The sequence below is a fragment of the Rutilus rutilus genome (genome assembly GCF_951802725.1).
Source record: "Rutilus rutilus genome assembly, chromosome: 5".
NCBI classification, from domain to species: Eukaryota; Metazoa; Chordata; class Actinopteri; order Cypriniformes; family Leuciscidae; genus Rutilus; species Rutilus rutilus.
In genome coordinates this window covers 33,686,737-33,758,825 of record NC_140213.1, presented here as the reverse complement: position 1 = coordinate 33,758,825, position 72,089 = coordinate 33,686,737, and the positions used below count along the sequence as shown (strand labels likewise).

General features: G+C 37.9%; 1 protein-coding gene across 1 annotated transcript; it reads right to left on the bottom strand.

The window, feature by feature from the left end:
* Positions 1–21,512: 21,512 nt before the first annotated feature.
* On the bottom strand, positions 21,513–62,854 carry hgfb (hepatocyte growth factor b). Its single transcript, XM_084409682.1, has 18 exons — positions 62,608–62,854; positions 58,558–58,714; positions 57,887–57,999; positions 55,290–55,404; positions 53,014–53,156; positions 51,858–51,978; positions 45,564–45,682; positions 43,838–44,003; positions 42,831–42,964; positions 40,166–40,259; positions 38,399–38,535; positions 31,590–31,622; positions 31,309–31,414; positions 30,515–30,589; positions 29,262–29,411; positions 29,049–29,155; positions 27,918–28,060; positions 21,513–27,288 (listed from the first exon to the last, which is right to left on the bottom strand). The coding sequence occupies exons 1-18, from the start codon at positions 62,654–62,656 to the stop codon at positions 27,106–27,108; spliced, it is 2,145 nt and encodes a 714-aa protein (XP_084265808.1). The 5' UTR covers positions 62,657–62,854; the 3' UTR covers positions 21,513–27,105.
* Between the last annotated feature and the right edge of the window lie 9,235 nt (positions 62,855–72,089).

Sequence of the window (72,089 nt, the reverse complement as noted above, 5' to 3'; positions counted from 1 at the left end):
GTATAACTGGATAAGATATCAGACCCTCCGCGGTGTCTCATCCCACACTCTCCCCGTCTATCCTCTGCATGGGGCTTAGATTAAATAATAAATGATCAATATCCACCCGGCAATCGCCACAGTGACTTAGTGCAGCCATCGATCTGGAGCCTGGAGGGACGCGATGAAAAAAGAAGTACCGTGACAGGTCGCATCGTCAGGCATCAGCTCCCCAGACTCGGGAAGATCTGCAGCTCTGGTAATCTGGAGAGGCATCTAAAGTCTGGGCACACCGCCGAGTGCAGGAGCTGGTGCGTTTGTCCTCGCTGTGTGTTTTTGGGTGAGGGAATGTGATTTGAGAAAGAGATGTGATTGAAAGAGTGATGGTTTGTAGGGCTGACAAGGTATTGGTGCATTACCGAGTGCATTTGAGAGCTTGGCAAAGGTCACAGGCAAGGGAAGATCATCTACACTTATTTTCCCTGTCTACCTCAGCTGTCTGATGATGAATTTCCATTTATTTCCTATATCAGCATATAGCCAAAAATCCCAATAATCCCCAAAATGCAATAAGAAATTTAGGATTCCAATCTTAATATGTACCATAAATTTGAAAAGTCTCTCGTGGAGATTTTCATAATAGAATTAACAAAACCATGGACAATATTTCACCTCAAAATTTAAATAAATAAATAAATAAAATGATATATTGCTTTTAGAAATGAAGCATTTACATTTTCAATGAGAATCACCATTAAGAATTAAACTCAAAAAGTACAATGTCCAGTTGTTGTTATGAGAATTTCAAGAGATGAATGTAATTACCATTACATAACAATAATAATAATTTTAATAATAGAAAGCTAGACACATTTAATTACATTAAAAAAAAGGTGGATCCAATTAAAAATGATCTATCGATCCAGAAGCAGTGTTAAGTTCCACTTCGAAAGGGAACTACAATGATTCCCAGTATGAAAAAGTGGCCCTTTAAAATATTGTATGGAATTAAAATATATATATTTTAGTTTTACATACTCCCCTAGGTTTTCCTATAAGTCCAGAAGGAAGACAATATTCCAGTTCAAGTGTTTTGTCAAAGAATACAATATCCAATATAATTCTAAGAATCAAATAAAATCCTTATGGATAAACTGACATTTCTTTAGGATTATGTGATTAAAGGAACTGTACTTTTTTTTTTTTTTATTAACAAACGAGGAATGCTACAACTTAAGCAGACAGTAAAGAAATGCTGCAATACAACAGTGAAACAGATAGGGTCCAATGAATGCATGCTACAGCATAATAATGGCATAAAACCGCTCATTTTGATGCTTTGATACTCTGAAAAGGATGATTCAAGACAGCCACTCACTGGAGGATTAACTCATCTGGTTTTTGAGGCCTTGATTAGTGTCTGATTTTAGTGATGTTGTTTTCGTGTGATTCAAGCCGAGAAGGATGCTGAGATACTTGACAGACTTGATTACACACATACACGCTTTGCATTCATTGGCTGAAAATGTGTTGCTCACGCTTCGCTGAGCGGAGGAACGGAAAACATCTTTAAGAGGCACAAGATAAAAGAAAAATGCCTCATGTAAACATTCTTCTGTCAATCAAAGAGATTGGAACATAAACGTCATTCATTTCAACTGGCTTCCATTTCCTCTATTAAAATTTTAATGAAATTATTAGCAACAAAATCCACATCACATTTCCATCAACATTAATTATTTATGAGAAGATATGAATTGCATTGTGTATTATAAGGCATTACAGACATTGTTTAGGACTCCATTTTGATATCTTCCAGAACAACTACTTATTTAAAAGCTTTTGCAATACACATTGTCTCATAAACAACCACTAACTACTGTCTAAATACTTTTTTATTAAAGGAACTGGTTTTCAGTTCCCATACCTATTATATTATTAATATATGATCTATATGAACGCATGATGTTTATGTTTAGTAAAACATGTTTAAAAAAATTTAAATAAATAAGATAGACAACATACAGTATGTTTTCCATTACTGCAGATGTTTAATTTTAAGGTGAACTATTATTTTAAGTTAGCAGTCTTTGAGTAAGTAACGTCCCAACACGGATTATGCATAACTTTATAATGCATTACAGTCTTTCCATAAAGATCAGTTTTTGTGCATGTCCTCATACAGTATAGTGACTGAAATGAACATCAGAAAAAGCAATCAAGATTAAGAACTCTGATGCCTTATAATATGATTTCAGTCCATACTTACCGCAATTCTGCTCTGTTAAAAGCACTTTATCAGTCACTCAGATATCTCTAAGAGCATTTCCAAGAAGCAGAGGTGTATAGTTTTACCGCAGTAATACACTTGAGCACCCATTAGACTTACTCAATATCTTCTGAAGTAACTCACAGAAGTAATGATCACCACAAAAGTCAAAACTAGCTGCAATTTCTCTCACACACACACAGATGTACACATCCGGTGCTTGAGCGAAGCTATGGTGGCTTAGTCACAGAACGAAGTACTTGGGAATATATGACAAATGTGATTAGTGTGAAACGCAATATTATAAGTTGCTGCAGGTGTGTTTGAAACCTGACACAGGATTGGAAATGGCTCCGGTTGCTTTGGAGCCATTGTTTCTCAAATCTCTTTGGGGTGTATGACAGACGGGTAGAGCAATTAACAAAGGAGTAATTTAGGTGTGTTGGCTTCTCTTTTTCCGGGAACTCTATGGAGACTTCATAAAACTCTCATTCCTGGCAGTTAAACCAGCTCTAAGGTACAGGAAACCACCACACTTTTTGAAACTAAAGTATATATATATATATATATATGGCAATACATTTTTTCTATAGATATAATCAACAACTTTAAACGAATAGTTTTATATTTCTTCATTAAGTACACAGTCTTGAACATTGTCTTTTTGTCCGATTCGGAATACTTGTATTGCTTCAAATACATTTTTTTTTTTTATGCTATTGTGATTCGCCCCGTAGCTGGTTAGCTTGGTTAATGCCTTATAACACTTTGTTCCTGAATAAATCAGTATTTTTGCACTAACTGGTTAAATGAACCAATCAACTGACTCATTAACACAGTCACTTGTCGTCGCCTATAATGTAGCATTGGGTGCTTCTCAATCGGAAGGCTGAGTCCTAGTAATGCTGCTTATCTCGGCTGCCACGTCATCAAGCTCCATCAAAGGACGTCTCAATTGAAAGGATCCTTTGAAGGCAGGCTTCGTTTCGTGTCCTTCATCCAGCCTGTTCTGAAGGATGCATCAGGTTTATCTTTCACGTCCACCAATCACCCACAATCCTTTGCACACATTCCAAAACACACAAAAAAAAGAATTAACAGAAAATGATTTGGCACTAAGCTTGTCTGATTTCACAACGTGATGCAAAAAAAAAAGAAGTATTTTGTTTTATTTTATTTTGTTGTATATTAGTTACATAATGCTAAACTGTGTGTAATGTAAACCACTGGAGATTACAGATGGATGTCATTAATTGTTCTGTATTATTAGAAATAATGAATCACTTAGAAAGGTGATCTGTTAGTGTTTAATGTTCTATTATTTTGGAATTTAAAAGGTTTTCTGGTATGTCTAAATTTTTAGGGTTACCATTGTGCTGACAAGTAGAGCCTGTGGTTCGGTTGACAATTGGCAGAATATAATTAAGACAGTAATTACTATATTTAAAAGTAATGGCTGTTCACTCCTCAACACAGTGATAAATTTGGCTAAATAGTACATGCAGATATGCTTGTGCTTTTGTTATCTAGCTTGAAAATATGAAACATTTATAATGCAAATAAAAAAAGAAAATATATATATTATAAATAATATACTACATTATGTCTCTATATATGTGTTTGTTGCATGAGTAAATATATCTGCAATATATTACACATGCAGTACCATATCTGATCACATACACATCCATATATTATGAAGTGTATTACTGAATATAAAATGACATACATTATGAAATATTAGTAAATATTTTGTCACATATTTTTCAATACATGAAAAGCGGCAATTCCTTATTTATTATTCAATATATTGTCATATATTGATCATTCATATATGGAAAAATATATTTTATTTTCATAGGGGAATGCATAGGCCAGTCATCACACACAACACCTTTGCAATCAGCTATAAACCATTAAAAAACATCAGATTGTTTTGGCAACTTCTGCATTTGCAAGCACCACTTATTTTTCAGAAAATGTAATAATCTAGTATTTCATGTAAAAAATGTAAATGTAAAAATCTAGCCCCAAATTCACTTCCAATAATCATTTCTTCTCTTGAATACCTTGAGAATCAGTGCCATATTTACATCTGTGAAGTATTGTTGTGCCCTGGAATTTCTTGCTAATACATAATGCAACAACTGCCGCTTTAAACTGCATTTCACCTCATAAAAAGCATCCACATGCACACAATTTCAGTTTAGACGTGTGATTATACATGTTGAGCACACCATCACGCATGCTGGCATGCTGAAATCAAAGATGTTGTGGAAGAGGTGGGCTAATCTTGCCTTCCCTTCCTATAAGCGCATTATGCATCTCTGTGCCAACTTCATCAAGAAAGCGAACGCCTCGTCCAATGATTACAGGCACTGCTGATGTCAGCTCCAGCAGTGGTACAGCTATACAGCAGATGTATGCTGGGTGATGCAACTGTCATTCAGAGGAAATGGGCTTTGAGAGAGATAGTAACAATGGGTCAGTGGTATGGCTCATGACTCAGCTCTTCATCTGAAAACGTTAAATGCATGTTTGTAAACCTTGTTTGGAAAAAATAATCTGCTTCAACAAGAGTGGTTGTAATGAGATGATATTACATAAAGTGCTCTTGAACGTAATGACTTTTCTTGAATGGGACGCTCAGTGCATCTGGGTACAAAACATTTCTTTGCACAATTCACCTTAAGGTTATGAAATGCTGTGTGATTATGTCAGAAATAACCAAATACATCCATCCTTGAGAGCATGTTGTATTGTAGCCCTTCAGTTCCCGGGCTCAATTAAAGAGGCTCGAAGCTTGTTGAAAAGCAGATTTTTCGAAGTCGGTTCTTGACAGCAAATCCTTGTGGACAAAAACATTACAATTGAGATTGATCTTGGCTAGTTTCAGTGGTTTGAAAATGGTTTGAAAGAATTTTGACATATAGACTAGCACAAAAAAGTCTGGCAACACCTACTATACTGATATTTTGGATATTTTTCACATTTTAGAAAAATGTTTGTCATTAGCAATTTAGAGTGATTAGCAATATCACAAAAGCAAAGAGTGAAAAGCACTTTGTGTATGCAAAGAAAACTGAGTTCTTTTCACTTCGGTTCACTTTTGAGTTTATTTTATGATTCTTTTAAACTCAAGACACTTTTGAGAGGAAAAAAAGTGAACCAATTCAAAAAGTTCTCTTTACAGTTGGACTATTCCTTGCCCTAAAAGGGGTACTGTTTACCAGTCTCAGTCCATTTTCTATTAACACTGTGCTGTTTTTATGGAAAATCTTATTGTAATTGTATTACTGCATTAATACACTTGAGCATTTGTTAGCGTTCATTAAACTCACTACAATTCTAATGACTAAATTCAGTCGCTTGTTTCACTCCTAAATTAATCATCATTTTTGAATGAATCGGTTGAATGAATGATTAAAATGACTTCGCCTACGGGTGTAACAATGTAACCTGCGTATAGAGTCACTGACAGCTGGGGTATTCGTGGCCCAAGTGCAGGTTGTTGCTTTGGGCACCTTGACTCTCTGTGATCGTTAAAAATCCCATGGCACTTCTCGTAACTGCAGTGTTTTGGCCAAATTCCCTCCATTGGCCCTTTTCAATCATGGCCTCCTAATAATCCCCATCCTTAGAATTGGCTCTATGACTCTCTCTCTCCTCTCCACCTATAGTTGGTCTGTGGTGAGCGCATTGGCGCCATTGTTCTGTGGCTGCCGTTGCATCATCCAAGGGGATCCTGCACACTGGTGGTTGAGGGGTGCACTTTGGGTGTACAGTAGTGCATAGTAAAGTTCTATATATCATGTATGAAAAAATATATTGTGTCATTCTGTTGAAATCATGAGAATCCTCCTAGAATCATCACCACCTTTTGGTTTCACCTGTGTCTTGTCTAGTTTTCTTTGCTTGTCCTGTGTATTTAAAGGTCCCGTTCTTCGTGATCCCATGTTTCAAACTTTAGTTAGTGTGTAATGTTGTTGTTAGAGTATAAATAATATCTGTAAAATGATAAAGCTCAAAGTTCAATGCCAAGCGAGATATTTTATTTAACAGAAGTCGCCTACATCGAACGGCCGGTTTGGACTACGTCCCTCTACTTCCTTCTTTAATGACGTCACTAGAACAGTTTTTTGACTAACCTCCGCCCACAGGAATACACAAAAAAAGGGGGCGTGGTCTTGTTGCGCTCCCACGGAGAAGAGGAAGAGTTGCGTTTGTAGAGTGTGTTTGTCGCCATGTCGTCGAGACGCTGTTATTTTCATCCCGGAGTCCAATCACCTTTGTTTGGCCTTCCCAGGGACGCTGTACTTCTCCGGGTCTGATTCCGACTCAAATTGATAGGGTAATATTAAAGACATGTTTACAATAACACTGAGCGCATGCATCTTCACGTTATGGTAAGAGGCGTGACCTTTCCGGGCAACGTGCGCTAAGCTGCTGTCAAATCACAACACAGGAACCGCTGGCACAATCAGAACTCGTTACATATTTCTTCTGAAGGAGGGACTTCATAGAACAAGGAAGTCATCAGCCCGTTCTTAGGACAGTGAAAACAGCGGTATACAGATAAGTAAATTGTGTGAAAAATACTGTGTTTTTTTACACGCGAAACATGAACACGTTATATTGCACACTGTAAACACAATCAAAGCTTCAAAAACACACGAAAAACGGGACCTTTTACCCCTTACCAGTCAGGGATCACTGGTGATCCCAGATTATTTTAGTTCAAAATATGTTTGAGCTTATATATCTCAATATTAATAACAGTCTGGTTAATTTTGAGTCTTGAACTATAAACTCTCAAGTGTTGGCTTTCTAAATGTATGTGTGTTATGTTTCTATTCAGAATTACTTATGAGCAGTAACCTTTTTATTTTGGGCATTTCATGTATGCAGCACTTGCCAAAATTGGGGGTGACTGAGAAGGGGTTAAAGTCCCGTGTTTCAGTTACTCCTTTTCAGTTCTCGTCTGAGAAGTTCCTGTTATTTATTCTTGCGATATTCTGCGGGTTTTATTTAAAAAAAATACTTTTGTATTTTCAATCTCCGGATTCTTCTTTTTGAGCTTTGGCACTTAACACTAGCAATCACCCAAAAGCCCTACCATCACATTGTGTTTGCAAGGATCACCTTTCAAATTTAAAAATGTAGTTCAAAGTAAATTTGCCCTAAATTCAAATCTACAAATCATTTCTTCTGTCATAATTACATCCATGAAGTAACTTATTTGAAACTCTGGAATTTGTCTTTAGCATCAATAGAACATGAAATGTCATCATGTTAGATTAATCATGTTAACTGCGAAAAAATGCCAATCATGATCAATTTGATTAAACAGCCTCAGCCTACATCCATTTATAGAATATGAAAGTGTTATCTTTTTTGTTGTAATTTCACGTGTCATTGCAAGGGTACATTTTCGAACAGAAAGAAAACCTTAGTAGTTTATGATGCCCCTCCTGTCATATGCATCTAATTTCTGCATGTCATCATTACCTTCGTATGATTATGCACAAAACTGCTTAACATGATGCACACAAAAATGAATATTATGTGCTTAACATTCATAATGCTATTTGTGAGCATGTGTTGCGGGCTTAAAACAAACTTCCTATGAAGTTTCTAGGTCAGTTTCCTGGGGTTAGAGATAGTTTACATCAATATTCATGTGAATGGCTCTCAGACACCTGACACGAACAAAGGGTGAATTTACCCTCAATATCTAGTTGTGAAGACAGAGCCAATATCTTTCCTAACAACATGTCCTTAATGATCCCAAAGCCACGGGCCATCCATACTGCATTAACTCCTTGTCTGATGAATTGGTTGCAGTCTGCTTATAGAAGATGGCCACATTCGCACACATATACACACTTGTTCTACAGTTACCGATCGCATGTTTACGCATAAACTCTCCCAACCATGCATGTTGAAGACAGTGAGAGTAGAATTTCTGCAGTCGACTCCCGTTCCCAAAGTGTTCAGGTTGCATTAGGTGTGGCACCAGCTGATGGCCAGACCTCAGAGATGACCCCACCACTGTCAGAGCTAGTTAGCCTCTTGCAGGCGATCCAGGCGGGAATTCTGCAACTCCTCGCTGTTTCCGAACAATCTGACTTCGCTGTGCCCGGAGGCCCCTGCTGGAGAGGAAGAGCATGGAAGAGAGCAATGCTGTAGGACTCTTACCATAATTATAGCTGAGTAAGTGCTTCCTTCAGATCTGGCGTTTGGATGTTAGTGCTTTCGGGTTTAGAGACTGGGTGATTAGAGCTCACAGTGGGGCAGAAAGGGGACAAATCAGTGCAGAGAGAATTGGTGCGGGCTAATAACGTCACATAAAAATGCTTAATGAGACGGGGCCCTTTCCATAACACCAAAATATTCTCTTTGAGCTTAGAATCTAATGAGCCAAGACATATTTTTTCTGTCTGCTCATCACAATTAGCCAACAATTCCAACTAAAAAAAAATAATAAAAAAATGGTTTTGTTTTTTAACAGCATACCAGCATTGGGGAAGTTTGATACTGTAGACTGCAAAGCTATTTCAAAGTACTGGGAACTATGAAAAATTTGTTGCCTATACTACAAGTTTCAAACTTAAATATTTTGAAGCATCTTAAGAGGCCAATACATAATTTAGATATAATTTATACAATATTATTTTTGCCAAGACATGCAAACACAATTTAATATCATATGCACGTAAAAACTCTTTTGTGTGTGTAAATTGCAATTATAAATTGATCAATACAATTTGTGCTATAGATACGCATTTTCATGAGATCGTGTTGACATTTCTGATGAACACTGACAAGGACTGGACATCCTGTAATATGTCTGTTTTGAATTGCTTATTTCTCACATAACACCTTCTGTCAGAAACTACTTTCCATTGCTGACAACTGAAGCACAAGAACACTTAATTTTTATTTATAGTGTCATTTACTGTTTCTTGTCAAGAGGACCTTCATTTGTGTCCGTCTGATTGCCGTACAGGTGTTTAAAGACAACATAAAAAGATTAGATCTCAAGCTGTCGGCCATTGTCCTACACGTTTAACGTTATATTAATTTACCTGTCCTACCCGTCCTTGCTGTTAACATCATTATTGTCCTCCTCATTCCAAATCTCATTTAAGAGTTTATAAATAAGAGCACAATAAGGAATTATTATATTTCATGCTCCCCTTCAGAACACTGGAAAAATGTTACATAATTTGGGACTATTGAGTCTTTTTATTCGTCTAAAGTTAGATGTTTACAGTGAATAAGAAAGTTTCAAAGAACACAGTGCCAAAAAAACAAAACAACAACAACAAAAAGATTTAGAGTCAAATACATTTGCAAACCTTACATAAATAATAATAAAAAAAGTTATTTTATTTAAGTTACATATGAATATTTAGTGGTCTGACCCTTGGGGGTGTTTAGGTCACATGATGAACTAGAATAATTATGGGAGAATTATTTGACTTTCTTTGTTCTTCGTCTCTTTTTCTTCTACAAAACGGATCATAAATCAGCTGTTCTTAGAATTAACATAATTAATTATCATTCAGTAGAGCTACCATCATATTACATTGACTATATAGTTTTTGCATGGAGTATTTTATGCATAATGTTTATTCATACTGTATATGTATATTTATAGCATTTTTTTTTTTTTTGATTCTTAGCAACCATTTTAACAGAATGATCAGGGAAAATGATTTTGCATCTTGTTTAGGATATTCCATGAGCTATATGCCAGTTTAGGATTAGTGCATATATTATGTAAAATATGTTAGAAAAAAAAAATGCTAACAAATTCAAGACTGATACTGCTTTAAAAGTGGTTGAAAGTATGAACTTAACAGTTAAACATGTTATCATCAATTTTTTAGAAGTCGTCTTCTTGAGAGATAAAATATGCAATTTATTATGTGTATATGCTGAATTCAAATATGACAATTAAAACAACTGATTGGCTACGGTTTCCAAGATATTTAAGTTTTTATTTTTATTTTATGTCTATGTTATGTAGATAGTATGTCACCTTTTATTGTTTATGTAACACTTTAAAAATCAGCAAAAGGGTTATATAAATCAAATTTATTATGAAACAAAAGGCAAAAAAATATTATATACATAGTCCTATTCAATGTCTACTTGGTGCTTCTTGGCTCGTCTCTTGTATTCATTAAATGGAGCATCTCTTGCCATTGTCCAACAATAGTCTACAAGCATTAATGGGTTCAATTTGCTCAATTTGATGTTATCTGCACTGTTCACACAAGTACAAGGCATCTCTGCTCACTTTGGCTGAACAGAAATATGTCCCTTTGCAAAATCAAACACTGACAAATAAGAGAGCATGTGCATCACATTATTCCTAGAAATCATGGATTGCAATCATAATAAACAGAGTAATTCCAATAGGATCCTCACACCATTGGTGCCCGGGCCCTAATTAAGCTTATATCACTTTGCTAAACAAATTGGCCTATATCAGCTTTTGAAATCATACAGCAGGGGTGCAAAACTCAGTTCCCGGAGGGCTACAGCCCTGCAGAGTTTAGCTTCAACCCTAAACTCAAGTCCTTAAGGCTTTTTTTTTTGGTTGAAAACTACAGGTATGGCTGCATCTGAAATCGCATACTTTCCGCAGGCGAAAAACAGTATGTGACAAAAGAGGTATGTCTGAATTCACAGTACTCATAAAAGAGTAGGCAAAAGGGCCTTGATGACCTATTACTTCCAGCATGATTCTAAAGTGTGTATATGATGGACATTTTACTATCCCATGGAGCCACGGGAGATGATTTATGAATGATAGTGAAGCGACATAACTGGCGCTGGTAGATCACATGATAATGACAACATGGCAGATGTAGTACTTCCGGATTACATTCATATTACACACATTCATACTATATAGAACATACTTTGTGTGGAGCAGGGTTGGATCAAAACTCTGCAGGGCTGTGGCCCTCCAGGAATTGAGTTTCGCAGCCCTGTTGTATGATTTCTAAAGCTGATATAAGGCAAAGAATTGTTCAGCAAAGTAATGTAAGCTTCATTATGATTGCAATCCATGATTTCAAGGAATAACATGATACAATTCATATCATGTATGACACAATACCAGCTTCAGATTGCATCATTCGTTGTTTTGCCTAAAAATCAAGTACTGTACAAACCCAGCCATAGATTTATTTATAGATCCAGTCAAATGTGTATTTGAGTCATTTCTAGTTTAAATTGAGATCCTTTCCCTTTATTACTCACTTATCCTCCGCCATTCCCAAGTCAAGGGTCGGATATGAACCCAATCTTGAAAACTACTGCCAATCAACAATTTTAAGCGTAATTTTCATTCACAGTGACAGATAATTAGTAATGTTTGACTACATTTTTTTAAGAAGCATTTTGGCTGTAAACCAGTGTAATAAATTTAAGGTTGTGTTAATATGACATAATAATAAGCAATTGTGATAAATATAAAAGATAAATGTTCATTCATGTAATCTTGCACTTATTTTGAGTCCATTTGTATGTCTTCGTGGCAATAGATTCTACTCAACTGCACAGACTGGCAGGTCATAAATTATGATTCAGGCCACAGGACATTCATAACAGCTGGCATTTCAACATGTCTGACAGATGAATTCCCTGCTATATTGGTGCCATGGAGTATTCATAAAACCGGACTACAGATGTCTACATTTGGTTAAAACATTCATTTCCACAGTTCACTGCTACTTTCTATGTTGATGCAACGAATTCAGACCTTTCTCTTTGCTAATAGAGTGATGACTCGGTCAGTCTCATTCACACATCATTAAGTCCTGATTGGCTGCGTGATGACCTGCCACCTGGCCTTTGAGTCTCCATGACGACCGATTGCTGACTGACATTCATCCTCCGCCTGGCGCCCACAACACATTCAAAAGCATGCCTGGGGTCTCGGGTTGCGATACTCGTGCCCGACACATATTGATTTTACTCCGCTCAATATCAACGTGGATGTTTTCAACCTTAGACGGCACATATCTGATATTATTTTAGACCTCAGAGCATCGGACAGGTAGAAACAAACAGAGACGGAGGAGCGAATGCTCACCGAATTCAGCTGTAAGGCAGAGCCTACATGTCGTCTCCCAAAGCGGGATGATGGGAAATTGGAAGGGCACTAATGTCTTAAAGGAGGTCATTGGAAAACATCACATGATGAACCAAGCAGAACACTATGTTATATTTATGTCAAGCACAGCATAGACTTTAGACAGAGCAGACAACATTTTGTGAACAAATTTGATGTGAATGGATGTGAGACTGTGAAGTAGAGGTCTGCGCGGAACTATTTGTTTCGTCCCGTTCCCGCTAGGTTCTATTCCGCACCTATCTGCTCCCACTTAAAATTCACTGTGTTTACCCACTATCTACTTAGAATGAATGTTTAGACCCAACCGATCCCACATTTAAAATTTCCCCAAAGAAAGAGTAATTGGGAATAACAAATATAAAATGTTGGCTATACAAGAATTGTAATTGTTATTTTTGTCTTATCATGATACTGTCAACACAGTAAAAAAGTTACGGAGAAAAATAGGCTAAATTAAATACGACATCTGTCACTCAAAATTATAAGCCAAAAATACAAATAAATGAAAACTGTTGGATTTTTTTAAAACATCCATGCAAGAACAGAATGTTGCTGACAGATGACGGCTTCAGTAGCCTGCATCTCTCCTCCAAAATCTGACCTCAAAGGCTGAATGTTTTCTAATGCACTCGTGGCTGGGATGCAAAGAACATCAACCTGGTTGATCAGGGCAGGGAACTGGGAACTGTGTGAACACCACCACAAGTTTTGTTCACTTCCACTTCCGCTCCCGTCCAAAATACACCATACTTACCGACTGCTACCGTCATTGGGAACTGTGAAGGATGAAAGTCCAATCCGTTCATTATGCTGTAAGATTGTTAGACATTCTTGTGAGTTAAGAGGCAAATTAGGCCTACTATCAGCTTGGCTTATGAGTATTTCATTAGGTGACATAATGTTCGCCAAGTAGTCCTAACTAACTAAAAGGCAGGTAGGTGGGTTGTAGCCATAGTAGGATTACCACTTCAAACTTGAGGCAAAATGGGCACTTTGCAAGTGGACACAAGGGGAGCTGCAGAATAAAAACAAAAAAACAAAAACATGATTTATTAATGATTTAATTTAGATTTAGTAGAATTACAATACAAAAGCCAATTATTTAATTTTGGAACATGTCATCTATAATTAATATAATACAATAATTAATATAATAATATGATATATCATCACACATTCAAATTTTTGCAAAGCAGCCAGAGAAAAACGAATTGGTAAGGAGCCCTAATATAACAACACCGATCACCATAATGGTGACTACAAACTTTATTATTTTTTTATAAATCATCAACAGATAAACATGTTAATTCTCAATTAGAACTTTTTTTGCTTATATGAAAATAAAGTAAATCTGGTTTGTAATAAGTGAAGCTTTAGATTGTTTAATTATCCTCTGCTGAGATCTTGAGAGATTGGTTACTGTTGAATGTTCTGTTGGGATTTAAAGTTTTGTGAGGTTAATATTGTGCTGAAAAGTACAGCCTGTGTTTTATGGAATTGCCTTTGTGTCTTTTTTATGCAATCAAACAAAATGGTTGTGAGAGAAAAAAGGCTTCTTAAGACTGTTTTAATTACAAAAATGAAATAATTGTTCATAAAACTCTGTGCAGTGCTAGTAAATATTAGTTTTTCTTTGTGCAGTTTTCATCACACATGCACAAATTTGCCCTCTGTAAGGCTGTCATTGTTTGCGAGTCCTAAAGCTTTGCTTGCGTGTTGAAAAGATTTGAATTAAAGTGAAGCTGCATTACAGGGGGCGGTATCTAAGCACCAGAACGAAAGACCTTTTTCTATTTGTCACTCTCACTTGGTGGAATAATTCAGCCACACCTACTACCCAGTCCCGCGAGTATGACTCTGAGGCCCTGTTTACACCTGGTAATAAGATGCGTTTTGGTCGATCGGATCACAAGTGGACAACGCTAAATACAGGTGTAAATGGGGTCTAAAACGTTATGAGTTTGTCCACTTTCAACCACTTCCAGAGGTAGTCCAAAACACATTTGACCGAATTGCTTTCGTAGTGTAGACAGTCATGTGGTCGAATGTGTTCAAACAGATGCAAAAGACCGCCTACTCTCCGCCTACTGACCTAATGTGTTAACATTATTGGAAGCTGGATAGCCAGACAGGATTTAAACTTTATTGGCTGGAGACCCAAATTTGGTTTAAAGACGAAATATATACCAAGCACAATGTCCTCTCACCATTCTAATATGCACTCACAGCGTGGTTTTGCAGCTGTCGGAGCAGAAACGAAATCTGCTGTTCTCCGTATGTTTTTCTGTCGTCTCTGGGCGCGTTCATTTGTAAATTGCGCAAACTTATTTTGTCCATTAGATGGAAAGATCTGAAAAAAAAAAAAACACATACATTTACCTGCCAATAGACACTCCCCTTGAAGAAATCAGGACAGAAGTGGTTGAAAGTGGACAAAAGAGACGGATTAAAACACCAGGTGTAAACAAATCTTAATACCAAGTGTAAACAGGGCCTGAGATCGGGATTGTGGCAGCCATCTGGCATTTTATTTGCAATCTTTTGTTTTTTTAATTACAATGTATTTGATATTACTCTGTATGCAATCAAACACAGTATGTTTGATTGCATAAAAAAGACATAGTGCTTCAGTCCAGGAGAAGACCAAGAAACCTTTGAAGTACTAATATCCACTCTTTGGGTACAGATGTGTACCTTTTGAAAGAGTACCATCCCAGTGACAGCTTTTGTAACTTTTTTTCTTTCTGAGAGTGTAGTGTGCTCCTAAATGTTGACAAAATTCAGATTTACGGTCTACAGTCAATACACAGAAGTTCTGCACTGCACAGAAGTTTGTCCAATCAAATGCTCTCTAGACTAAGAAAGCCCCTCCCCTACCACCTGCAGCTATGCTGGCATACACTTCAAAACATCAATGTGTTATTTCCTAAAGAGATTTCCTTTGTACAAACAAGGAAGAAAAGAACATGAACTTTTTCCAGATTTTTCTTATATCTGGAGTATTCCATGCTGGACTGAAGACTTTTTTTGATTTGCCATACCATGGGCCACACGATGCGACACATGCAGTGGGCCGCAATTTACGATCTTCTTGAGGCAGCAATGACATATTGTCTTGGACTAATCAGCTAATATATAACACTCTCTACAGCAAGTGTCAGGAGATTATTAAAGTACAAAAGAAAATATGGACAACAAGATTGATTCATTATCTGAACTGCATCTCATTGTACTGTCAGCCAATCAAGAACAAGAATCGCTGTCCTACCCTTTCCATTAGAACTGCAAGAACATTATATCGTAGAAGAATAGTGTGTCAGTGACAATGGTTATGATGATAATAACTTTAATTACAATGACAGTCAATTATAATAGATAATTGCATTATGAGAACAATGCTGATGGCCATGATGATGACAAAAAAGAAGACAAAATGATTGGATTTGCCTAAAATTAGCATTTAGCATTTAAAGTCAACGTAAAATCTAAATTGACCATAGTTACTTTATTAAAGAATAGTTCACCCCAAAAATGTATACAATAATGGATGAATAATTAATAAATAATAAACAATGAATGAAGTAATACATTAATAAAGTAAAGCAATTTACTTACCCTCATGTCAATCCATAACTGTATGACTTGGCCCACAACAGATCACTGCGCTTCCAAGTCCAGAGCCTCTTCATGGCATGGCTGCCACGCCAGAACCTTCAGCCGTTATGGACACCACTCCAGAGTCTTCAGCCGTCATGGACGCTGCTCCTGAAGCTACTAAGGTGGTCCCTAGGCGTTTGAGACTGGCTTACAGTTTGGCGGACCCACCACTGATGTTGGTGCGAGTGGCTGGCATCTCAGTGGTCCTAACATCGTCCTCGAGTCCAGTGCATCCGAGTCTGGAGGTCTCAGAGGTTCTCCCATTGTTGATTGCACTCTCAGTTAGAGGTTGTCCCCGAGCTCTCTCTCTCTGCCACAGAGAGGTCATCTCCGAATTTCCTGTTTGCCTTGACACGACCACGGAGTTCGTCCATGAACTTCCTGTCTGCCCGGTTATGGCCACAGAGGCCAATATTGAACACCCTGCCTGTTTTGACACGGCCCTATAGGGCAACCCTAACCTCTCTGTGCTCTTTGTCTCAGTTCCGCCTGATCTGCCCTGGTGGTCTTCAGCTCCGCCGTGGTGGTCACCAGTCCCGCCTGCAACACCGTGGTGGTCCTCGGCTATGTCTTGGTGGTCTTCAGACCTACCAGCTCCGCCGTGGTGTTCTTCTTCACCTTGGTGGTCACCAGCCCCATTTGCCCTACCGTGGTGGTCTTCTTCTCCGCCATGGGGATCTTCATTCCCGTCTGCTCTGCTGTGGTGGTCTTCAGCTCTGCCGTGGGGATCTTCATTCCCATCTACTCTGCTGTGGTCGTCTTCAGCTCTGCTGTGGGGATCTTCAGTCCCGTCTGCTCTGCTGTCATCTGCTCTGCTGTCATTTGCCCCGCTATGGTGGTCTTCAGCTCCGCTGAGAAGGTCTTCAGTCCAGTCCTGTATGCCTGTGTCTTCTGGCCTGTTATTATTTTGATTGTTTGAATCTACTGGATCTGGATTACCCTAATAAAGCTGCATTTAGATATCCAACCCCTCTGCGTCAGAGCAGTTTGTGACAGTCTGGATCTGGAGTGACAGTAATGACGTAACGAATACATTAACAATTATAATGTTACAAAAAAAAAAAAAAAACAGTAGCACAGTTTCCCCACAAGTATTAAGCAGCCAAAACTCTTTTCAACATTGATAAGAACAATTATTAATAACTGAGCACCAAATCAGTATATTAGAATGATTTCTGAAGCATCATGTGACACTGAAGACTGGAGTACTGATGCTGAAAATGCAGTTTTACCATCACAGGGATAATTTACATTTTAACATACTAAAATAGAAAACATCTATTTTAAATATTGTATTTTTGATCAAACAAATCCAACCTTAGAGAGCAATGAGCATATAAGGTGACTTTTGAATGGTATATACTGAGAGCAAAAAGCACTGGTGCCAGATGCCAAGTATACATGGATCTGCTATTACCTGAGCACTTCGTCCTTGTGTGAAGAGCTGAGCTCTTATCGTATGTGATCCAGCTGAGCTGTGTAGCTTGTATTTAACTCATCTGTCCACCTTCAATTTTAGCAATGCCACCCCTGCAGGGTACTGGCTGCTGCTGACCCTGAGCTCAGATCGCTGATTAAAACCCAGCCAAGGCCAACACGACACACACTACAGAGCTTCAGCATAATAAACAGAGTCAACCTTCACACTGAACGGAGAAGAGAGAGATCAAAGTACATTACTCCTTTCCATTGCTGGCTGATACATAAATTGCATGGGTTTAACAAAGAAAGAGAGGAACCAAGCTGTTCAAAACGAATCATTCAGATAGCTACTTTTATAACATCAGCGGATCGGTTAGAACGGTCTCATTGATGTAGCACCAACGCCACCCAGTGGTTGCAGACTGGCACTACACCCTTTCACAGAAACGGCACTGGTTTGTCCAGCCATGCCACTGTTCTGCTAATTAGCTTTGCCACTTTCCCTGTAGTGTCCGGGCCCGAAGTCCTATAAAACCCCAGGTTAAACAGGCTGTAGGTGCTGAACAAAAGGTGACAGCATACCACTCAAATCTATTGCCGCTTCCCTGTGGAGAGTGTCTTCCCGAAAGCCACTTTCCAGCTAAACAGGCGCGTCTCTTTCCATAAAAACAGTGCTTAACACCTTCACTTTATGAGCAAACAGGCTGAGGAAACAGGTCAGCGCTTTTAAAAGTGTTTTTATTTGACCCCCGGGTGTTGTTGGTGTAACTCTTAGGAAAAGGTACATTCAGCACCAGGCCCACATTTAGAACACATAGGGCCCTGGGGCTATAGCAAACCCAAGGGCCCCCTTTTAGCCTATCTTGGTGCCACAACATTTTCTACTGCAGGAATAATTATTATTATAATTTTTTTTTTTAATCATATCTTTAACACACTGAGATACAATGTTTTGTATTTCTATATAAAATATAAAAAATATTCCAGGCTACAGCACATTAAAAGCATAAATGCATTACCAGATGGTAAGTCAAAGATTCACCATTCTGTGAATTCTTCATTCTGTCCTAGAAGAGGGGAATCATCAGGGCTGGACTGGGGCAAACATTCAGCCCACCTGGCCCACACGTGTCCCCATTAATGTTTTGCTGATTGGAATAAATAAATGAATTAATGAATAAATGAAGGACAGAAACAAATAATAATTGATATTTTTGAATATACTGCAAATGTGTTTAACAATATTAATATAGCATTATATTGCAATATAACATGCAATATAACGCTCTAAATTATTGAAACATATTTTGTAGTTAAAGTTTAATAGAACTGAGCCTATCAACACTATAAAAAAAAGTCACTATAGTTCTTGCATAGAATCCAGAGTTTAACTAAGATCACGATACAAGCAAAAACCAAGCTCCTCATTAGGTTATATGGTTGTATCTGTCCCACCAAAATATAGACCTCTATAAATGAATCAATTATAAATTGTAAATGTGATCAGCATTTTGCAACAAACATTTTTAGGATTTTCTAGACTATTTTAAGTCGTAAAGGAAGCAGGATATATTAACATTAACGTATGGCTTCGGCAGGCATGTATAATAGCTAAGCGGGTGCGTGAGCCCTGCCCAGCTCTACAGCGCCCTACAGTTTTCCAATGTAAATCTGTGGTGAAAAATGGAACTGCAGCGCGCTCTAATTGAGAGCCATAGACCTTATTCACAGCAGCGCCATCTTTGATTTTTAATGGGAATGAAAGCGAGGCTGTGAGGGACAGACATACATCTCTTCAATGGGCTGTACTGTTATTTAATGTGTTTTTGGATTGTTCTGCTCATGAAACACTGGAAAAATATCTTTCCAAGAAATTTCAGTTGACAAAAACTCCCGACAATATAAACTGTGGAAAGGGATGTAAAAAAAAAATTATAATAATGTTTGTGTATTGTATTGTGATTGTCAAAACATTTGGTAACTAAACAGATTTTTATTAAGTTCCATTTTAGTGACAACATGTTTCAACATGGTACAATGACTGGTAAGGCCACTGTTTTTATTATTGCTTGATTTCAAATTTACAAATTTCACGATTTCAATTCAATTCAATTCTTGTGCTTTGATTCCGATCTTGATTCAATATCGATTCATTTAGATAAATATTAGGTACAGTAGATACATGTTAATAGATAAAGGTTAAAAATGTCAACTCAAATATAAATATAATGCGTTTTTTTTATTATAATAACAACGTAATAATATTTTAATGATATAAGTAAAAATACAATATGTTAATATAGTGCACATGATATTTAATTCAATTCACGTTTATTTGTATATGGCTTTTCACAATACACATCATTTTAAAGCAGCTTTACAGAAAGTCCATATTTCAATTTAGAGTGATCTGTTATCAGAGGTAGCTTAACTGTCTAAGTTATTCAGAAAAGTCACAGTTAGCTAAAAAAAATTTTTTTTTAACAATGTCATAATTTAATGCAGAAACAATGAGCTCATTGAAGTAATGAATACTTGTTTGTTATCAAATGATTATGACATTTAGAAAATATAGCACTGGTGCAAAATTTAGCAAAACACTCCTCTCTATAGCAAATTTTTTCTAGCTAACTAATGTGCTATGGTCATATGGCATTCCTGAGGTAAATGTAACGTGTGACATCATGTTCTCCAGCTGTTATTGACCAGCACGGGTGAAAAACACTGATTGATCGATATTATGTATGAGGCATATACATTTCGGTAAGTTGTACTGTATCTTTCAACATACGTATTGTTAATTCGTGTTTATTTACTATTAACTAGTAGTAGAAAGAGTCAGATCAGTTCACGTGCCGCTTGAACTGAGGCACCAGCGATCTGTCACGTCACATTTACAAGCGCCAAAACGGTATTGTTTGAATGTCGTAATAAAATTGACAGAATTTGAGAGGTTCATATTTGTTTCATATGAAAAGTAACCTGCTCTGTCTTGTCTGTCGGTGTCAGTGTCCTCTTCTTCGCGATTTGTGAGAAACTGTATGTGTGAGAGCGAGTAAAAAGTGTCAATAGACCTTATTCAGAGCAGCGCCATGACAGGTATGAAAGTGAGGCTGTGAGGGATAGTTTTGCCTTGTTTCCAGTGGCATCCACTGTATAAAGCTCCTAGATTACTTACAAATTTCCACAGCTTATATTGTCGAGAATTTTTTGTCAACTGAAACTTCTTGGAAAGAAATTTTTCCAGTGTTTCATGAGCAGAAAAATCCAAAAACACATTAATTAACAGTACAGCCCATTGAAGAGAAGCATGTCTGTCCCTCACAGCCTCGACGCTTTCACTCCCATTAAAAATCAAAGATGGAGATGCTGTGAATAAGGTCTATTGCGTGAGAGTTGGCAGCTCTGCTGAAAGGTTTTCCGCACTAGCGCCAGTGAACGTCATCAGAAGATGAAATAACAGTAGCTAATTAAATAAATAAATAATGATGTGCATGAATAAATCATTTATAATAAATAAGAATTTTCAATTCCAAAGCAATAACGGTTTCCCATAAGGCAGAACCGGTAAAACAACACTGCTCTCTGCTGGTGAAGGAAATTACTGAGCAGCATTTTTTTTTTTTTTTTTTTTACAAAAGTACATTTTTGTGTGGGTGTCTATTTCAACAACACAGAGACCTTAAATGTCTAACTTAAACTGGATTTTTACATTTTCTTAAAGTGAACATTGCAAAGATGGCTGCCATTGCTACGGCATATCGTTGTTAAAGTCATTTAATAGGCCTAGTAACTGGGACATTGCTAGGTAGTTGCTAAGGTGGTTGTCTACTTGTCCAAGGCAAAATTAGTCTGTGATATTGTGGTCCTTATGGCTTGGATCACATCAATATAAGTCATTTATCATCAACAAGCCACATAATGAGGTATAGTTCTTGTTATATGATACAGGATGAATTATTCATTATCAAGCATGGCAGAAAATGCAACCAGCTGTTTTTAAATCATTTATTATAATGCTGGGTTAACTAAAATCATAGAGTCCTGATGAAGATAACCCACCAGAAGAGGGCAGCAGAATTTCATGTTGAAGTGATAGTGAACGGACAAAAAGAGTTTGAACTTTTGCATTTGAGTGATATAACGCCCCCTTCCTCTACATACATCATTTTGCTCCAATACTATTTAAATTTAGGACCGCTCACACCAAGCAATAGGAATTTTGTCTCAATAAAAGGGTATTCAAAAGCTCAAGGGTAAAACTAATTTTAATTTTAATTCGGTGTACTTCACCCCAGGCTGTTCTGGACCATCTGTGGATTCAGTATGTTGTGAAATGGTTTAGATGACAGGGCATCTGCTAAATGATGAGGAAAATCTCATATCTAAAGCACTTGGGAGACATACACAAACATTTCCACCTATCAAGTGAGCAAAAACTTTCCAGTTTCAGTGATGTGTGGGGAAAGTGTTTTTTTTTTAATTATTATTATTATTCTCTTCATCTTTATTATTGCTATTCGAGAGATACTTGCCAGATATGCAGGAGTAAAGGCACATAATATATTTTAATAAACACAAACAGGAAAAGATGATAAATACTGTTAGAGTAAGAGATGAATAATACATTGAGTATGAATATTACTGTACATGGATATGTGAGACATTAAACACACTGTACAAAGACAACATTTTACAACTTTACATTGTCCGTAGCAGCTTAATATACATTCAAAAATGGACACCTGCCGTCTTTCTCACATACAGACATCAGAGAGAGGAGAAACCGATCGAATACACATGAACTCTGATGGACCACAGGCCTTTTCAGACACACAGGGAGGAATTCAGAGTTTAAGCACACCTGCTGATAGCAGGTTCTTTTGCACACACTGCCTGTCTTTTTTGTTTTGTTTTGGTTGCATTTTTGGAAGCCCATTTCAGGGGAAAAATATCATGCTTTGGTAAATCATAATTATGACAACAATTATGGCAACACTTTATTTTGATGGTCCCTTTTGAACATTCTGTTGACAACTATAAGTAACTTTGCAACTACATGTCAACTAACCATGTCAACTAACTCTCATCAGAGTATTAGTAGAGTATTACTGTCTGCTTAATATCTGCTTATTCTTTATTGTGATGGTCCTCCAACAGACATTCTGACTAAAAGTAACTTTGCAAGTACATGTCAACTTATTCTAACTCTAACCCTACCAGTCTACAAATACTCTACACACTAATGAGAGTTAGTAGACATGTAGGTGCAACGTTACTTATCGTCAACAGAATGTGTTAAAGCAGAACTTGGTAACTTTTTTAACTTAATAAAACGGTCTAGAAATCATTTGGATAGTTAAACAACCTGTTCAGGTGATATTGGTGACTTTCCCCGCTCCCCCCAGCGTTCCCAGGCGGAAAACCAACCTTGCAACTTGGGGACTACCGTCCCGGCAAGATAGAAATTGGAAGTCTCGTGAGAAGCGAGAACGAGAACGAGAGCGAGAGCGAAACACGAATTGCTTTACGGCAATTGGACATAAACACACACGCATGTACGATGTATTACCAGATTACCCACCTCGGTAGACATAGCTCCACACGATACAGTTGGCTTTCTCCGATCAAAACAAACGCACATGAGCAGCGGTAGAGAGGGGGAGGAGGCCGCTGCAAGCATAGATATCATATATAAAGGCTAGATGTCTCGTGCGCACTGCTGGCCAATGGAGGTCGACGTCCGCACGTGGCGGCCATCTTGCGACAGTGTACTCGCTCACTACTTCAATGGTGCATGTACTTTTAAATAACCATAACTTGCTCATTTTTCTACCGATTTTCAAACGGTTTGGTTTGTTATAAACGTCAGAGATGTAGTTATGACACTGCATACATACACTGCATACATATGAAAAATTATAACATACATTTTCAAGCATTCGGAATTATAGCCACGTTAATAACGTTTGTAAGAAACCAAACCGTTTGTAAATCCGTCAAGATTTCAGCGAGATAAGAGGATTTGTGTGCGTGCTGATCATTCACCTTAATGCACAGAGCACTGTCACAAGATGGCCGAACGATGATGCCGGAAGTGACTGCGCCATAAGACATCTAGCGTTTATATATGATATCTATGGCTGCAAGTGAGTTTTTTACGACCGTGTTGTGAAATATACGCCCACCACAGCTGTAGGTGGAGCTCGTGGGGAAAACATGCGACAACAAAAGGGAAAATCAGCGAAGAAGTGACTAGAGTTCGCTAGAGTTGCCGAGTTCTGCTTTAAAGTGACCATCAAAATAAAGTGAAACCAAAATGATAAGATAATAAGTTAACCAAATTTGGGCCCCTGGCTAATGGACTAAGTGACCACAAAACCAGTCACATGGGTACATTTTCTGAAATTGAGGTTTATACATCATCTGAAAGCTGGATAAATAAGATTTCAATTGATGTATGGTTTGTTAGGATAGGACAATATTTGGCCGAGATACAACTATTTGAAAATCTGTAATCTGAGGGAGCAAAAAAATCGAAACACTGCGAAAATCGCCTTTAAAATTGTCCATTTATGTTCACGATTTTGATGCATTCACTCACAAAAATAAATGTTTTATATATTTACGGTAGGAAATTTACAAAATATCTTCATGGAACATGATCTTTACTTACTATCCAAATGATTTTGGCATAAAAGAAAAATCGATAATTTTGACCCATACAATGTATTGTTGGCTATAATTGCCACAAATATACCTGTGTGACTTATGACTGGTTTTGTGATCCAGGGTCACATATGTCATATTTATGACTTAAAAAGTGTATGTGATAAAAAGTCACAATTATGATATAAAAAGTCAATATTATGAAATAATAGGTGACAATTACCAAAAATCTAAATGGACACAAGTCATACAGTAATTATGAAAAAAAAAAGACAAATGATTTCTTGAGATAATTTTGACTGCCATAGTTTGCCATAATTTAAAGTCATAATACGCTTTTTTTTTGTTTTGTTTCGACTTCATCTCAAATGTAACTCATAATTAAACATTTTTGTCATAACTGACTATTTATCTCATCATTTTGACTTTTTATCTCAATTTTGATCTCATGAATTTATTTTCTATGTCATAATTTTGTCACCTATTATTTCATGACTTTTGATCTCATAATAATTATCTCAATATAATTTTTTTTACCAAAAGCATGATTTTTTTTTTTTTTTTAATCTGGTAGATTTCCATATGTTTTAGCTTCCGATTCACTAAAGGAATTATGTAATGAAGTGACAGTGCAAAAAAAAATCTGTACTGCCATGCTCAATAGCGAATGTACACAAACATCTCTTGAAATGAAAATTAAATTGAGTTTGCTGTCTACCGGGAGGTTAATTGCGATAGGCAAATATTGGTGGGATTAGTGAATGATGCACACTGCAAAATGAGCCTAATTTGCATATATGTTTCAGGAGAATGTTTGCACTGAAAATAATGGCAATCACCTAGTAAGGGAATGCGACACAGGTTTCGCACCAAAACACTGCAATTGAATTTGCCCCCATTCCTTAAAATGTTCAGACCAAGCCGCTTCATCTTCCAGCAGCTTCAAGGTTTCTTTAAACAAAGGTTTCGTATTGTCCCAACACAACTACACGAAAACAAAAAAAGAAAACATTTGTTCTGATAAACGTTAAAGCCAAATGAGGTAACACTAAAGGACTCTTTTGCCTTGTATTGTGCTTTAGTAACACTAATCTCAATGTGTTCAACAACGTCCTTACATAAGGACTTGTGCCTCAGGACTCTTACAAATTAAACTCATCCTTCATTTTAACCAACATAATTAGCATCGGGAGTGGTTGGAATACAAACACTTACGAGCCATCACTCAGAGAGCTATTTGTTTAAGCCGACATGATTTTTGGAGGTAATTTCCCAAGTTGATTGTTTTTGGAGGCAGGCCAGCGTGAGAGAACGAGGCGCTCGCGGAATGAGCGATCCAAGACCACACAAGAAAGAAAATCACTCGGATTTATCTCACAAACGGCTCTGATCTGAATAACAGCTAAGTTAATCTGTAAATTTCCTTAACTGCCCTTTATTCCCGATGTGGCTCGCTTTGCTCTCTGTCCTGCAGAGGTGCACGTTTCGGCTTCAATGCATCTTTGCAACATTGCATGCAATCACACACACGCTCCATTCAATGAACGTAGAAAATATCCCACTCATTATTGTATTAAACACTTAGCGTACACTGACACAATGTGCATTTGGAGTTAATACTGATATATTTACAAATATATAAAACCACCCAATGAGCACACATTACGGCACTGGGATGGAGGAGGCCACCGTCCCCTAACATCTTATAAAGGTCTATGAGACCTACAAAAAGAACTGGGAGTGATTACCCCACTCCCATGACCACAGTATTTACAACACACATTTCCAAATCCTCCTCTGAATTCCGCTCTAAACCAAACATAGTGTATGGGAAACTCAGATGCTGATATGTTATGACAAGTGTGAATTTTTTTTTTTTTTTTTTTTTTTTTTTGCTGCATGTCATTACAAGCAGGTCATGTCATCTCCGTTCAGGCTTGTGGACAAAATATCAACAGTGGAAATGGATGGAACACCTTTGACTATATAAACACCAACGTTGAAGAAACGACGATCTGTAACGGCGACATGAGGAGGTGTTATTGAAGGACACAGTGACCTCTTCTCATGTGTGTTTTCAAGTATTATCAGGAGCATAAACGCAAAAAAAAGCCTTCTGTGTATACTTTTACCCATAAGATATTCTACATTAAGTCTGCACACGCTATGCTAACAGCTAACAGCTAATACTTTATCGGGGGGCTTTTTGAATGACACCGTTAATGAGGGTTTTATATCAACAAGTACTTATAATCATAACAGCCCTCTTTCTCGATGAGGAGCGGCCCGAAATATGTAGCGGGTACGTCGGTCAGCTTTGAGCTCTTTTAAATGAGGGAACGGCAGATTCCTGTAGGGACCTCAAAAGTTTGTATCCATATTTCAAGTCCTGGTCTGAATCCAGACTCAAACTTGGGTTAGGTCTCTGAATCCAATATCCCAACTGAAGTCCAGATTGTTAGTTTGATGGGTAATGTGTGGGTTGAATGCATACATATGAATGCTTTGTAGCACACTGCAGCAAGATTTCTCTTCGAGGACTTGAGGTTTTTGGTTGGCTGCCAGGAATTGAGTTTGATTCTTGAAACAGATTCTGGCTATTCGTCCGCACTTTGGTCCAGTAGTCTTTATCTTTCCGTATGGCTAGTTGCGAATTTAGCCTTTAGAGACTGTCTTCCAGCGCCTTGCTCTGCGGTTCTGGCATTATTAGGTGTACAAATTGCTTGAATTCAGAGCAACAGTTTCAGCCTCAGTTTTAGCTCTTCGAGTAGTTTCTGAATATATGTTTCAGGGCCAAGCTGGGAAAGTTCTCAAGAACTTTTTCAACAAGAGCTGTTCAGATGATCCTTAAATCAAGAAATAAACTGTCGGATTTATGGAAATTCTGTATTTGTGTTCTTATATATCAGATCGTATGTCCGATCCTGCTCGTGTGATCTTAAAATGTTCTTCATCAGTTGTTTAGTTCTGAGTTTGGATAATGTTTGAACACTTTATGAATCCATCCAGTATAGAAGGCCACATTCACGAAAATGGCCGGTCGGTTGTGTCGGGCACATCCTCTGCCGTTTATGCTCACGCCAACAATGACTTTACTGTTACTCTCTTGGCATACTAGAGGGCCGCCATAGTCTTTCTGTGAGCATGAAAAAAAAAAGCAATAGGACAAAAATAAATATTTAGAAATACATCCAAAGTGTAACAAAGGTGGAAGCGATTAAGATAAACTGTCTAAGACAAACTCTACCGGTCAAAAATTTGGGGTCGGTAAGATTTTTAAATGTTTCCAAAAGAAGTCTCTTATGCTTATCAAGGCTGCATTTATTTGATTAAAAATACAGTAAAATAGTAATATTGTGAAATATTATTACAATTTAAAAGAACTGTTTCTATTTGAATATATTTTAAAATGTAGGCTAATTTATTCAGTTGAATTTCTTCAGGGCACATGAATCTTTTTCCTTCAGAAATTATTTTAATATGCTGATTTGGTGTTCAAGAAACATTTCTCATTATCATCAATGTTGTACTGTACAAAACAGTTGTACTGTATGCTATTTTTGTGGAAACCATGAGACTTTCAGGATTCTTTGAGGAATAGAAAGTTCAAAATAACATGTATTTGAAACAGATTTTATTTGTAACAATGTAGAAGTACTGTCACTTTTGATCTGTTTAATGCATCCTTGCTAAAACTTGGCAATACTTTATTTAAAAAAAAAAAAAAACGTACATACCCCAAACTTTTGTGGTGAATAAACTCACCTCACACACTCCTTCATCCCTTCTGCCACCAGCACACAGTTTAGAACTAGTTATCGGAAGAGTCCCTTTGTGAAGCTGCTGGCATCGTTCGTTGTTCACTACAGGCAGATTAACCCTTTTCAATGTCTCCTCATGTCCAGTGCCTAAAAAAGCCAGAAAAGCATCTATTAGATAAGCTACAGTATGCAAGTTTTCACATTTGGCATGTTTGCTTGAATATGAATATGTGCCTTCAATCGTCCTGCTTTCATACTGTTACTGTACATGTAGTTCCAAACTGCAAATTGCTTCCAAAATGCTTTCATCATCAACGTGTATACTTTTGGAAGCTGTTTATTATTGTTACTTGGCAACAAAACTAGAACTCTGAAGAGGATGTGGTTTTTTTTTTGCTCTCATTTTAAATATTTGGAGCATTTTTGGCACTTTTTATTAGACTTTTTGTTTTGTTTTTTTGCCATGAGCCCAGGTTAATTACCAACTCAGTCCCCATTTTTAAAATTAATTTGAGTGTCGTTACTTAGTGCGCACCTAAGTTTGGGTAATAGATTCACAACCAAACTTTTAACCAAACTTTATGGTCAACTGAAGCTGTGTCTGCAACAAAACCTCAAATGTGAAAACAACATCAGAGACGAGAATGGCGTTTGAATTGTGAGCAACAACATTTACTGAGGCTGGTGCTCTGTACCCAAGTGTCTGTCTATGAGATGGGCACTGAGGCCCTGTCCCAAATGGCACCCTAAGCACTCGCGGTCTTCCTACGAGTCTGCACTTTCGTAATGTAACGCCATTTTGACTGTCGGGAAGAAGTCTGCTGCAGAGCTCGCATCAGTGCAGACTCGGCAAAAGTGTGCATCGAGGGCGCATATCGACCTCAAAGGGGGCGCTCGCAAGCACCCTTCTGAAATCTAAAATGACAAATGGGACGTCCTGCAGTCTCATGGACTTAACGGACATGCGCACACGGCAGCCATTGTAAGTCCACAAGACCGAAAGTGCACATGAAGTGTGCCATTTGGGACAGGGCCTGAGACGCTGTTAGGTGGGAGCATGACAGCAATGTTGTTTGCCTGCAAAGTTGTCAGGTGGTGGGGAGTCTCTGAAGACTAGCTCTTAAGTTGAACCTACCTTTGGTGTCACCCCAGCCGTGCACAGAGCATATGGTGTCCTCCTGAATGCTGCAGTCAGCCACAGGCAGCTGAATAATTCTGACACGCTCTCTTATAAGCGCAGGTCTGTGTGAAAGAGGAACAGAGAGGTCATTTCATCGACAACAAAGGAATAAGATCAAACGTGGAATACATTAATGATACACATATTGATTAATCGACAGGTCTTTACCGAGTCAGTCGGAGAAGGGCGAGACTAGAGCCTTCAGGGCCACAGATGACGTGCGAGATTCTCCTCTCCTGTCTGTGAAAGTCATTCTCACCCGATTCGTTCAAATGGGATATACCAAGCCAAACTCTGTACTCTGATAGGTCAGGCACGCTGAGGGAAAAAGCATATGATAAAATTAGGGTTTCAAGTTTTGGGCAAAAATATTTGAATTCAGTTATTTTCTCTTTAAGGTCATATAATAATTTTTTTTTGTGACAATTGTTTAGTTTACATTTTTTATGTCCATTTTCTACTCTTTCTTCTGTGTTTTTAAAACTTCCATGCCAACACCTTGTATGGAAGCCCATTCCCCCCACATAAGAATTTTTTTTTATATAATTTAAGAATAAAAAGTCGAAATTAAGACTTACTAAATCAAAATGCCATAATGTCACAAAATGTCACAATAAAAAGTCAAAATTATGACTTGCTGCTCATTGATCTGACACAGGATGCATTGTGAACACATTAGGAGTATTTTAAACGTGGTTTTAGCTAGTAATGATGCAATTCTTGCCTTATAAGCGGAATGGCATGGAATAGCTGAGAGCAAACACACTCTTTAAAGGATTTTAAGCAAGAACAAGCTTTGGCGCCGGAAAAACAAAACGGATGCATGAGGTGGCAGCTTTCATTGAACAACTTCACTATGACTTTTAAAGTCAGAATTTCGATTTAGTAAGTCATAATTTTGACATTTTTAATGCTCAATTATTATAATTTTTTGATGTGCCTGGAATTGGCTTCCATACTCTTTAAATGTGCAATGAGTTATGGCATTTTGAATCAACTTTACTAGCAAACTGCATGTTTGCAAGTCCAATAAAGGTTTAATTGCACCAACAACCTCTTTCTTTAATTAAAAGGTTCAGAATAAGCCAGCATAAATGGTCTTTTTTTTGTGTGTACTTGGCAGGATGTTACAGTACGTTTTCATAGTAAAATGAACTGTTTTTATATCAAAAAGATCAAGCTAAGCTTGATTCTCCATTAAATGACCTTTATAAGGAAAATTCTTTTGTGGATATGTAGATAAATGTACGTCTCATGCCAAGAGATGCATGTTCTAAAAACATCCGCAGCTTTGATTTGTTGAGTTACATGCACGAGACAAATCCTGGAAGCCCGCTGATCATTGACCTTGTGACTCTGAGAATCCAGAGGTCACGGGCAGGGCATGATGGTGACTGTGCAGCAAGGCTGGAGATAATTACCATGACGAGAAGCACTGTCTATCTGTCAGCACCCACTCCTCCCTGACCAGAGAACCTCCGCACCAGTGAGTGCTCCTGAAGAGACCGAGAGACACAAGACAGTGACGCATCTCCAATATGTGCCTCTCACATTATAAAACATGACAGCATAGGGCTTTACTTCTGAGAAGCTGTGCGAACACTGACTTCAGAGACAACTGCACTTTATTTGAAGGGAATTGTATCTGCCTGCAATGTAGTATATTTATTGTATGATATAAAGAAAGTGAATACTGTTCACTTTCGTTGTAATTTTCCTGTAACTTACTCTAAATATATTGGAAAAACTTAAAAGTATCACACATTAATAAATCAGTAAACATATAATGCTAAAAGATTAATTCTGTGCTCACGTTTAATACTTAAATTTAGGAGTCTGTTACAACAGTAACATTCTTTCTTTTTTTGATGCCATATCAACAGCAAATGCCATTGTCATGACTCAACTCAGAGTAGTAGACATGAAAATAATCATAACAACAAAACTTTAATATATTTAAAATAATAAAAGTCTGTTTATGAGAATTTCTTTTCTTTATGAAAATGTATTTTTGTTGTTACATTATATCATTTTAAGCAGGACAATCAAAAAAAAAAAAAAAGTATAGTCAATGAAGTCTACAAAATCACATGCTTATTCTTTACCTTTCCATAAATACACATGGGTTAGTCTTGAGTTACCAATTCTTAGAACACCACGTGTTTGTAAATTATATTATTTAAAAAATTACCTACATGTTTTGCAAATTGCTTACCCTCTCTGTATGCTGACCATCCAACTGCCTTCTTTAATCGGGACAGGCCCGCCACCGACAATTCTCACCTGCTTGTGAACAAAGCATGATGTCTTTGTAACCTCATCTGTGAAGAGAAATGAAAAGACAAAATGAGGGGGGACACACAAGTTTGTCAGAATACAGAAAAACATACAAATGCATAAATGTGTTTATGAAATAATCTTTCTAATGTCATCTGAAACGAAAGAATATCAGCTGGAAAATTGCATAGCCTAACAACATTTGAAGGATGTGATTACCTTTTTGTGGCAGATTGTTATGTGAGGGCTCACCTAAAAAGGAAGGGAAAGGAACAGGAAGCTTATTTTTGTTCTAAGCAATGAATAGGCATGAGAAATGAAAAGAAGAAGTGGTCACCAGTGTGATGGCTGTTTAGAGTATAATTTGAGTGAAAGTGTGTGTGAGGTCTTTAGCACAGGGCTAGTCTTGGTCCAGCATGTGGGACCAGTTAGACCTGCACAGCACTGAAACTTAACTTATACATGTGAGTGTGAGTGTGACAGAGACAGAGGGAGTGCTGACAGTCCGAGCCACCTGGACTTTACACTCTTTAATTAAACTGAAGCCTCTGTGGAAAGTGTGTGCGCATGTGTGGGTGAGTGATTGATGTGCCGCATGTAGATTCATAACACATGGCCTACACGCTCAACACAAGTCTGCGGTGTCAGTGATGAGAGTGCAAGTCAACAGGAAGGCACATACGATACAGCAATGTGGGTACATAATGGTCAAAAATATGGTTTTTGACTGTATTGTATAAATAACTCAATAGTCATACTTTATTAAGAGTGAAAAACTCAAGAGAAGGTTAGCAACGTTAATTAAACTTAAGTATAAAACATCAAAATGTGTGAGAGCTGTTAAATGCTATGAACGAGTTCTTAACTCAATAACTACTCCAACTGATTCAGTGAATGAATTATTTACACTACTGTAGAAGTTTGGGGGCAGTAAGTTCAAGTTCAATAATATTTTTTCTTTTATTCAGCAAGGATGCATTAAATTGATCAAAAGTGGCAATAAAGAGTCAAGTCAAGTCAAGTATATTTGTATAGCGCTTTTCACAATACAGATTGTATCAAAGCAGCTTCACAGTATTAAATTAAAATAATACAACAAGGTTTGTTTCTAGTGGAATTTATTGATAAAATCAAATTAGATATCCAGAATATCCCCAACTGAGCAAGCCAAAGGCAACAGTGGCAAGGAACCGAAAAACTCCATCAAGTGACCTAATAGTGTCCTAAAACTCCATCAGGTGACCCAATGGAGAAAAAAAAAACCTTGGGAGAACCCAGGCTCAGTCGGGGGCCAGTTCTCCTCTGGCGTTTATTAACTAGAGGCCGGATTGTAATTTGGACTGTAAGATTAAAAATATTATATGAATGCCTGGCTGAAGAGATGCGACTTTAATCTAGTTTTAAACTGGGAGAGCGAGTCTGAGCAACGAACAGTATCAGGAAGGCTATTCCAGAGTTTTGGAGCTAAATGTGAAAATGCTCTCCCTCCTTTGGTGGTTCTGGATATCCTAGGTATGACCAAAAGCCTTGAATTTAGTGATCTTAAAGAGCGCGATGGATTATAGGGCGATAGAAGATCCGTTAAATAGACTGGAGCTAAGCCGTTTAGGGCTTTATAAGTCAGTAGCAATACCTTGTAATTAATACGGAACTTTATAGGTAACCAATGCAGTGATGATAAAATCGGTGTTATATGATCATATTTTCTTGATCTAGTAAGAACTCTAGCGGCGGCATTTTGGACTAACTGTAGCTTGTTAATTGAGGATGCAGGACAACCGGCTAATAAAGCATTACAGTAATCTAGTCTCGAGGTCATGAATGCATGAACTAACTTTTCTGCATCAGAAACTGATAGCATATTACGTAGCTTAGCAATGTTTCTAAGGTGGAAAAAGGCGGTTTTTGTAACATATGAAATATGATTTTTGAAAGACAGGTTGCAATCGAGTATAACACCCAGGTCTTTTACTGTAGAGGATAAAGTAACAGGACATCCTACTATATTAAAGTTGTATTGCGAGAGGTTTTGTGGGCGGTTTTTTGAACCGATAAGTAGTACCTCTGTTTTGTCTGGATTTAATAAAAGAAAATTACGCGTCATCCAATCTTTTATATCTTTAACACACTCTGTCAATTTGGATAATTTATCGTTTTCATCTGGCCGTGATGAAATATATATTTGAGTGTCATCAGCATAACAATGGAAACTAATTCCATGTTTCCTTATAATATTTCCAAGTGGCATCATATATACTGAGAATAATAGAGGGCCTAACACAGATCCCTGCGGCACTCCATAGTTTACTGGAGTTATGATCGATTTTTCTCCATTTAAATAGACAAAATGGTAGCGGTCAGATAAGTATGATCTAAACCAGCTTAATGCTTGTCCTTGAACACCAGTATAATTTTGTAGTCGATCTAAGAGTATTGTGTGATCTATAGTATCGAACGCAGCACTAAGATCAAGTAAAACTAGTATTGAGATACAGCCTTGGTCAGAAGCTAAAAGTAAATCATTTGTGATTTTAACGAGCGCAGTTTCAGTGCTATGGTGCGGCCTGAAACCAGACTGAAACTTCTCATAGATATCATTTTCTTGCAAGAAAGAACACAATTGAGCGGACACCACTTTTTCTAATATTTTAGACATAAATGGAAGATTTGAAATGGGTCTATAATTTGCTAGGTTATTATGATCTAATTGTGGTTTCTTAATGAGAGGTTTTATAACTGCCAGTTTAAATGTTCTTGGAACATGACCTAAAGATAAAGACGAGTTAATAATATTAAGGAGAGGCTCTTCCACTACAGGTAACACTTCTTTCAGTAGTTTAGTTGGTATCGGATCTAATAAACATGTTGTTGTTTTAGAGGAAGTGATAAGTTTATTTAACTCTATTTGTTCTATAGTTGTAAAGCACTGTAATTGTTCTTGCGGGGTGATAATTAAGGCTGAATTATAAGGCGCAACTGAAGATTGAACGTTTACAATTGTGGTTCTGATGTTTTCTATTTTCTCAGTGAAGAACTTCATAAAATCATTACTACTAAACTGTAATGGGATATTTTGTTCGGGTGATGTCTGTTTATTTGTTAGTCTAGCCACGGTGTTAAATAAAAACCTTGGATTATTTTGGTTATTTTCTATTAGTTTGCGGAGGTGCTCAGCCCTGGCTGCTTTTAGGGCCTTTTTATAACGTGACATACTGTCTTTCCACGCGATTCTAAAGACCTCTAAATTAGTTTGTTTCCATTTACGCTCTAAAATACGGGTTTCTCTCTTTAGAACATGCGTGGTATTGTTGTACCACGGTGCTTTAATTTTCTCTCTGACCTTTTTTAATCTAATAGGTGCAACAACATCCAATGTTCTAGAGAGAATAGTGCTCATAGTGCTAGTTAGTTCTTCTAGTTCATCTGTTTGTTTGGGTTCAGGCAGCAGCTGAGACAGATCGGATAAGCAATTTGAGAAATTATCTATGGTGGATGGAAGGATTGTTCTGCCTGGTTGATAACGCGGCGCTGCATGACATATTACAGCAGTACGTAATATGCAAGTTACCATGTAATGGTCAGTGACTTCATCACTTTGCGGTATAATATCTATATCGGTTGGATCGGTTCCATGTGATATAATTAAATCGAGTGTATGATTAAGACGATGAGTTGGTCCGGTGACGTTTTGCTTGACCCCAAATGAATTTAATAAATCTGTAAACGCAGCCCCTAACGCATCATTTGGATTATCTACGTGTATGTTAAAATCTCCAACAATTAATGCTTTATCGACATTGACTAATAGGTCTGAGAGAAAATCTGCAAACTCTTTTAGGAAATCAGCGTAAGGCCCAGGCGGTCTATATACGGTAGCCAAGGCTAGAGATAATAGGGATGTTTTTCTAACATCTAAGAGCGTAACATTTAGTACAAGTACTTCAAACGAAATAAACTTATAACCCGCTTTCTGAGTAACATTGAGAATATCTCTATAAATTGTCGCAACACCACCGCCACGACCAATTAGACGGGGCTCATGCTTATAGGAGTATCCAGGAGGAGCAGACTCATTTAGACCGAAATAATCATTTGGTTTAAGCCAGGTTTCAGTTAGGCAAAGTACATCGAAGCTATTATCTGTGACTATTTCATTTACAATAACTGCCTTAGGTGTGAGTGATCTAATGTTTAGAAGACCTAGCTTTAGAAATTGTTTTTGTTTACTAATAGCAACATTTTCTGTTTTAATAACAATTAGATTTTTCCTAGATCCTGCAGTAGATATATTATTTGATCTCACTAAACGAGGAATAGACACGGTTTCTATGCAATATTCTACACTAGTATTTATATCAGTTAAATTGGTGCAGCAGAGACTATGATTTGGACTTTTGGTTACTAGTCAAAAGGTATTTAACATTTTGGAGATGTTATCCGACAGAAGATCTGCTCCGAATCTGCTTGGGTGTAAGCCATCGGCACGGAAAAGCCTAGGACGCTCCCAAAACAGATTCCAATTATTTACAAAGAGCAGTTTCTGCTCATTGCACCATGACATTAACCATTCATTTAGCGCAAATAATCTGCTAAACTTTTCATGTCCTAGTCGGTACGTGGGAAGCGGTCCTGACACTATGATCGTTGTTTCAGGCGATGTGCTGCGTACCGTATCGATCAGATTCCTGAAGTCTTTCTTCAGAATCTCTGTCTGGCGCATCCTGATGTCGTTCACTCCCGCGTGGAGGACAACAGTTCCGACGCGCTCGTCACCGTTCAGAATCTCGGGAACGTGAGTAGCGATTTCAGAAACACGAGCACCAGGAAAGCAGTGACTGTGCACCTTACTTTTACCTAACGTTGCGCGTACGTGCCGAATGATGGAATCGCCGATGATCACAGCATCGCGTTCTGTTTCGCGAAGAGGGGAGAAGCGGTTTTGTGTGGATAACTCGAAAACCGGGAGGGTCGGAGAGAGTCTTGGTCTAGACCTGACTCGCGTCTTCCGCTGCGGAACCACCCAGGCTTCGTGGTGGCGTGTTGGAGCCGGAGTGAACGAGACCATGGCTGATCGCGACCTCGGCGCTCGGGACCTATGTTGAGAAACGCACGGAGTAGACGAAGTCGGAGTCAGCGGGTTAGTAACGTTAATCTCTGATTTGTGTGCATCGGCGCGTGATGTTTCAAGAGCTAACCGCCGGTCTATCAGCTCGGCTTGTCTCAATAAAAGGTCGTGGATCTGTTTCTCAACAGCTTCCAGCTCAGACTGCAGTGCGTGCAGCTCAAATGTGTCCTCACCTGCACCAAAAGGTAGACTACTTTCATCTGATATATTCGCCATTTTAACAGATGGACAGTAAGTTAGCAACGAAGCTACCAGTGATGCTATCAATATTAATACTAATTTATGACTGAAGTTTTAGATATAATCCGTCTTTTTAGTGGTACGGGTGTAGAGTAGACGCACGATAGGCGAAAAATGTTTGTAAGTGAGTGTTGAGAAGACGCGTTCAGCCGTGATCCACGGGAGTAACCTATAGGAGTATCCAGCGTTGGATCACTAATAGGCTTGAGACGCGTCTGCTCAACAGTCCGCGTTGTAACTATGAGGGTTGAGCAGTAGTGCTTCTCAGTGAGGTAAAGTAGAAAATGTTTGTTGTAAGTTTAAAGAATAAAATCAAGATTTATAAATCAAATCGATGGAGCTCCAAAGACAACAACGCGTTCAGACGCGACGCATGCGCATTCGAAAAATCATTTATAAAGACATTTATAATGCTACAAAAGATTTCCATTTCAAATAAATACTGTTCCTTCGAACTTTGAACTCATAAAATTAGGCATTGGAAAGTTTGTAAGTACATCAGGAGTTTATTTAAATAACACTTGGACGTCGAGGTCACTTCAGTGATTTGGGAAAAGCCCGTAAAAGTCCTGGCAGAAAGCGATGCATAAGGATGTAGTGTAACGACGCCCAGTTCCAGGAATGCACCAATATTTTGTTGGTAGTACCAGTTTGCAACAATTATTAGTTAACACTAAGTTGTCAATACTTATAACAAAAAAAATAGGATACATTTCTATGGAGTGTTAAATTAACTACTTTAATAATGTTCGACCAAGGGAAAAAAAAGCTTCTGGGGGGGGGGGGGGGGGGGGGGTGTTTGGCTCGAGGTCATGGTGCAAAGGACCCTAGGTTGAAATTAGGTTGAACCATCCCTTTAAGCAACACAACTGTTTGAAACATTGATAATAAGAAGAAATGTTATTTGAGCGCAGCATATTAGAATGATTTCTGAAGGATCATGTGTCAGTAATGATGCTGTAAATTCAGATTTGCCATCACTGTAATTAAATTACATTTTAAAATATAGTAAATTGGAAAACAGTTTAAATGCAGCCTTGGTGGGAATAAAGGTTTCTTCAAAGATCATTAGAACATCTTTTAAACCGTAGATAACAACTACAATCAAATCAGTGAGTGAGTTGTGTGACTGACTGAAATATTTGTGATTTTTGATTTGCAATGGGTCTCAACTAATTGTTCAGACCCATTTTGAACACAAACTAGTTCATTAAAAGGAACCGATTCAAACAAATGGCTTCCCTGTACATTATTATAATCAAGCCACTTATTTGCAACTTTGCAGTGGTTTGCAGTCATAAATAAAAATGGTATTGGGAGTATGTCTGATTAAAAAATATTTTGCTTTTCAAAATTTAGTGAAGTAAAAGTAACCATTTACATTTTGTATTGTTACTTTTGTACATTTTTAAGTTCTGCTCCTACCTCCGGTTATTGTATGACGAGGTAGGCTGTTCAAAATGAATAAAATACAGAAAGCCTAATGCAGCATCACAAAATACTATAGCTTTTGTAGCATTTCGCTTTTTGAGGTCAGTGGTTTACATTAGCCCCCTATTCCTCAGCCTGTGTTCATCTCTTCATGTTTCAAGTAGCACTTTTAGTGAACCCAAAGGTCTCAATCAGTTGGTAATGTCAGCACAGACGTGTGTTGCTCACTCACAGGGTTTGAGAGAGCAGTAGTCCCACGGGATAGATGAGCTGTTGGTATAACACCACGGGCCGTGTTTGTCTTTGTCCGGGTTTCTGCAGAAGTTCCCCGCCTGTTCAGCCATCAGCAAGTCCACTTCTCTTTCGTTACTGAGAATGAAAACAAACCTCATCATTACAACTTTTCAGAACATGTGCAGGTTTAAAAGAAACGTCTACATATAAACATCCAAAACAGGTGCATCATTCAGGCACATACAAAGTCATTTAACACTAATCAAACCGTCTATCTGGTGTTTGTAACAAGACAATACATCTAAAACCACTTAAGAAAATAGTCCAAAGAAACGTCTTCCTCTTAAGTTCATCTTAAGCCCCAGCTGTGTAGAGCTCCTCTCAGGAGGCAAGGTGAATTATTTAGCTTGTGCATTACTCATGACATGTTTCCCTAAGCTCTTCCACATTATCAGTCAGATTCAGGAGGTTTCACAGATGTAAAGATGCTACGATTCTCCAAAAGTTCACCAGAATCCAAAGGTGCTACAATGAAGAGCACAAATATGCATAACACCAATGATCTTCTTGCTGTGTTACTCTAGGGTTCATACAATGTAAACAATCTATGCAGTGACCTTTGCAACCGGGCCGTGGCGGCTCACAGGCTGCGGGCCAAATAAAGGAGTCGATTGGCTTTGATGTGTTCATGGTGAGGGGTTAAGGTGAGGAAAGGGGTCAGAGGGTGGCTCTAAAGAATCTCGTTCCAGCTGGGTTGGCCTGCCTGTAATTTTTGGGGAATTGAGTCACCCCAACTGGTCCACGTTTACTATCAATTAGAGATCTTCAGAATGGGGGTCCTCCACTAAAACGTGTTTTTCTTCCTCGGAAAACTGTGAGGGTCTTATTTTTTCAACGAAGACAAACAAAACCTGACAATCCCTGCGCTTTGCATCAATGAGCTGGTGGGGGTTCTGGAAAGGCCGACCTTTGACCTGGAACTTGTTCATAAAACAGGGAAGTTATTTAACGCCACACATCTCAGGGTGAGTGTGGATGGCAGAAACAACACAGGCCTGTTGTGGAAGCGATTGTTCAACTCCTCTGAGACTTACACACACACACACTCACTGAAAACTGTGCCAATTCACATTAAGCACAGGCAAAACCATAACTGCATTAGAGGAAACAGACCACACCTGGCAGGAACATAAACCATAGCTATTTAACACTCCAGTATGGCTGTAACTAAAACTGTGCATGCATATTTGATAGCTCCATATGCTTGTCTGTTTAAATATAAAAAAAAACATGAGATATTTCATTTATTCACTCTCACCAATTTAACGACAACTTGCTGCGGTTGACCCTTGAACCTAATGACAAAATGGAGTTGACCTTGCAAAGCAGCACAAAGGCATCATGGGATTGTCCTTGAGATCCTGCATCGCAAGTTGTGGATCTAGTTTGGTTTCCATGGAAACTGAGTGAATGTCCATGACTGAAACTATGCGCTGTACCACTTTAAATTATGGTTCTGCTTAATACTGGACTATATAAAATTCATAGAGAAAATTGTGTGTGCTCATATCAAAAGACTATAAACAATCAATTTCTTCTGTCTAAATCTGAGTCTGTTACTTATTCAGTTTAAAGTTGAAGGGATTTTTTTTTAAACAAAAAAATTCTAATACTTTCTCACAGATTATTATGCAGAGACAACTTTAAATATACATTTCAGCTTTAAATTTATTTTGCAGTCTAGACATGTATGGCCAGCTTTTACCTTTCACTGTGGTCTTTCCATGGAGCGCAGGGGATGCCTGAACGAGTTTTTGCCCGTTTGCCATTGTACGTGTCACCAATGTCCGTATAACACTCTGAAATAACAAAAATAAGAAAAATCAAGAGATGCAGAGATAAAAAAAAATAGAGAGTGCAGTTATTGTAGGCAACACAATCTTTTACATTTTCTAAAGAAAATGTGAGTGGTGCTTGCAATCAAAACGCTTATCATTTTCAAGCAAAAAAACGCTACATTAAATTGCTCAAAAAAGTAATATTTATGTTGTTAAAAGCAGGCGATGCTGATATGGCAATAAACTTAAATACTACTTCTACTCAGAAAAGTAATGGCCCATTTTTGCTCAACCGGCAAAGTGTTTACTATTATTTATCTACTTATAATATTTATTAAAAAATTAAACTAGCTTTTATTTCTATGTCTTCCTTTTTCATTTGAGTTTAAACATTAGTAATTTTATGTGCCTCTGTGATTTTGTTTTAATTTTTAATTTTGTTTCTATTTAGCTTAAATACATTTTTACTTCAGTTTTAGTTTAAGTAGGCTAATTTTAGTACATCAACCTAATTGGCATGGAAACACTCTACTTTTCGTTTAAAAGGCTTTTCAAGTTTAAGTTCTTAGTATAAAACTTCAATTACAGAAAACATTTAAAAAAATATATTTCTAGTTAACACCGCCAGCCACACACAACACACAACACACAACACTGCCAGCCGCACAGTTTTGAAGAATGGTTTATGTCTGTAGCACAAACATTGTGGGATGAGTAACAAGGTAGAATGTATTCATTTGTTTGTTTTATGCCACGGGAGCAGCTAAGGCTATTTTCATGGCAGGAACATTGAGAAATCAGTCAAAAAATAGATAACCAATTAATAAACATATTTAGAAAGAGATAAAGGATAGACAAACAGTATAAACAATTTACACAGAGAAAAGTACCTCTAGATATATGCACAATATGCAAAAAGTGATGTTGTAATTATCCCAATGAGAGTTCTGCCTTTAATCAAACACTGTTAACCTAAAATTATGATCAAACTCTGCAAGCCAAAGTGCTTAAAGAAACACAGCAGGTTTGTGGAAACACATTGCTTATGGAAACACAGCAGGGCTCCCAGCGCACCACAAAAGTCGAGCTCATCCCAACGGCCTCGACTGGAACGGCAGCTAAATCGATCTTAACATCAGCGCTTGTGCGAGTCCTTCTATGAAGCATCTCCTGGGCCCTGACAGTCACACGAAGCTGTCAGCAGTGATTAATGCTTGACTCATGCTGTCTCATTCCCACACTGCAGCTCCTGCTCCCTGCACATGTTTCAGACAACCCCCATTAGTGGCCGTGGAGATCGGACTACAGGGACCACTGCGTACCGATGCCGAGACAGCCAAGAAAGAGCAAATGAAAGAGAAAGAAGGGGAGGGAGAAAGAGCTACGGCATTCTTGATCATCATGAAACGAAATTATATAGATATTATGTCTTGCTGGGGAGGATTAATAAGAACAAAGGCAAGGACGTTTTTTGAGGGTCGGTTTGATATGCAAAGAAGGCATGACTTCAAAAGTTATTGCCTTCTTTTTTTTTACCCAGCCAGCGAAACAAAGTTGGAAGTATGCCAGCCATAACATCATGGAAAACAAGATCAAGCCGGTAGATTATAAACATGTTTCTTAAAAAAGCAAATAAGTGTAATAGGTTTTATGGTCACTGTCTGTAAACTCACCAGGCGTACTGGAATTTTCACTCTTGCATAACTCACAGTCACCAGTACAGAAATACACAAAACCAGGGTCAGACATGTCACGGTACTTCAGAAGCAATTCAAGGGTTAAATGTCTCTGGTCAAGGACATGGTGACAGTGACCGACTTGAGATACTCTCTACCAATAAGCTATACAACTGACACAGTGCTTTACAAGATGATCTACATTTTCACTGAATCCACTGCATCAAATGCATTTAAAAGTATCAATATGCCTTAAATTTCAATAAAAATGTATATTTCCCCATGGATTTTCTGGTAATAATGGATTTATGCTGATATTTTACATAGAATTATATGTATATCAGTGTCCCTGACCCTGTCCCTGTCAATGAGCTCAGATTAGTCTAAGAATTCATGTACAATAATGTGATCCACTGCATGACAAATATGGTTGAAAAGAACATGTTACTCTCTTGAACATTAGCTACCCAATAAGGTAATGCCCTTCCACGGTAGCTTCACTGAAGAAAAACAGTAGCCCTGTGTATTTCACAGACAGTGTATGTCCAATGCCATAAACCCGATTGTGTGTGTCAAGCAGACACTGATGACTTTTCTGTAAGAGTTTATAGAGTACATCTTTGTTTTGTACTTTGTGTTACCCAGTACAGACTGGGTAACATAACATGTTACTTTTTCAAAAGTATATATAATTTGACTGTTCTTTAAGAACATACACTGTAACGTATTTGAGTGGATATGAAGTTAATAAATCAAGGGAGGTGAAACGGTTTAAACATTTGGCACATCTCAAAGCACACACTTTATCAGTATGCAATGCATGAGAACCGAAAAACATTGCAATGATTCTACCATTCAACAGGAACGTCAAACTTTCTTATAAATATCAGACAAATATATAGTGAATGACTCTTACCTTCAGGTTCAGAGGTTGGAACTCCACAGCGAGGGATGTTTGTGCAGAATGCCACAGGTACACTGGGGTCAGTCGTGAAGCACCATGGGAGATGACGGCCGTCAGGATTCCTACAGTAGTTCTCCCGGAGATCCCTGCCGTGCCGACAAGTACTTTTAATCATACACGTATACACACACATCACACATGTTACTGTTACAGAGCATATGTTGAACAGACTGCGATTGAGCTTAAAAACTACAGATTTTGAAGAATTATCTGCATTTCTTGAAAATATAAACCAGTATGATGACAGATAAGAATGTGGAAGAGGAAACATTCAGGTTTTCCTAGTGATGACAGAACCTGGCAGAAAGCCCTGCTGATAAAAACCAGCATACCTGGTGAACATATTTATTTTTGGGGATGTACAATACATCAGAACTGGTTACATACAGTGCATATACATATAATTCAGGTTGATAATAGATATTTCTTAGTTGATATTGGCTATTTAACTTTGCATGTATCTTAAAATGAATATAAAATGAATACAAAGATATATAAAATGAATATAAAAATAAAATAAATTATATTCATATTTTTTCATAATATACATTGCAATGTTGTGATGCCCAAATGTACTTGTAGAAATTTTAAACTATTCATTTTATTGTATTATTATTATTATTTATTTAGACAAAATGGCATATATAGTATATATTTTGTTTAGAGCTTTTACTGGTATTCAGTCAGTAATTAAAAATTATATACTATATATCGTCTTTTTCGGTATCAAGCAGAAGTCCAATATCGTTGCATCCCTATGTTTCTTGGATGCCTTGCCCGAAAAGGGATTCTTGTATACTGAAGTAGATTTTCCAGCAAGACTTCAGCCTACCACCTTATAAAAAAGGCCATCAAAGTTTGGCTGTGCATGAATATAAACCAGCATGGAAGTCCAGCCAACACATATTTGAACAATATATAAATACAAAAGGAATAAAGTTTTAGGAGCATTTTCTTACTTGCAACGATAATTCTGTGGAGTATAAAAGTGTCGATGGGGAAACTGGGCGTCCCATCTCTGACAGGTCAATCCCTCAGGGGTGATGCCAACCGTTCCACGATAACCCTCTCCGCGTCCACGAAAACAACTTGTTGTGTTGTCAACGTCACCGCTGTTGTCTGAATCTGAGTAAACGGTGAAAAACAGAAACAGAAAGACAAAGGAAGTGAGAGAATGAGGCATAATATCACTCCTTAGGCATGATGAACACTGAATCATTGATTCACCATTAACTGTTAAGACAGCGCTACTTCAGGGAGGAATAACAACAGCTTTGTCCAGCTTAATGGAGAGAGATGCTTCCTGAATGAGTCAAAGCAGTCACTAAGTCTGTGACGAATGCTAAAACAGTAGCCTACAGAGCTTTTTTTAGGGTAAAACGTAAGCGTTTCATGAATGATATATTGTTTTTGTCCATGCATCTCATTGCAATATATTATGCTCATTAGAGACAGAGTTATTATGTTTACCTCCAATAACCTGATAGTGCTTCAGTCTGCTAATGAGGCTATAGCAGTAAGGGGAAATGGGCCACGTCCTGCTAATAAAAAGTCAAACTCTCAAATGCGTTCAATACACTGTCAGAGTTTTGAAGAGTTATACAGTGGATCCCAGCGTATGTGATGTTAATCTATTCATTCAATGATAGGTTCGCATTTTTTATTGCGCTAAAGAATGCTTACTCAGGCAGTGGTGTGTAATGTCATGAAGACAAATGCAAAGGTCAAGCAATTGGAAACAATGAGGTGCTCTGTGCCTTAAAGTCTTGCTGTGTTTACTGAAAAGGAGCATGGTATTTTTAAAAGCATGTTTAGCTTTATAGAGGATCAAATATTCTTGTTAACGGTGACGCTCTTTCTGCAAGAGGATGAAATCCACTTCTTGTAAAAGCAGATGCGTCTATCATGATTTCCACAGGTAGGAAGTGAGATACATGGTTTAACTCTGTTTAGTTGCTTATTGAGATGCTGAGGTGTTTGAAAAGAAGCTGTGTTTTGCCAAATAGAAAAAAGCATGGTGAAAAGTATCTCCCAGGATGATGATCTTTGAGAATCTGTCACAGGATTATGATGGAGGGGTTGCCAAACTGCTCTGAAAAACAAAAGCGACCCCCGTGGTTCGGTCTATAAGGGTAAAATGCCGTCGGACGCCTGAGTTTTTGTCTCGCTTCCCACTTGAACCAACTTGAGTTGCATTGCTAATGAAAATAAACGGAGGCAGTGCGATGAGGAGGAGGGGGGGTGTCATTATAATAATAGGTTTTTGGATGCTTGTGAGCTCGTGTGTTTGAGCGCGCTGGGGGTTTGAAACCCACACGCGTGTTTTGTCTTTAGTGTGGAAGGTTTACATAGCACTTGAAACTCAAGCACATTACTCTCATGCAGATAAGGGAACACTCTACTGCGCTGATGAGGAAAAATAAACACGGAGGCACGGTCCTGAAAAGACAGGGCAAGAGCTGAGGAAAGAGAAAGAGAGAAGAGAGTTTTATTGGTGGACCCTCCTCTCTCTCTTCTCCCGGTTACAAACAACATTCCTGTGAGGGTCCCAAACGAGAGGGGAGCCTGGGCTACAGGAAGAGGAAGTTGTAAATTTGGCAAACTCTGCCTCTTTTCATTCTTTTTTTTTTTCTCTGGCTTCTTTTTTGTTCTCCTCTGTCTCTTCATCTTACACATAGGACTCACCGCACTGTTTGATGTTACAGTACTCCCATGGAGTGCTCGGATCGGTGGTGAAACACCAGGGTCTCTGGCGCCCGTTTGGGTTCCTGCAGTAGTTGTCCTTTAGACCTTTATCGGGGTACCTGTCATAAGAAGGGCAAAACGAGCACACTTAACACGCCACATATCAACCATCCCAGTTCTACAGCAACTTTGATTTACAGCCAGGATAAAATTCTAATAACCTCCAGAAAATACATAACATGCTCTTTGCTTCTGGTACAGCAGTTCTTAAGCCAAGCACAGAAGACAGAAGCCTGTTGCCCTGCACACACTTAAAGACGCAGAAGTCACAATTTTAAATTTTCCAGTGTCGGACGATATTTTTTTATAAAAATAAATTAATATTTTTATTCAGCAAATACACATTAAACTGTAAAAAAAAAAAAAAAAAGTGACAGTAAAGGAATTTATAATGATACAGAAGATTTATATTTTAATTAAATGCTGTTCTTTTGAACTTTCTATTTATCAAAGAAACATGAAAAAAATTATCACTTTTTTTTTATTACTATATTAAATATTAAGCAGCTCATCTGGTTTCAAGTGTGATAAGAAATGTTTCTTGAGCACCAAATCAGCATATTTGAATGATTTCTGAAAGATCACGTGAAACTGAAAATTCAGCTTTGCCTTCACAGGAATAAATTACATTTTGAAATACATTAAAGTCCCTGTAAAGGCAATTCTAAAAAAAAATTCTAAACACATTATAAATGTTAGAAATGTATTGATAAAACATATTACAAAGACTGTGAACTGTGAAGTACTGAATTGTGGAGTTAGACCGTTAAACAGTTTTTCACCATTGCTGTGTTCCGGATTTTTTGGGCGGGGCTAAAATGGGGGCTCGATGACGCACTGGAGCCCCTGAGCTCCTGGACACGCCCCTACTTGATGACGCATCGGAGCCCCTGACGCTGCCCCTCCCCTAACAATATAGCACATTCATTCACATCAGTTTGCCGATCGCGAGTTACTGTCAGTACTATTAGTTACTACAGCCTACAGTTTGCTAGCTAGCTATGCCTTCGTCACGGAAATGTGTACTACCTGGATGCGATCACGTACAAAACAGATCGGTGTCCTTATTTAAATTTCCGAAAAACGATCACATCAAGAAGAGGTGGATTCATTTTGTGAAGAGCCACCTTGATGGAGAGCTTAGGATCACCGCCAAAATCCGCCTCTGTAGTGATCATTTTACACAGGATAGTTTTATAAACTTTCGTCGGAGACAACTGGGATTCACTGATAATCCACTGTTACTGGTGAATGGGGCCGAACCGATTATCTCCCGCCTCGGCCTTCATCCTCCCGTCGCGCCAACAACTGGTGCCATCGTCGGCTGGCTTTCGTCAGCTTACCCGCGAGTGGGCGTGGTTTCAGCGCAGCCAGCGGACACGCCCCCAGCGTTTGAGAGCAGAGACTACTGCTCATTTTTGCAAGATTTTGATAGCTTATTTTATATACTTGCCGGCTTTTTTTATCATTCAAATTTGGCTGGGTGGCTAATAACACCTTTTTCTGTGGTGTGACAAACTCAGAAAACATACTTAATTTTGACTTTACAGGGACTTTAAATAGAAAAATGCCTTGGTGAGTATAAGAGACTTTCAAAAAACGTAAAAAAAATCTTACTGACCACAAACTTTAAATGGTAGTGTAAATCGTCCGACACCCAAAATGTAATTGTTATAGGGGTGTGACGAGATCTCGTGCCACGAGATCTCGCAAGACTAAAATGTGACGAGATTTCTCTTTGAGTGAAAAGCCTGAGGGTGAAATTAGCATAGAATATGCCACCGCTACATTCACATTATGCCTCCACTGTTGTTTTGCTGTTTTTATAAAAATAAAAACCATTATAAACTATTGTTTATACGTCTGCTCTACTCATCCAGCATGAGCTGCAGAGTGCACAGTCGCACACACACAGTGCAGCACGAATCACAGTTCACTGATTGCGTCACAATGGAGGATGATTCGTAGCGCATCAGAGCCTAAACGTATGATAAATGCCTTATCTTGTAGATTGCGCGCTCCCCATTCACAGAGTAAGTGCGATCGCAAATTTGAAAGTGAAAGTAAAACACGAGCTCCCTAATGCACGCAAATTCATTTTTGTTATTTATACTGTTTTTATTTCTATGTTCAATTTGTGAAAAGGAGCTCAATTAGGAGGTCACACACAGCCTCAATCAGAAGTTCTGGAAGCTCATAATTAATGTAAACTTCTGAAGAGACTCATGTGAAATCATATAGGAGAAAATCAAATAATTTGAGTTTGTGGCAAAACCTTTTACAGTGCTTGTATATTGTAGTCTTTCAATGCATTTGATAATTCAAACTCATAAAGTAGAACTGAATTGCATTCATTACAAGATTATTAGTTAAAACATTTGAAAATGCACCTGCAGACTATTTTTCCAGTCATGAGGATTTCTGTAAAATATTGTGCAATAATCTCCTCATCTCGTTCTCGTGAACACAATCTTGTGTCTTGTCTCGTCTTGTGAGATAAGTGTCTTGTCACACCCCTAGTAATTGTGAATGCCATTTCCAATCTTTTTTTCTAATATATATATTTTTTTAATAACTTAAAGGCCATGTTGCAGGTTAACCACCACTGTTGATCAATGGGTACATTAATCACTCAAGATATGTATACCATTTTTAAAATGTCTCAAAAATGGTCTTAAAGACCAGTTTTTTACGTTTTTTGGTATGAACGTTTTTTTTTTACGCAATTCGGTGATGACGTCACGTTGGGGAGAAGTGGAGGAAAGGTAGCCTCAGCCAATACAGTTTGTATTAGAACTGTGGCGACTGACTGGGAAAAATGAGTGAAAAATCAACGTTTTCTTTATATCTAGTGGCAGTGATCATGACATTAGTTCAGATAAGTACCGGTAAACTTTTTTTACCTCTTCCTCCGGTGAAAATGTTGCAAACACAGCCGCCGCGTGTCTGTCGCTGTTTGGCAGGTGCTTGTGTGGGTGCCGGCGGTGCCGTCCCATGGAGACTGCGTTGGAAAGCTTGTTGTCGGTACACGATCCGTTCCACCTGCACGATCCGTTTCACGCATGCGCGTAATTACGTACGTTAAATAACAAACGGGTTCTTATGGACGTATTTTGTTATTCTGTGCAGTGATGAAGACAGAAATATTATGTCGGTGCCTGTAACAGTTTTATACACTGCTGTCACGTTATTTGAGCTGTTTCTGGATGAAGGCAGACTGCTGACAGTGAGTCATGTTTACAGAGTTCAGGGAAAACTTCCTAATGTCAAGTTTAAAATGAATACGCGCTTAAGGTGCGTTACAAAAACACACGCGCACTTCAGTTAGTGCGATTCAAGTGTTTACATGGTTAAAAACGGCGTACGCCACCTGTTTTAATACGATTATAGTTATGAATCTAACTTATATCTTATCTAGAACATCTATCTTATAGTTACTTATGAACCAGCTTAAACAGTTATATAGGTGACTAGAGATGTGTTGTATAATCTGCGCTATCTGAATACTCTCGTCTACTACTCGTCTCTCTAGTCGCTCTCAAGGCGGGCTTTGGAATATTCTCTCCCCAACGTGACGTAATGGAATGCATTGTGGCGAAAAGGAGAATCGTTGCAAACCGATGTAAGATAGCCTACTTTTTCGTATTATATTGCGTTTTGTGATACCCAACAACATAAAATACAATGGATAACAGTTTAAATGTTTATTACCAACAAGTAAACTGCACAAATTCGCTGAAAAAAAAAAAACCTGCAACATGGCCTTTAAGTGAATAAGTCAATAAGTGAATATATGGCTGATTTATAGTGTTATATTTACACTAAAGTTGGCTATAATGTGAAACTTTATGTTGCAGACTGGTCATGTAGTCTGCCTTGTGGAGTTCAATGAGTTTTTATAACTGTTTGTACTTCTAGAACAAACAAAAAAAGGCTCAATACATCATAGACAATTTGCCTCTTTGGTAGGTTCACACAAAGCAGTCATTTGATGTAGTGATTTATATCAAACGGGGGCATGGCCCAGTTCCCATGAGGTCAAGTGGGAAAACAATTTATTGATTTATCAAATATTTTTAAAAGTTCCTCACAAATGCCATTCCGGATTAGGATAACGTCAAGAGCATTTTCCATGCATGCAATCTGAGATATAAAAAAAGAAAAAAAAATTTTGTGTGTTTAGAGACTCTGAAGGGAGGGTATTCAAACAAACCAAAGGGACATTTATTTCAAGATTAATATTGTTGTTTCCCAGAACTAGTAAAGATGTAACTAGGGCACTGGGAAGGTCATACAAAACAAAAATGCCATTTATTGGCTGAAAAGTGCATACTATACAGCAGGTAGCAATGTGGTCAACTGTTCCCTGTTAGTTCCTATGCTAAACAAAATAGATGTGTAATTGAGAAAAGATGTGCAGGGAACTTATTTTTATCCAAATATGAGCATGGTCCAAATAAATTATGAAACCATAAAGAATAATGTTTTCCAAAACAAAGTGTAATTTTTCATGACTGCTGTTAGCCATCACTTTAATATGCCTGCTCACATTGTGATTTCAGACAGATTAAAGCATAGCTGAGTTGTTTTCCACAGTACCTTTCAATAGCATGAGGCAAATTGATCCACTTATGACACCAAATTTCTTTAGCATAACATTATCAACTGATGTCTGATTCATTTGAAAAATTATCTGAAAAATTATCTGACCATCAAATAAAGTTTTACAAAATCCTGAACAACTCACCACCACAATGCTAAAGTGTTCTGGGGTGTGTTTCCCGAACAGCGACGTAATTCGCTGCTTCACTACCATAGTACGATGCATCGTTGAAGAAATTAATCAACTAGCTGGTGGAGTTATAACTTCTTTTAATGAATCTTTTTGAGATCGAATTAACGCTAGATGTTTTGCTATAAATTACAGACGTGACATCTAAGGACTATTTCTCATTTTTCTCAGTTATTTTGCTTTATTTCCAGACTCAATCATAGGCTCGTTCTTACATAGTAGAGCACGTTCGTACATGCGCACTCTTCAAAAACGGTGCTTTAAATCTCTTGACAAACTAAAAGTCGTAAATGACATTTGTATGTATTCTAAATAAAAGACACAGGTTGTACTGAATGTCAGCTTGCTTATTTTGCTCAAGATACGGATTTATTAAGTCCACATGTCATGCAAACTAGAAACTATGTGTAACGGTCATCAGCTGGAGTGCCCTTGAGAGCCACCTGAGGGCACTCTACATCAGACTATCATTATTCACTCACTACTACAATTCCCATAATTCACTGACCGGACTCATCATTCCTGATTATCACATTCACCTGTGTCTCATTATATTGTTTAGTTCACCCCATATAAGCCTGGTTCACCTCATCATTCCCTGCGAAGTCTTGTACGTTATTCCACTGCATTTCATGAGTTCACACTTACAAATGATCAGAGAATAAATAGTTATGCGTATTTGGCGTGCTGTCCGGGGGGAGGGCTCCGAGCTCGGAAATTGGGCCCGAACCCAGAGTACTCCCCCCGTATCTCTTGGTTAGGAAGATAACCAGGTAAGTTTGAGGAGATGGGGTGGTGGAGGGATGCTGAAAACTGTCGAGGATAATGGGTGAGTCGACTGTGAGTATTTATAGGCCTTTAATCATGCTGATTGAGTGGACCTGTTGATTACTGATTGCTGACAGCTGGTTGGAATGACTTGATTGTTTGATCATTAGAACGTGTTCCTCCCGAACTTTGTTAATAAAACATCATTTCTGAGCATTTCCTTTGTTGTCGTTGTTATTCCTGGTTCTTGATCTCTGCCCGTGTCCTGGTTTTCCTGTTTCTGCCTCACCCTCTGGATTTGTCTGTTTGTTTGATTGCCTGCCTGTGTATGACCTTTGCCTGGATTTTGATTACGATTCTGTTTAACCCTTTAAATAAAACTGCATTTGGATCTTCTACCCTCGTGTCTCGGAGCAGTACATAACAGAATGCTTCTAACCACACTTTGCGATGCTGTTTGCGAATGTTCGTTAGAATGATGGTTTCGGTAAACACGTAATTGCCCACGTTTTTGCAACAAACTGCATGATTTGAGGTATCACCATAATACACAAAGGGCGAACAAAGGGGATATTTGCCAAATTGGCAAAGCTTCTCATATTGACTGAAAATCATGACCTGAAGACAGTCTGATGGATGTCGTCCCTTACCGTTTGCACTAGTGGGTCTCATACCTTTTAGGGTGGAAAAGGTGTTTATGTGGTTCCTCAAGGTCCCAGCGCTGGCACTCCCGGCCACTCTCCGTGTGGTCCATGGGTCCACGGTAAATTTCTCCATTACATGTCATGCATTCCACTATGGATAAGGAGCATTCCTCATTAGAATGTTAACCAAGACGAAGCCCAAAAGACCCCAGCTGAGCGACATTAGCATGCTTGTAGAGGATAACTCAACAGGGTTCAACCCTTGTTGTCATGTTGAACGGTAAGAAGAACAAAGAACCGTGGAAGATCTATGGTAGTAAATTTGTGCACATGTTAACTATGCATAGGCTAATCACTAACAATTAACGACGGCATGGATTCTTATATTTATCAAGAAGACAAGCAATTACGGAGACACATGTGACCCTTAGAATGTCTAAAAAATAAATCATATGATGCTTCAATTTACTAGGCAGACATACCACCCATTAGGCCTTGCATTTATCCCCAGGGGTACGTTGCAGCTTCTAACAGATTTCATACGATCAAAGGTTAAAGCAACATGTAATTATTACAGTACTTAGTAAAAAGCTTAGTCACTGTAGGACCAAAACCAAATATCACAGCAGATGTAGGTCACCTCAACTAGAGTCATCTCTCTAAGTCCTGTTATTACTTGTACAGTACACACAGTATAAGGAGCAGATTGCTGTAGTAGAAACAGATGTTAATGTCAGCCACTCTCATGAAAGCATGATTTTCCTTCTTTGCGTGTGTCTGTGTGTTTTTGGTTACGGGAAACTAATTTATTAACAAACCCTCCCGGACATATTTCACCATGCAACTATTAGAATAGACAAGAGGCTCTCTTTGTTAGCCTGGTCACTATCTCTGCAGAAAACCCCTCTTTATGCATGCAACTCGATGTGATCTCCTATTAACGAAAATCCCCAGTCACTCTAACAATCGAGCTCTTTCATTCTTCTACAAATGATCAAGCTTTAAATCCAATAAATTAGCAATTCACGTGAAAAAGGTGTTTTTAAAAGGCTGAAAATCAATTAAACATCCTCTAAGACTTTTGAAGTCTTCTGATTCACATACTTTTATCATGAAAACAATACTTCAGTAATCACACATGTCTAGATCTTAACAACATGCTAAAAAATGCTGGTCTTGAACTCACCTTCCGAGCATTGTGGGATACTGCAGTCCTGATGGCGTATTCTGGGGTCCGTGGTAAAGCACCAAGGCCCTGTTGTGGTGTTGTCTGGGTTACGACATAAATTATCCCGTAGATCTCTGTGCTTATGCCTCTGGGGTAAGAAACTGATGGAGTGAGGACAGAAAAAGAGGTGATGTTTATAAAATCATACGCACAAGTAAAATTGTTCCAAATTCTTTAAACAATTACAGTTACTCCTTGACACGTGACTTGACATTTTTAGCTGTATAGAGTGAAGATTGATGATCGTATTAAACCAGTCATATAGTGACGTCAACAATCCTTTGCAATTATTAGCTGCTTTGTCTTACTGAATAAAGAAACATCACTACAACTGAGCTAAGAATTTTATTGGGTGTCACATGACACATATTTGACTTCCAGCCAAATACAACAGAATATCACAATAATATTTATTTACATTACTTAAAATGGCACGACTATCGGTAGCTTTAACATCAGAATGCAGCTGCTATTCTACATTTCATTGTGATGCAATAACTTATATTTGGCCCAGGGGAAATTGTTACCTCTTCATTTTTTTCACATATGGAAAAAGTACAGAGGTTTGACCTTAAGACAACAAATGCATGTAGACAAATAATGATTTTGGCAAGAAAATGGGGTAGTATAAAGCTTTTGGGCAGAGAAGGTTAAAAACTACACAGTATTATGACGTTGTTGTTTTAAGAGGGTTTATTCTTGGTTATTTGAAAGCTCTGAAAGCTCCATCACTACATTTACAGATTTTTTTGTCATCCAATAATCCATTTATTCTAAAACCAAAAGTATCTAACTCCAATGGATTAGTAGTATATGGCTAGTCATGTGACATGGTGACCACCATTATGTGGTGACACCCCATTTAGAACAGCTTTTGTTGGGCCACCAATATGAAAAGAATCTTCACCTACTGTAAGTGCTCATCATTTTAAACCTATTTCTCAAAGTTACTATTTATTTATTTAGGGGTACAACTTTATATACAGCTGAAACTCTGAGATGCTGCTATATGCAAATAGTTGCAAAAAGTATTTTACCCTTGCCATGCAAATATTTGTAAACCATTAATAAATCATTGCCTTAAGCCAAACAGTAATTATCTTTTGTGTAATTGGCAACACAAATTAGCCATGTTCAAAATGATTGATGAATACAGATAAAAATGCAATCTGTGACAAATTAGCTGACCTACGGGTCTGTTCGGTATTTCAAAACGTTCAGGTCCATTGGCTTCTTGAGCCGATAAAACATGCCTGTGATGTTTCAGAGGCAAGCATATCAGAAGCTGGCTTTAAAACTGAGCTGATGTCCATTAGAGAGATAAAAAAAAATCTGAAGGAAAAAGAGGAGAGAGAGGGAGATATCCAGAGTTGGGAAGTTGGTGGTGGGGTCAAGGTCTCTGAAAGGTAATCACATTTTCAGGATAAAAAAAAAAACAAGAACTTTTAGACAGGCCTACTACCAAAAATAGGGCAGATCTATCGTATCGACTTGCTGTACAGGAAGTAAACCGAAAGCACCATGTGGTGTCCCTAATGAATTTCTGCAGCAGTAATGAACTTGTATCAAAGACGTGTTCTGCATTAGGTATCTTATCTTAGCCTTGTGCTGCTTTCTGTCAAACTCCTACTTATGCACAAACCCTCAAATCCTCTAAACATGACATCAGTTCCAGGCTGCATTTGGCTTCTAAATGTTTATTTTTAGATGTTAATGTATACAAAAATGTATATTTGGGGTAAACTTGCAGTGAATATTTACACATAGGAATAACTGTACACAAACATCTATTTTTGGACATGCAAGAACGGAAGCAATTGTTTGAACCAACTGGCTGTTTGTTGGCATTCCTGCCATTGACCTAATTGTCTCTATCGGCACTCCACTTCTGAGAATCATCGAGTTGCACTTACTGTCACACTTAGACTCAGCGAGAACCTTCTCGCGAATCAAAGCCAGTAAGACAGCACACATAAACTTGCACATTCATCATCATTAGAGGCTAATGGGGATTTTTATAACCCATCGAGTCTGTTTTGCCATTAGCTATCTAGTAGTGTAATATGTGCATAAATAAGTAAACTGAAACATCCCTAGGAGATGTTAACTGCTATCTGCTCTCCACAAGACTTTGGATAGCCACAGAAATGCACATAGTGGGTAATTGAGTTTAACCGCCCGTAGAGAGAGACCGAACCAAGAATGGGAAGTAAAGAGAGTGAGTAAGCACTTACTTGTGTTCATGTGGTGTTTTGGAATTCCAGAGTTGGCACTGGACTCCACTCCTGGTCACTGATCTCTTTCCTTTGTAGTTGAGTCCATTGCCGATGATGCATTCTCTCACGAAGTCTATAAGACACCGGGCATACAGACACACCTGAGGTTATGCAACAATCTTTATGTGTGACACTCGGGTTCTGGAAGCAAATATCTCATTCGTCTTCACCAACGTGACATTTTAAACGTGAAATTTAAATGAATTTAACTGATGAAATTCTTGCCTGATAAGCGGAACGGCATGGAATATCTTTGAGCAAACGCACTCTTGGAAGGATTTTAAGCAAGAACAAGCTGTGGCGCAGGAAGAACAAAACGGATGTGGCTGCATGAGGTGCCAGCTTTCATTGAACAACTTCACTATGACTTTTAAAGTCATAATTTAAATTTAGTTAGTCATAATTGTGACTTTTTATGTGAATTTTTTTTTCTTATGTGGCGGGAATGGGATTCCATAGGAATGGGCTTAATAGTTACTTAATAGTATACTTAATAGTTTTGTTGAATAGTTGTTTTTTCAGGATTCTTTGATGAATAAAGTTATTTGAAATAAAAATCTTTTGTAATGTCTTTACTGATACTTTTTATCAATTTAATGTACACTTGCTGAATAAAAGTGTTCATTTCTTTCAAAAAAAGGAGAAAAAGAAAGTTTTGAACCAAGGTTGCTAAAAGTCTCTAAATGTCACTTTTGCACTTTATTGTCAGCAGTAATACATATAGACACGCAAAGTCAACAGAAATCCCAGCCTGATCTTTGTGTTTTGGGGGAAAGTTCTACTTAAACACGAGTTGATTTGATAAATGTCAAGTCTTAAAGGCAAGTGTTTTATACTTCAGATAATCTGCAGTATTATAAGAAGAAGAAGTGAACAGAGGGGTATTTATTTCCAGGGACATAGAGTGAGATTTATTTTGCTGTGTCATCCTCATCATGATGGTGGATAGATAGAATATGTGTGTGTTTGCATGAGTGTGTCATCATCACATGGACACTGATCTCACATTTATTCACACTGAAACTTAATTAATCCTTAAGAGTCCAATACTTGGCTAAGGTTTAAGAACAGCTCGTCATATTATGAAACCCCTCAGTGGCAGATCATGCCAGCATAAGCTTTAACTCTAGATGTCTTGGTATTGAGATTTAAAAGGGTTTACATTTTGGTGAGATCATGGAGTTGATATTTTATGCTTGACTGGTTTGGCTTAGTTTGAAAATCATTCAAATTAAAGCCCCAATCTAAAATGTTACATTATGCGTGACATCAGACATTTAAAAAATAAAAATACACAGTGAATATGATTGAAAAAAAAACAGTTCAATACTTTTGAAACCTGGTATAGAAAAAGAATATAGTTTTGGAATTGGGGAACAAAAACTGAAATTACATTGCTCAGTAATACTTTATTTCGATGGTCCACTTTAGACATTGTACTATAAGTAACTTTGCAACTACATGCCAACTAACTCTCATCAGAGTATTAGTAGACTGTCTGCTTAAAGGGTTAGTTCACCCAAAAATGAAAATTCTGTCAGTAATTACTCACCCTCATGTTGTTCCAACTGCGTAAGACCTTCGGTCATCTTCGGAACACAAATTAAGATATTTTTGATGAAATCTAATAGCTGATCACTCCTCCGTAGGCTGCTAGGTGGCCCAAACTTGCTGGCCCAGAAAAGTTATTAAAGAGATCGTTAATATAGTCCAAGTGACTACAGTGGTTCAATCTTAAGTATATCAAGCGACGAGAATACTTTTTGTGTGCAAAAACAAACTAAAATAACGACTTTATTCCACTATTCATTTCCTTCTCTCTGGACCTCTAGTTGGTTCGCGTAGTGTTTTAGCGCAGCGCGTCTGTGTTACACGTCACCACGTAGGCTCACTATTGGCCGACGCTGGTCATGTGTGTGATGCGTGATGACGTATAACACAGACGCGCAGCGCAAAAACACTACGAGGCCCAAAGAGAAGGAAATGAATAGTGGAATAAAGTCGTTATTTTAGTTTGTTTTTGCACACAAAAAGTATTCTCGTCGCTTGATATACTTAAGATTGAACCACTGTAGTCACTTGGACTATATTAACGATCTCTTTAATAACTTTTCTGGGCCAGCAAGTTTGGGCCACCTAGCAGCCTATGGAGGAGTGATCCAGCTCTCAGATTTCATCAAAAATATCTTAATTTGGGTTCCGAAGATAAACGAAGGTCTTACGCGGTTGGAACAACATGAGGGTGAGTAATTACTGACAGAATTTTAATTTTTGGGTGAACTATCCCTTTAATATCTGCAAACACTTTATTTTAATGGTCCTGCAACAGACATTTTACTGACTAGAAGTAACTATGCGGTACATGTCAACTTATTCTACTAACCTTAACACCTAATCCTAACTTAACACTCTACTAACAGTTTACAACAGTATACTAATACTCTAATGAGAGTTAGTCGACCTGTACAGTAGTTGCATATAGTTGATATATTGTGCATTCCTATTAGAACTACTCTCTGGATCTACTCAAACCTAGTGGCAATAAAGCAGTTTACCTTTCTTTTCGTATAGGTCGAAGTTGAAGTCATTCTCCAATTGGACACCAATGGTGAGGCTGTCGTACGACAGTAAATGACACTTTGCACTTTTCTGATCAAAGCTGAATGCTCTGCAACGAGACATGGCAGATGTTAATCATATTACATTATGTTAAGCATATGATAAGACGAGGGTGACAAGAATGATGATTGTGAACCTTGAATTGAGACACGTAATGTCATCAGTAGATATTATTATCATGTAAAGCAATGCATAAAATAGCTACTGTTGTACAATTTTTGTATTTTGTCAGGTGATGCCTCCCCAAAAAAAGAAAATGAAAGCATTGCAAGAGCTAAAGATCAAAAGTCATGCAACTTCATGCAATTTCTATCTACTAAGAGCTGCATTTTCTTTCTATGCAGAAGTAACCAGAGGTCATCGACCTGAAACATCAAAATAGGAAATACTGGGACTGCTGATGTTCGATTTCCACTGATGAAACAGATTCCAGCTGCTTCCTCTCAAACTGTGTTGTACACAATTAGCCAATCCAATGCTATTTCAAATCAGCGTGTTTGGAAACAGCAACTTGGGAGTGTGCTTCTTTTATTTAGACACTCCGGCTGTTTATGATTGCGTGTAAGGTGGGGTGTCTCTGTGCTTTAACCTTTATAGACCTCTGTACCTGCAGGTGAACTGAAGCTTCCTGTTGCGGCTACAGCGGCGTGCACACTTTCCCACGCTCATCTTGCGGCCTTTGGACATGTAGGACACATCAGGTGGCGTGGCCAAGCGCACGGCATCAGTCTTCTGGTAGTCTTGCAGGGCATGCCTCTTAGTTTCTGCCACACAGAACATACATGTTAGGATGGGGAGAAGCAGTAGTCGAATCCTAACATGAATTTCATGACAGATGGTACGTTATTTTCTTCCTCTTTATCAGTTAAGGCTGATCATAAGCCTCATAGGAGAGAGCAGAGTGGCCATAAAATAGAATTTGAAATATGGAACTAAGATGACGAAATTGTATTTCAGCAACCTGCTTAGAATACAGGAAGAATGGGAAGATCTAAATGTTTTCATAATCGACTAGACAGTTGGATGTCTGAATAGTCAACAAGTCAGCGTTAAAGGATTAATTCACCAAAAAATGAACATTTTACCATAATTTACTCACCTTCAAAATATTGTAAACCCGAATGCATTTCTTTCTTAATGCAGAACACAGAAGACATTCTGACGAACGACTTTCATTGCATGGACAAAATACACAAACAAACAAACAAACACAGTTCTCCAAAAATCCCTTTTGTGTTCCACAGAACAAAAGTGTCAGATATTTAGAATGGTGAGTAAATGATGACACATTTTTCACTTTTTGGTGAACTTTCCTTTTAAGGAAACCTTCTGTAATTTATATGGTCTTACGCCCACACGACCCCGATCAGACTAAACTAAGTCAGCTTTACCAGTGTGACTGTTAGCATGCTAAAGCTCTCTGAGAAGTTGCATCTCAATTATTTGAGAACTGCAACAACCTACTAGTGAGGTTACTAATCAACTAGTCAACTGTGGCATTTATTTGCAGTTGCAGTGAAGCAATAAATTAGCTTTTTGATAGGGCTTTCATTTTATTTCAAGATTTTTTCTGAGTGTATAACAAGATGCAAAGGCATCAATCCCAGTCTGCTTTGGTGAAGTATTGGAAAGGATTGTGAAGGCCAAATTAAACTGGCTCTGATCCAAGTGTGCAGCACCAAACCTTCTAAAACCACCACAAGAGGCCATACATGCCAGCTGCAGTCATAAGAAGTGAGTTATCTGTCAAGCACATGGTTAGAAAGCACCAATTCCACATCCACAAACCACATTGTGAGATCAAACATGTTTTTGGATGTGAAACAAGCCCTCAATACTGATAGTAGACCAACCAAGGAACATTACTCTCCATCTAAGCTCTAAAAATGACCCAAAGCCAACAGTCATGCTCTTAGAAAAGACTCCAGCTCTTGACTGGCTCTGAATATCAAAAGAAAATGAGTCTGTATGGAACAACAAGCAACAAGATTGCCAGTTTCTCAGTGCACAACACTCAGGGTCATCTCATAATATTATAGACAGTAACATGACTATGTTTATACAATATCAAAGAAGCTATAGTAGTTTGATGGAAGTAAAGCATTACAAATGCATAATGTAGGCCTACGTATTCTAATGCTTGCAAAACGACAGGATAACTGAATGACTCAGTACATCTAAACAAAGGTTTTATTCCCCATTATACAGAATGTATTGCTATAAAATCAATAAACTCTATGATCAAAACGCAAAACAACTAACAGGCCACATTGATTCTTCAATGTCACAGATCATATTGCAGATTAGAAACAAAATGACTAAACCTCGGAATAATTAATATGCTTTGCGCAATTAAGCGGTTTTGATTTCAGAAGAAGAGTTTCATAGTGCCACAGTCTAACACTTAATCTCTCACTTCGGCTCGACGCACACTGTCGGTGACTCATTTATCCAGATGTTTTGGGAAGAAACAGCCCACTCACCATGAATGTCAACATCTGTGAAGTTTTCCGTAGTGAAACTTAATGCAATGTTTGGGAACTGTGACGATTTTGATACATGTGTAATTTGAGTCATGAACTCAATGCATTTAGATGCTTTTAAAATAGATAATAAAAATTGAAATTTAGGAGATTAGTTAAGATGAAAAAATGAATGGTGTTTAATCTGAGGATACAATTGTATGTAGCACACTCATTTACAGTATATTTAGCATTCAGTCATCAAATTTGATTGGCTGAGCGGTGTTCCAATAGGGCTGATATACAGTTCAACAGCAATGGAATGTTTTCCTGTTTGCATCACTCTGCTTGTCTGTTTTTGTGGGGTTTCAAATCAGAGTTCGTGATTTGGCTTCTTTTGGAACAACTTTCTTTGTCAGAGAAAAATATACAAAATAACAAGCCATTTTTATCTGAAACATAAAGAGCTGTTGCAACATCACATTCACAACCATGTCCTGGTCTGCATACTATTAGCATGGCCAAATCACAGCCATGTTAATATTCAGTAAAAGAACACGTTGTTTCATATTGTTTAAAGACCATGTGAAACAGAAGATGTGACCAACTTTATTTTAATATTGAGGCATATTTCCGAGGGAAAAGTAATATTGAGTCAGAAAATAAAATAAAGGGAGGGGCTTGATTTTAGTGAACCTTCTCCTTGGCTTGAAGGGGAGTGTTTAAAGAGTTAATTTACCCAAACATGAAAATGATGTCAGTAATTACTCACCCTCATGTTGTTCCAACCCCGTAAGACTTTTGTTCATCTTCGGAATACAAATTAAGATATTTTTGATGAAATCTGAGAGCTGGATCACTCCTTCATAGGCTGCTAGGTAATCGATAGCTGCCATCCCAGAAAAGTTAGTAAAGACATTGTTACAGAAATAGTCCAAGTGACTACAGTGGCTCAACCTTAAGTTTATGAAGAGACGAGAATACTTTTTGTGCGAAAAAAACCCAAACTAAAATAACGACTTTATTCAACTATTGATTTTCTTCTGTGTGGTCTTCTGAGTGAGTTCACGTAGTGTAACAGTGCAGCGCTTCTGGGTTGTACTTCAGAATGTAGGCTCACTATTGGCCGACGCTGGTCATGTGTGTGATGCTGGCCAATAGGGAGCCTACGTTCTGACGTACAACCCAGAAGCACTGCACACAACCCACAGTGAGCCAGCTCTCAGATTTCATTAAAAATATCTTAATTTGTGTTCCGAAGAATGAACGAAAGTCTTACGGGGTTGGAACAACATGAGGGTGAGTAATTACTGACAGAATTTAAATTTTGGGTGAACTAACCCTTTAATAATGTTCTGCCTAAGACGCCAAACTTACATCAACAGAGGAGTGGAAGAAAATTACACAATTTTGTCTTTTTTTTTCTTCTGTAAATTAACTTGCATGGGCTATTGTTCACCACAAATCTAGTAATGTGCGCAACCAAAGTAAATAGAGTAAATTTAGATTTCATTCAGACTTTCAACATCTTGACAATGCAGTAGAAATTAACATGCTTGCATAAATATTTACATTCTCATAGTAATATTATCAACAATTATGAAGTATGTTGTAACCATGTGAAACAATACAGTATAAACATGTGAAATAACACGTTTCATTATTTGTATTATCATTATTATTATTAGTATTTAATAATATATAATATGTTTTATTTGATAAATATTGTGTGACAAACCTCTAGATTCACCCAAAAATTGTACACAAGGTTTATGAGTCTATTGGGCAGTTGTTTATTTGAAAATAACAGGGTGAACATTTGTGTCAGACAACTGATTTGTTTAAAAGGTTTCTATATGTAAATGTAACAATAAATCAGTGAGCTTAATCTGTATGACGACTTTAAAAAAATTCAATATGTTCCTTTCATGAAACAAAGATACTTAGGCTATGCGTTAATTTGGCGAAGCCCAAAAGGCACCAATTAGGAATGACCCTTAAATAGCATCCTGTAAGCTCGCGAAGATAGTGGGCTTCTCCAAAATGCTGGTACAAAAAAATAACCATGCCATATTCAGCCCTGAAACCTTTTAGTACAGTTGCTGATATTACTGTTAAACATGATGCAGGTATTACCGCAAAACATGATACATGATACCTATAAAGAAGCTTCTCTGACTGAAAAAAAAACTTACCTGAGTAAACCAAAACAGCCACACATAGCAAAATTTTGTAAATCCACATGTTGCTTTAAATAGTTTTAAGCGACTCCAAAAATACAAAAGAGATGTCAGAAGTCTCGGCGTTTTCCTCCTTTTAATACGACTAATAGTAAGATTCTAGTCTACCAGCAGTTGCTGTTGCGGTGCTCTTGTGGACAGTGAACAAGCGCGCGATGGACTGACTGAAGATGAGCGCGAGCTGAGAGAGTCTACCTCACGCGCTCCCTCCCCTTTCCCTCAGCCCATTTAAAGTCGCCCCGCCACTGTCCACTCCTCCACATAATATTATCACATATTGTCGCATTTCCTGATAGACACCGAGGTTGTTGAACCAATCCGGGAAGTAAAATAAATGCAAATTGTTTATATTTGTTTCCGCTCTAATTTATTGGAGCGGATGGAAAGTGTTAAGGAGATGTCAACACAGCTGTGTAATGCACTAACCTCCTTGAGGGTGTTTGGGAGTAAAGTTGTGAATTGATAAACTCTGGGCCACTCACGTTGTTTTAGTTTGCAAGATGTGATAGCTTATTTTATATTTCATTATCGGACGGCAACTCTCTTAGTCATGATAGAAAGAAATTATTAATCATGTTGTTCACTTTATCATTCACAATTATGCTATCATTTCACTGCCTTACAAAAATTTGCAGTGACAACCATAGTTTCAGTCACACAGATAGATAGTTATGGTCTGCTTAAAAAAATTGAACAATGATATATATAGTTCAGCCATGAAACTGCTGTAATCAAACATTATCATATAACCTCGACGCATCAAACGAATACATTATTGCTGCGCGCTATGCAAGTTCTCTTTCTAGCCCTCCACCTCCCCAGCACCACCTGCCTAGATCTGCTTGGGGGTTTCCCTCTATATACATAATGAATGAATGAATGAATGAATGAATGAATGAATGAATGAATGAATGAAAGAAATGACAGATAGCCTACTGCAATGGTACTGCAGCAGAAACTGGTTATCATGGTAAAATCTTTTTATTTATTTTTTTATTATAATTATTAACTTTTTATATTATCTTTTCACTTTATCATTCACAAACATTCAGCTGTTGTTCCTGTAATTTATGGATTCATACCAACAGGCAACACATTAAAGTTTTAGATCTGTGAATATTCAAAGAACAACGACACAACATATTAAGCCTTTTTGTAATCGGAAGTTTACGATATTGATGTCACAATGAACATAACTCATCTTCCTGTGTCACGAATTTCAGATCGAAGAGAGGGGGAGAGAGAGGGATTAGAGCAGGTTGGGAGCACGAGTTGTTTATTAAACAGTACTACACTCAAGATGCTCATCTCTTCTCTTGGAACAGAAAGAGCTCTTCTATTGTGCTCCGTGATGGCAATACACTCCATCTGTTTATTTGTGATGTGCTCATACTCAAACAGGTATTCCAGGCTGTTTTGCTTTTGGATGCACTGGAGCTTTTTTGTTCAATTATTAATCATTCACTCAGTTTGGCATGCTTTTGTATGGCTGGTTGTTTATCCGTACTGTGTTTGTATTAGTTTAGTTAGCAGTAGTGTTTATGTGAGTGTCCATGACTCTGTGATCGTATTTGCTTCTCCTTCCTCTGGTGATGGAGGTACAAACTACAAATGCCAACTGACATGCCTGACGGCCCCATGGGAGTAATCAGTCAGTGTGTGCGTGTATCTACTGTTTCCAGCATTGTCATTCCACATCCTGTCCTCTCATCTCTCGACACCTCTGGGTGAATCTCACAACATGTCCAGATCACATTTCACCCCTAAAATTAAAAGATATACATACAACATTATATTCTGTATAGTGACAATGAGGCCTATTTCAGGGTATTAAGATTTCTGACAATATTTTCAAGACAAGTAAGCACATATTATCCCAAAATTCTCATTAACTGAATGTGCCAGGATATTTTCTCCCCATTTTTCCTAAATGTGATTCTTATATTCTCATTAATGCTGCAATACAATTATATACACTTCAATTCAAATGTTTGAGGTTAATGGATTAAAATATTCAGCAAGGTTGCATGAATTGATCAAAAGACACAATGAAGACATTTCTAAATTTTTAACATTATATTCTTCCTCAGCTGTCACATCATGTCCAAATGAATGACTTCTGGTTGCTTTGATGCAGCAAATCCCTTTCAGTGTGAATGCTCTTTCACTCCTCTTCTCTTCCTGAAGTGCTGTCTATCTCCTTCTCTGACAACATCTGAGTGACTCTCTACAACACAAAAACAATGCAACAACATGGATCAAAATGTTAGGAGCCCTATGGTCTGTGTAAAGAGGTTTCAAATCACCATAACTAAGAGCAGATGCATGCAGATTGCAAAAGCTGACATCTAAAGAATCCCACCGTTGAAGTCAGAATTACGGGATCTGTGGTCAACCAGGCTGCTTATTTCATTTAAGTTTGCAAAAATTGCACCCAACACATGTGTGGCGATAAATTAAGAACCATGCATAAGTAGACATTAATAGGGTATGAGCAAAGACATTGATCATATTGGGAATTTAACATGGAATTTGATTCACAGCCACATCAGTCAATAAGTGCAGCAAATTCCATGATTAATTCAGGGTGAGATCCGCACATCTAAAGGTCACTTTCATTCTTCAAGGAAGAAGTTTTGAAAACGTTCCTTAATTACAGGGAACCTTCATAAATTGTCCATGTGGTATCTGTTACTCCATCGTGACAGCACAAAGGTACAGCTGTGATTCCCACATAACATGGTACTTTGTAAAAGTGAATTGAGTGAATCATATTCATAATCTGTTGAACTTTCAACAGTCTTGATATCTGGATCAGAACACAAACATCAATGTCACCACATGTGGTTTTGTCTATGTGTTTAGCCCTTGTTCCCACAAATAAACAAAACAACAGACTAATTCGCTCTGGTGTGTGTCTGGTGTCTAACGAAGACCATGTGCAGTGAACACAAACATATAATGAGTCATTCACTGTGGTGCTGATGTGGTAAAGATGTAAGCAGCTACAGACAACAGGCTAATTTACCTTTCAGTCAACACAGGGATGTGTTATTGCTGCTGTGCACACAAACAGATAAACATACACCTAATACTTACAAGTACACTTAAGCACACTATTCACAAGTTTGGTCTACATTGCAGCTTATATTGGCTAAAATGGTCTGGTTAAATAGTCAAATCAACTTTTATTTTCCTTAGATTCAAATTCAAATTCTGCTGTTCTACATCTGGTTTGCTACCTCAATTCAAATTTAATTCAAATTGAGGAATTTAATTGGAACATAAAAGGTATTCACAATTCAAGTATGGATGGCACACCGAGTAGCTGAATATATTTTAAAGATTGGATAACATGAACCTTACAAACTTTGGCAAATTTAGTATAGCAGTTTAATATCTTGAAATATGGCAGACTGATTAAAACCTGCACTCTTACTCCTAGAAATTGGATAATGTTGGCCAATCAAACTGAAGTTTTGACATTTTGAGAATGCATTTAGCAGATGGTCTGTGAATGGTCAGTAAGACCATCTGTGAATGGTCAGTAAGACCATCCTTTGCGCTAAAAGAAGATTAAAGAAAATAGTCCAACGCCATGGTACAATGAGCACACTCGGGCCCTTAAAGGTCCCGTTGTATGCCCCTTTTCACAAGATGTAAAATAAGTCTCTGATGTCCCCAGAGTGTGTATGTGAAGTTTGAGCTCAAAATACCCAACAGATAATTTTTTACAGCATGTTTAAATTGACATTTTTTGGGGCTTAGAAAAACGAGCTGTTTCAGTGTGTGCCCTTTAAATGCAAATGAGCTGCTGCTGGACGACCCAGGGGGCGGAGCTTCATGAGCTCGCGCTCAGTCTGTCAGGGCAAATTCATCTCATGGAATGATGATAATATCAGAAACTCTCAGTAACGGCGTTCATTTCGAGTCGGACAATAATGCCTACAGAGTCAGAGTGCTGTATAGAGATGAAACAGGTATGGTTTAGTAGTTTAATTACGGTTATTATAACGTATTGTCATCTGCTTGTATGTATCCATTATTTATTAACAGCCTACAAGTCTGCTGTTTCGGACCAGGTCCGAATGATGATCAAACATGTACTGATGAGTTTAATAAAGTTTATTGTACATCACACAAAAGATGAAGCGTCAGTTTTACTTCAGAAAATCACGGTAAGAGCTGAGTAAACACAGTAGCCTAATGGCGCTTTTCCACTGCATGGTACGGCACGGTTCGGCTCGGTACGGTTCGACTCGGCGCGGAACGGTTCGGCTCGCTTCGCTTTTCCACTGCGTGGTACGACTCGACTCGGTACGGCACGGTTCGGTTCGCTTTAGCTCGGTTGCTTTTCCATTGCAGTTAGTACCGCTTCAAAATGGGTGGGACTGATCGTTATAGTTGCCGCCTCTACTGCCATGACATCATCGTAAACGCGCCACATTTCAAACGCACAACACAGGGGATGGTGCTCTTGATTCTCGGCATGTTGTGGATGTTTTTAAATTAAATTAAACGTTCTTATAATGGTTTACTATATGGAAGGAAAATTCTTAACGTGTAATTAAACGTTGCGTTCATATTCTGGGCTCATCTGATTTTTTTGTACATAGCATAGCCTACTTTATGATTTTAGTATCATAATGATTAATAAATGCACGCACAATTATCCGTGAACTTGATTTGAACAAATGCCTTTCAACTTGTGTGTGCAAAATTCAGAATTAAATGAATGTGCAGCAATCTTTACAAATAGAGAGTCTAGGCCTAATGTAGCCTACTGTTTTAAACTACTGCCATTAAAAAAGCGCATTTAATGTTAATGTTATGTTATTTTTTTCCATCTGCCTATGTTGATTATGAAAAGTGAACAGCACGAGACGAGTAGAGAGACATGGAGCGAGTCAGACATAATTTTGACCACTTCATTAAGTTTTGTTCACTTTGTTTTCTTTAAAGTGAATTTCGTTTTGTATAAATTGTATCTTAATTTTAATAATTTTTTCATCAAACAATTGCCTGGATTGAATAAGATGCAAAATAGACAATTTAACCATTGAGGCGCCCGAGCGGTCACTTGCATTGTACGTTAACTGGAGCGCATCTCATCCTCAAATACACAAAGCTTGAAATGTCTTTAAACGAAATAATTCAAAACAAAAAGAAATAGGCTACTCTCTTATGTAATCCATTATGTGCATTTCTCTCTATAGGCGCGTTTACTACGAATATGGCGATCGTCAACTTCATCTTTGCCATGCACAGACACTGACAGAAAACACTATTTTATAAATAAAAATCAGTGCACGCGTTTTAATAAAATTAAAACTTTAATTGTGATCATTAAAATAATTGAATATTAAATCATTTGTGGCCAATTTTTGCTCATTTATTAATAGTAGGCTATATATATAGGCTATATATAGGCCTAATTTTATTAAATTGAACAAGCGCAAAATTCAGCATTCAATCAAATATTCAAAAAGACTTAATAATAATAATGTTATTTCAACATAATATCTCGTTATTTCGACATAATGTGCGTGCAACAAGCAAGATGTGCGTTTGTAAATCCGGGGACGCGTGCACTGATTTTTATTTATAAAATAGTGTTTTCTGTCAGTGTCTGGCAAAGATGAAGTTGACGATCGCCATATTCGTAGTAAACGCGCCTATAGAGAGAAATAACATTATTATTAAGTATTTTTGAATATTTGATTGAATGTTGAATTTTGCGCTTGTTCAATTTAATAAAATTAAAACTTTAATTGTGATCATTAAAATAATTGAATATTAAATATTTTGTGGCCAAGTTTTTCTCATTTATTAATTATATATATATACACACACACACATATGTGTGTGTGTGTGCCCTCAGCACATGCGTTAAAAATTATCCGGCGCCGCCCCTGACTGCAAGAAACAGTTTACAAGAAACTTTTTAACTGCAAGACACTACAGCGTTGGCTGTTGTCTACTGGCTATTTAAATCTAGCGGGTTTGTCTCGTGCATGGTCTCGTGTCGCAAATACAATGACACTGGTAGTGACGATTCTGTCTGACCAATCAGTGATCTTCAGTGTTTTCACGTCACATTTTAGTACCGGTACGGTACGCTTGGAACCTCAACAGAGGTGGTACCATTTAAAGCGAGCCGAAGCGAGCCGTACCGTACCGTACCATGCAGTGGAAATGCGCCATAAGCGTGCCATACCGAACCGAGCCGTACCGTACCATGCAGTGGAAAAGCGCCAAAGCGTGCCGTACCGAACCGAGCCGTACCGTACCATGCAGTGGAAAAGCGCCATAAGTTATAAGAAGTGCGCAAGTAGCCAGTAGAGTTGAGGGAGCATTCCTGTGGGCGGAGGTTAGTCTAAACACGGTTCTGGTGATGTCACTAATGAAGGAAGTAGAGGGGTGTAGTCCAACCGAGCCGTTTTATGTAGTCAACTTCTGTTAAATAAAATATCTCGCTTGGCATTGAACTTTGAGCTTTATAATTTTACAGATATTATTTATACTCTAACAACAACATTACACACTAACTGAAGTTTGAAACATGGGATCACGTAGAACGGGACCTTTAAGAGAGCAGTCAGAAAAATGCAACTGGAAGAAAACATAGATCTTCTAAATAGATCCTCTTCTTAAAGGTTGTATCAGCGATTTCAGGCCCAAACATAAATGATCACATTCATCTAATCTTTCCTAACGATCCGCTAGCTACCCGCCCCATAAGCATGCCGTCAAAAAACGCATCTCTGTAGGCAGCCTAGGCTCTGAGATCTGCACACAAAAACAGTTGGTTTCACCACCACTCAAAACCAAAATAAATAGTGTTCCAACCAATCACCTACAGGGGTGGGTTTTGTGAGGTTTTGCGCTCGTGCACGGCTGCCTATGGCGGCTGCACGCGAAAACCTCACAACACCCACCCCTGTCGGTGATTAGGAATTGTTAGGAAAGATTCGATGAATGTGATCATTTATGTTTGGGCCTGAAATCGCTGATACAACCTTTAATATCATTAATTCATCTTTGTCATTAGGGTACGTACCAAAAACTTTTAAGCTGGCTATGATTAAACCGCTTGTTAAAAAAACTGCAACTTGATCCCACAGAATGAGTAAATTACAGGCCGATCTCGAATCTGCCTTTTCTGTCAAAGATACTAGAAAAGGCAGTATCCTCATAACTATGTTCCCTTTTAGAAAGAAATGGTATCTGCGAGGATTTTCATTCAGGATTTAGACTGTACCATAGTACTGAGACAGCTCTCATTAGAGTCACAAATTATTTGCTCTTATCATCCGATCGTGGTTGTATCTTGCTATTAGTGTTACTCGATCTTAGTGCTGCATTTGATACTATTGACCACAACATTCTTTTAAATAGACTCGAAAATTATGTTGGCATTAGTGGAATTGCATTAGCTTAAATCATACTTATCTGATCGTTATCAGTTTGTGGCAGTAAATTAAGAGATGTCTTATCGATCAAAAGTTCAGTATGGAGTACCACAAGGCTCAGTACTAGGACCGTTGCTGTTCACTCTGTACATGTTACGCTTAGGAGATATCATTAGGAAGCATGGAATTCATTTTCACTGTTATGCTGATGATACTCAGCTCTATATTTCTTCAGGCCCTGACCAAACTTACCAATTCACAAAATTAACGGAATGCATAGCTGATATAAAAAAAATTGGATGACTAGTAATTTCCTACTACTTAATTCTGAAAAAACAGATATTCTATTTATTGGACAAAAAACTTTCTCACATAATAACCTAGAATACTGTCTAACACTTGATGGCTGCTCTGTCAAGTCTTGGGTGAAACTGGGTGTGCTCTTTGATACCAATCTTTAATTTGAAAGTCACGTGTCTAGTATCTGTAAAACCGCATTTTTCCATCTTAAAAATATATCTAAATTAGGTCATATGCTCTCATTGACAAATCCAGAACAATTAGTTCATGCGTTCATGACATCAAGGCTAGATTATTGTAATGCTATTATGGGTGGTTGCCCTGCACGCTTAATAAACAAACTACAGCTGGTCCAAAACGCAGCAGCTAGAGTTCTTACCAGAACCAGGAAGTATGACAATCATATTAGCCCCATTCTGTCAACACTGCATTGGCTCCCTATTAAACATCATATACATTTTTAAATATTGCTGATTACTTACAAAGCACTAAATGGTTTAGTTCCGCAGTACTTGAGCGAGCTCTTAACGCATTATAGTCCTTCACATCTATTGTGATCTCAAAATTCCGGCCAGTTCATAATACCTAGAATATCAAAATCGACTGCTGGTGTTAGATCCTTTTCCTATTTAGCACCAAAACTTTGGAACAGTCTTCCTAACATTGTCCGGGAAGCAGACACACTCAGTCACTTCAAATCTAGACTAAAAACACATCTCTTTGACCTAGCATACACATAACACATTATAGACTTCTATAATTCAATGTTAGGCTGCATAGATTAGGTCAGCCGGAACCGGGAACACTTCCGGGAACATAAATCCTGATGTACTTGTTACATCATAAGAAGAATGACGTCTATGCTAATATTAGTCTCTCTGTTTATCCCGAGGTTTACCGCAGTCCGCCGGATCCAGGCCGTATCCAGATCTGATGAAGGACCTGCGCCTGGACACGACGACAACGCAGTCCTGAAGTGTCAACTAGTCTCTCCCCTGTGAAGGCCTCCTTCCGTTTCCTTTACCTCTGTACAGATAAAACGTTGTTTTACCGGTTCACTTGGCTACGCGGAAGCGATACAAATTCTGTATTATAAATTTTAAGGCCAGACAAGTAGTTTGTTGAGGGTTGGTTTGTAAAGAATGACTAACAAGCCTGCGCACATATATATTTAAATGCACTAAACATGTAATACGCATGTGCACGCCATCAGCATTCTCACAGGTTTGCGTTTTTAAAGTTTGCGCAGAGAGAACTTAAGGGCTCTCTGTTAGAACGGTGTCGTGTAAGCGGCCCCCAAGTTAACTAATGATCCTTGCAACGGAAGTGAATCAATCACTTTAGCTGGACAATAACTCTATTCTAGAGCTGCTGTAAAGCCAAAACAATCTCTGTTACTTTAATTTCCTATTATCACTGCAAAGCTGCTTTGAAACAATCTATATTGTTAAAAGCGCTATACAAATGAAGGTGACGACTTGACTTGACTAAGAGTGCCACTTGAAGTGAGTGCTACACACTCACACACACGCACACACACACACACTCACACACACACGCACACACACAATGCAAGTGGAAAACAAGGCAGTCTTTGCAGACAGAATGATGATGGTATATATTAAAAAATATGGAATTTGATCAACGTTTGGAATAGGTATATGGAAATTATGGCTCATGGAGAGAGACATAGAGCAATTTTAGGTTAGTTCCTGAGGGTGCTAA

Coding starts and splice junctions, on each gene's coding strand:
- hgfb (XM_084409682.1), bottom strand. CDS start 62,656: ATGTGGATTTACAAAATTTTGCTATGTGTGGCTGTTTTGGTTTACTCA. Junction 58,000..58,557: donor AAGCTTCAGTTCACCTGCAG/GTACAGAGGTCT, acceptor GTCTCGTTGCAG/AGCATTCAGCTTTGATCAGA. Junction 44,004..45,563: donor CTGTAACATCAAACAGTGCG/GTGAGTCCTATG, acceptor CCGTTTACTCAG/ATTCAGACAACAGCGGTGAC.